This window comes from Macrobrachium nipponense, chromosome 10 (assembly GCF_015104395.2).
Source record: "Macrobrachium nipponense isolate FS-2020 chromosome 10, ASM1510439v2, whole genome shotgun sequence".
NCBI lineage: Eukaryota > Metazoa > Arthropoda > Malacostraca > Decapoda > Palaemonidae > Macrobrachium > Macrobrachium nipponense.
Window position 1 is genome coordinate 85157940 of NC_087204.1, and position 52500 is coordinate 85210439.

Consider the following 52500-nt stretch of genomic DNA (forward strand, 5'->3'; position numbering starts at 1 on the left):
TAGAGCAGTTTCTGTTTTATTAATTGTCTTTTCATCTTTCTCATAATATTTCGAATCCATGATGGCTTCATTTAATGATGAAAGTAAATAATGACTGAAAATGAAGGGCTATCAGTCCAATGGAGGTGGTATTTTATCTTAATTTACTGGACACTTAACCAACATTCTATTACTTTCCAATGTAAGTTATTTAAATTTATTTCGTGCTCAAACATCAGGGCACATGGATACACTTTTAAAAAAATCGAAAAGTGAATTTTAAAGAATATAGGAGAAAGTTTAAGTGATAAAGAAAAAACATACCATTTTGTAATGATGTGGAAGATGCTCTTATCCTGTTATAAATTCATTCTTATGAGATTATGTAACCCATGTTATTAAAGACTTCGATAGTGTTACTTGAGAGTACTCAGTCAACGGAGACGAGTATGGCGAAGAATTGGAAGGTGAAGGTGGAAACAGAGAACGAGAATTGGCAGCGGGAAGAGAAAATGGCAATTGTTTGTCAGTCGCGACAGAAAACGGGAACTGATAACTGAAACCCCGTGGCTGAAGGCGGGTGGGTGCGAAGCTAACTGAAGCGACCAAGAGTATCTCGGTCCTATTGAGGGACGAGTCGACGACTAAAGTATCAGATGAAAGCCGCCAGAAGAAGGGCCTTTGTTGGTGGGGAAAAAAATCCCACTCCGCTATTTTTCTTCCCGCCGTCGCTGTTGCTGCAATTTTCCAATTTTTCTCTTCTTTCATCTTTGTGAAAATCGGGAATGAAGAGTTGTTTTAACGATGGCGCGTGTATTTTGCCGCTGGAACTGGCCGTGATAAGAGAGTTTATAAAAAGGAATCGTAAATGAAGAGCCAACTTCGAAACTGATGATAATACGAGTGTTCATTTCTGAATTACCTTATTCCCTTTTAATATTTTACATGTCCATGCACGCTTACTACTTTACACTGAAAATAAAAATCAACGTTCAGCATTCCACTGTATATTTCAATATACATGCATTTTGGCCGAAATCTGTTCGCATGATCTGTCGAATTTCTTAAATATTATTTCTCTTATTACTTCTCGGTCACATAAAAAATGCTATAACCTGATGTATGTCATTTTTAAATTATATTGCTATATTACCGCTTTCTTATGAATTTAAAATTGTGAATATTAATGTTAATAAAGAAAATACTGCATGAGTATTCAAGTTTCAACTGACGAAAAGCCGGTGACAGATCTAATGTGAAAATATTGCAAGACCCAATATCTGTAGGTGGAGAGCGGAAGATTTTCCTCTGCCGCCTACGCCCCCCCCCCCCCCCCCCCCCCACCCTCCCTCCCTCCACACCCCCAACCCAAAAAAAAAAAGAAAAAAAAAATTTTTGTTGTGTCCTGTGAAGATTCAAGCAGAAAGAAATCTTGTGAAAGAAATCGAAATATCTCATACTCCACTGAATTTTTTTCTTCACTGTAATAAACTATCGTAAACCTGGGAAATTATATTAATTTTCCAAATTCTGCTGTTCTTTAGTAGTTGATTGCATTCGTAGGACAAATATGCATATACGTCGTTTATGTGACCTACAAACATCAGCGAGTAGATTTTAACCCCGAAAAATAAACGAACACCAAACACTAATTTTAAAGATTTTTTCACAAATAATAAATATTCAATATAACAAACTGTAAGGAGAACAAACAACATAGCTTAAACTTTACAATTAAGCTAAAAGTAACCTTGATAAAATTCTACAGGGTCTGTACCTCATGTCGAAGGAAATGATAAATTCACGAAATTTATGGGGATCCAAAGTTACTATGGACTAATATGACAGATTGGGAACGTTTAAAACAAAAAAACTAAAAAAATAACACAATATTGGAAAACAAACACCTCAGGGAAGCGAAATGGTTCGCAATTATATAAAAAATCTCAATAACCAAGCGCAAAAAATGAGGAACAACGGTTTGAAGCACAAACAAATACAAAACTGCACCGACTAGTAAGCCTCCCAAAAAATAAATAAATAAAAAAGTACACAAAACTGGCTACAAAATCCACTATTACTTTGTTGTGAAAATTCACAATAGCTTTAGTTTTGATACTTGGAGAAATTTCCTGATAAAAAATAGGATTTTTAAGATATTTCTAAGGGATCTAAGAGCCTTTGGAACGCGCGTGGTCTCCAGGCTCCATTAACTTTTTCAGACCTTAAACCCCTCAGGGAACCTATCATTTTGATATCGCTTACTCGGGGAGTAAGCCTACAGACTATTTTGTTGTTATTGTTTGGAATGGGGGGGGGGGGGGGTGGGGGGGGGGGGGGCGTGTAAAAAAAAGTCTCTGAAGGAAACTAACATGGTCTGAAAAAGGTGTTTCACGCTGAGTTAAAGATACTGGAATTTTAGGATAGGATATCTTTTTTTTTTATTAGAATGAAAATTAAAAAATAAATAATGTGCTCCTTAATTAGTGTACTGAATTTAGGCTATGTTTCCACGTATAACTGAGACTATATGTCTATTTTGTTTGATCATTGCTGTCATTATGAGTAGTACTAAGTATGTATATCAATTACGAAGACCACTTCACATTAAGTTAAGAATGTAATGTTTACAACTTATGCGTGAGGGGAAAATCTTACACACGTCCAGAGTAAGCTGGAGGTCGGATCACGCCTTGTTTTTAAATACGATAACTTACATTTATGGAAAAAAGTAGTGAAAACTATAGATTTGTTGAAGGTCGGTTCAAAATACCACACAGCTGTTAGAAGTTCATGTAATGAAAACATTAAGATCGTAAACACAGGAAATGAAAAATCTACTGTTAGAAACTCCAATAACTTTGGTGGGGATTTATGAAAAATCTATTCTTGCTTTCGTGGAGATATAGCGATGAAATATAATCTTTCATCTGAACAAAATATCCTTCTCTGATTCCGGGGCCTGTAAAACACGCAATGAATAATATCTGATCTCTAGTATCTAGTTTTTTTTTAATGGTAAGATCTGAGGTAACCAGTAATTCTATTCTTTGAAAGAATTATGAAATGGAAAGATAAATCTAAAGTAGAATCTGTTTTGGAAAGAAATTCAGACAGTAGGTAAATGTCAGTTATTTGCGGTGGGCTTAACCGTTTACTAAAAGTAAGGCTACAAGACTGCAGCTGTACTTTTTCCTTATTACCAAGACATGGTCACAGCAACTGTCACCATACCTTAATAATAAGAGGAAAGAACTTACATCTCAACTGTTTGTTCATATATATATATAATATATATATATATATATATATATATATATATATATATATATATAATATATATATATACATACATATATACATACATACTTACATACATATATATATATATATATATTATATATATATATATATATATATATATATATATATAACAAACCAGCAGGGAAGCACCATCTACATATCAGTAAGGACACCAAGGCCAAAACCCGGAACAACATTTTGTACAGCTTTATTGGGACATGTTTTGAGTAGTACTATCACTCGTTATCAACTACAAAATTAAAATGGATGACATTATAATTCTTGCAATCAAATTCATAATAATAAAATGACATGTATAAAAATTATAAGAGTACTTTAAAAGATAGCTAATACTTAAAAAAGTAAATAAATGGCTAAATGAAACAATTGAGTAGATAAAATAAAATAAAGCAGAATGCAAATCTAAGTCACAAAAACGAAAGGTACAAAAGAACAGTAAATATACTAAGTCGATATACAAACCAGCAGGATGCAGACTAAAAACACAAAAGTGAGGTCACAGCTACATTTCTAGCCAAGGAAGGCTTTATCTTAACAGAATATAAAACTTCTAAAAGTCGAGGTCTGTAGCAAACTGGGCAGAGGTTAAAATAGAAAAATCATCGATATGTAAAGGGTAACCAGACTCCTCGCTGTGTTCCCTAATTGCACTTTAACTAGGTCTTGAAAGATAATTGCCTGTACGAAATGACCTACCAAGGTGTTCGAACCATCTCATCCAAGCTGATCTGGTAGTTTTTCCAACGTAAGTGGCATCACAACCACTTCACTGCCATTTATAGATCAGATTGGACCGAAGGCTTGTTGGTATGGGGTCTTTAATCTTAAAGAAATTTCCTAATTTATTTTGTAACGTAAAATATATTTTGATATCTAGCTGAAGGTAAATTCTATATTAATATGCGCCGTTAACTACAAATTAGTATACCATGACTCCTTTCATTTTATCAACTGCCAAAGAAACTGTAATTTTTTATAACTATTATGTAATTTTTTATAACTATTATGAAGTCTCTTTTCACTCAAATTCCACAGGATGAGATGATTGACATCTGTCTTAATGAGCTGTTTACAAATAATAATGATACTGTCAACGGGTTCAACAGGTCTCAGTTAAAGGAACTTTTAGTCCTAGCTACTAAAGAATGTTATTTTTTGTTTAACAGTTTTTTATATAAACTGTTAAACAAAAAGGAGTCGTGACCAGATCCCTCGTTTTTTAGAGTACCTTAATAGTAAGCAAATTAATAGAGAATTTACGTACATCTGAAGTCGAAGATAATCATATACTTGCTTTTCTAGATATTCAAGTAAAAAATCTTAATAATAAATTTCACACTTCAGTCTTTAGAAAGCCTTCTTTGACAGGTCTTATGTCTAAATTTCATCAGCTACACCTTTGAAATATAAGATGAATTTAATATTTACGCTAGTTACAAGAGCATATAAAATTTGTTCTAGCTATTTGAATTTACACGAAGAATTGGAATTTCTAAGGTCACTCTTAAAAAACAATGGCTGCCCGTTAAATTACGTGAATACATATGAGCTGATTCGATACAGTTTTGAATATGCCTTTTCCGTGATAGTCTAAAGTCCCCTGAAACCGTTATAAGTGATACTGTGTGTATGTGTAACAAAACAAGGCAACCGCCAAAGACGTTACAAGTTGGCGTGGCTAAGGCAGTTCAAAGAGTGCCACGCATCTCTATATCCCTTCTTGATTGGCCCTTGTGTCTAAGGAGCCAAAATAACCAATCAGCTTCTTGAATAAAGATGCCATCTGAAAGGGGGCATTTGAAACAGAGGCCGCACCATCGGTCAGGGCAGTTCGTCAGCGGGTCGCATAGAGAACAGACAAACTGGGTCGAGACACGAGTGCCCAGTGCCCGCAGTCCCATTCCCCGTCGGCCGCCACGCAAAGACGTGTATAGTCATGAGTGTCAATAACAGTCTAACCTGCCGTCCGGTTGTGCACTAATATAGTTAACGTAATAATTACAGGCCACCTGTGTAGCTAAGAAGAATACACCTGTGTTAAACGTTTCATCGATTATTATTTTTGCATGTCCTACATTTCATGCACGTAAACTTATCTCTCTCCTGTTTATTCCTTCATATCCCGAACCCACAAATGACCGAGATCAGGTCACATATATTGGTAAACAACTTTCAAAATTATATGTAAACAAACAACTTGAAACTACCGTTAACGTCAAGAAACCTGTTATTTATCTACCTTTAACTTTTACTGGAACTCATAGTTACGATCTAAAAAAGCAATTAATTTCTATTTTGTCCATTGGTTACCCTCAGCTAGATATCAAAATATATTTTACGTTACAAAATAAATTAGGAAATTTCTTTAAGATTAAAGACCCCATACCAACAAGCCTTCGGTCCAATCTGATCTATAAATGGCAGTGAAGTGGTTGTGATGCCACTTACGTTGGAAAAACTACCAGATCAGCTTGGATGAGATGGTTCGAACACCTTGGTAGGTCATTTCGTACAGGCAATTATCTTTCAAGACCTAGTTAAAGTGCAATTAGGGAACACAGCGAGGAGTCTGGTTACCCTTTACATATCGATGATTTTTCTATTTTAACCTCTGCCCAGTTTGCTACAGACCTCGACTTTTAGAAGTTTTGTATTCTGTTAAGATAAAGCCTTCCTTGGCTAGAAATGTAGCTGTGACCTCACTTTAGTGTTTTTAGTCTGCATCCTGCTGGTTTGTATATCGACTTAGTATATTTACTGTTCTTTTGCACCATCCGTTTTTGTGACTTAAATTTGCATTCTGCTTTATTTTATTTTATCTACTCAATTGTTTAATTTAGCCCTTTTTTCAATTTTTTAAGTATTAGCTATCTTTTAAAGTACTCTTATAATTTTTATACATGTCATTTTATTATTATGAATTTGATTGCAAGAATTATAATGTCATCCATTTTAATTTTGTAGGTTGATAACGAGTGATAGTACTACTCAAAACATGTCCCAATAAAGTTGTACAAAATGCTGTTCCGGGTTTTGGCCTTGGTGTCCTTACTGATTATTTAATATATATATATATATATATATATATATATATATATATATATATATATATATATATATATTATATGTATATATATATAATATATATATATATATATATATATATATAGATTTATATATATATATATATATATATATATATATATATATATATATATATATATATATATATATAATTCACGAAATTTAATTCGTTAATGACAAAATCGTCTATCATCATCATAAATATAAGTGACTTCGGCGATGTCGTAAAGAACATAGGTTAACACCTCTAATCGGCCGTTGTTTTAGAATTATGGCACGGTAAAATACGCGGAATTATCCTTCGTGAAATTATTTGCCATGATAAATATAAGTACAAGACATTATATCACCAAATTTAAATGTATCAAAAAATTTCATATGTAAACTAAAAAATTGAGGAGCGAGCTTAAATAAGTATTTCAATAAACTGCTAGGTGAACAAAACTGATGCAGTCAAATAAGCAGATAATTCAGTAAAATTATCAAACTAACCATTGTCAACTGACAGACAGATTTTTATAACATCGCCTAATTCTTTGCTGCTGGAATAATTGAAGGAATATACAATGAAACTAACTCATATTAAATTCGAGACCCTTCAAAATGAGTTCGTCTCCTACTGAATATGAACTTTGTGATATTTCTCTCTACCAAGCCTCACTGTTCGAGTCAGAATATTGGTTTAGAGCCACCACGAAGCTCAACAGCATTTTCTTTTTTATTTTAGTAGACTCAGGTTATACAACAAACCTCAAATTCTGAGTTAAGATAAGGACCTGAAATTATGCCCGTGAATAAGTCATAACAGTCGTTGAAAAAAACCGTTATGAAAAAATTACTACATAAAATTATGAATAAAAATATGTATATTTTCTATCCCATGCCACAATAAGACAAATTGTTTACCCAGTCCTGTCTATAGTAACGCTGAATAATTATCTTTGAAACCTTCTAAGCGTCCATTTTAAAATTTTCGGCTTAGCTGAGTCTATAAATAAAAATAAAAGGACCGACGGCAAACAGTCATTATCCATTCAGCTTCCACAAATAGAAATAAAGAACATTTGGTTCTATTTTTGTTTCCCTTGACATATTAATATTATTGGTTTATTGAATTGGTATTGGTGAGCAAGATTTTCCCCTCAGGCATAAGTTGTAAACATTATATTCCTAACTTTTAACGTAAATTAAAACGTGCTAAAATCTGTGGTCAAATAGAACGTTGTTTCACCAACGAAAATGAAAAATACGCTATATATTATTGAAAATAATTTTCATTTATTTTTTACATTTACAATCTACTAAATGAATCATACATAGCCTATCCTAAAATTCCCGCATCTTTAACTCAATGTGAAACGCTTTTCCAGACTTTTTTAGGCTCTCCATAGACCTTTCCTACCCCATAACAACAACAAAATAGTAGCTTGGAGGCTTACTCCCCGAGTAAGCTGAAATGAAAATTCTCTCCCTTTCTATATCAAAGCCACACAAAGCGTTCGCAACTGCTGTTGTTTACTGACCGTTCTATACTTAATTGTTTCTTCTTTCTCATGACGTATTAGGATTCCGAATGCTCCTTGTTATTTTCATGTTAACTAACTCGTCTCAGTGATGAGATGATAGACATTTCAATAAATCAATGTCGAGACTGCCGAGATCACGAAGCCATTTTGTTATAATAAGTCGATATAAATTCAAAATCAACAGATTTACTTTAGTGATAAGATTCTGATCGAACTGAATTGTTTGAAATTGTAGCACTTAAACGAGAATAGACGGTACATACGTTTTGCTAAATTATCTGCCAGAATGCTAATACCGTAACGCCACCGTACCCAATACTTGCAAACACATCATTTTAAACGGTTGATAACTCCTAGGCAGAATAATTGTTATTGTATTTTTAATAATTTGAGCCTATTATTAGCTACCTAATCCATGAGGAAAAGTTCAAAAATTCCTTCATTTTACCGGAGATATTTGACAAGCTTAAAGTTTACTCCATGGAAAAAATTTCGTTTGAATGACTGTATTAGGAAGAGGAAACCAAACTCGTATGGAAGGATCCCCTCGAGATATTCCATTACGGGAATCCTGTTTTAAATCTTAAATGAAATCGCGACAGACATCGGGGGACGGTTAGGATTAATACACACACACGGCCATAATTAATAGAAAATTATACGTGGCCATTCTCCGTTACCTGGTGTTTACCTCTGTGTGTGTGTGTGTGTGTGTGTGTGTGAGAGAGAGAGAGAGATAACCATTTCTAGAAGATTGCGGCTAACCATTCTTTCTTGATGAATGCTCTAAATAGTAACGTCAAACGCACATATTACCATTCTTAATTTTCTGTAAAATTCAAATGAATATACTATCAACTAATATAGTCTTAGGCAAGGAATTTATCTTGCAACTTATACAATATTGAAACGATACTGTTTTAATGAAAATAATTTTCATATCCATTCCCTTTATAAAAGCACTGTGATATTCCACATCCAACCTGCAAATAATTCTTACTGGAAGTTTATTGACTTTATTCCGTTTCCATACATCTTATATTCGGCCAATATCTCTATACCATAGACTTTCGAAGGCAGTCTGAAAAAAGGCCTGTTCCAGCTATGAGCATTTGAAAAATAACATGGCACGATTATTTCTAAATATATATATATATATATATATATATATATATATATATATATATATATATATATGTGTGTGTGTGTGTGTGTGTATATAACATCTTTTCTAAATATATATATATATATATATATATATATATATATATATATATATATATATATATATATATATAGTATATATATACATACATATATATATATATATATATATATATATATATATATATAGAGAGAGAGAGAGAGAGAGAGAGAGAGAGAGAGAGCAGAGAAGAGAGAGAGAGAGAGAGAGAGAGAATATGCACATAATTCTCCGGTTAACATGCAACAATAAAGGTTCATAATGTATTACTTATGAGTTATATATATATATATATATATATATATATATATATATATATATATATATATATATATATATATATATATATATATACTGCACAAAGTAAATCGAACAGGAAGATATCACGTGACAGACGTCATAGGCTCTTGTTAAACTCCCGTTAACGAACATCAGTGAAGCCTATTTATTTTTTCGTGGAAATTGCACCAAATGATTCTAATTAGACCCTATTCAAATGACCAGAGGAATTTCAGCTTCAAAAGTGAATGATGGTTTAGTTATTGCTGTTCATCAACCAGATTTAGTCCATAATTGATACACCATTAATTATTATGCTTGCTTTGGTCATACGTAAAGGTAGGTAATTATCGGTTGAAATATTTTTTATGTATATATGAGAGCGTGCATTGTCCGTTTAATCCTCAACGATTCTCACTAAGCCACAACACGATTGTGATGATAATAATGATGGTGATGTCTGTCATCATCACAATTTTATAATATTTTCGTTATTTTTGTGGCTTTACATTTTTGTCATTATAACTATTGGGAATGTTGCATTTATGGCATTTTAAATTATTATAGCTACATGAAATATTGCATATAGCATTTTAAATTATCACAGCTACTTGCAATGTTGCATATATAGCATTTTAAATGATTATTGATACTTGGACATTTGTATTTATGGCATTTCAAATTATTATAGCTTCTTGGAATGTTGCATTTATGGCATTTCAAATGATTATAGCTACTTGGAATTTTGCATTTAAGGCATTTCAAATGATTATAACTACTTGGAATGTTACATATACAGCATTTTAAATTATTATAGCTACTTAAAATGTTGCATTTATGACATTTTAAATAATTATGGCTTCTAAGCATTTTATATTTATGGCATTTTAAATTATTATAGCTACTTGGAATGTTCCATTTATGGCATTACAAATGATTATTGCTCCTTGGAATGTTACATTTATGGTATTTTAAATGTAATTTGTCAACAGAACGGCATTGTTCATCCGTGGGATTTTGTTAACATATAGTCCATAAATCCTGCTTACTTCAGGCTTTATGGCTCTTCGTAATATTTCTAATACAACTCCATATATATATTATATATATATATATATATATATATATATATATATATATATATATATATATATATATATAGAAAAATATATATATATGGTTCCAGATGAGGTGTCATATCAGTTTAATATCAGGTCCCTAAAACACATAACAAAAGCGCCATGATTTATTCAGGAAACAAACTCATTAAAATATTACAAATGACAACAATATCTCTATAAACAAAATTTACCTCATTATAAAAACGCTTCAGTAGTTTTTTTATGTGTAGTAAATTTATATTTACAGTAATTTTGTTGTGATTTGTAATATCTCAATGAATTTGTATTAATTTCACCTACTAAAAGGTTGCGCTGAGCTTATGTGAGAAACGTTTCTTGAATAAACCCAGGCTTTTATGATATGCTTTACGGATCCTGCTGTCACTGATATATATATATATATATATATATATATATATATATATATATATACTATATATATATATATATATATGTATGTATATTAGTATATATACAAACGCCTGTCTGTCATAACAAGACATATTTTTTTCATGATACTGTATGTTAATGAAAGAATATTGGTTCCATATTCCAGATATACATCGAAAAGGCCATTAGACAACAGATTCAACGTACGAATTTATGACGACACGGGATTTCTTTACCAATGAACAGTTCTAATAAGGGGATTTATATACCGAATAAAGTTCTAAGAAGGGGGTTTCCTGATGCTAAGTAAATATAAAAGAGTAGCTTGATCTGAATTTTCTTTTTGCTACTAAATGAAGTCGAATTATCCTAGCTTTGTTCACCGTGCATTACGTCCAAGGTAAGGGGCAGAGTGAGATTCAAGAAGTTTTTGTGTGTGTAATGTCTTTTTCTAATTATAACTATACATGATGATAAATACTGAATTAAATGTTATTCAATTCCCATAGAAAATGAATAAATTGATCCACACAAATAATAGCATTTTATTCTTCCAAGTGAAGAATTAATGTACAGCTTTTTGAATAAATAATCTGTCAAATTACATCCAGTATAACGTTTTAAAGCATCCTGCCATGTACATATAGCAGATACAAACAAGCCAGAAAGTGAAAAACTTTATTCCACAAACAAGAAGAGCAATGAGCAATATTGTGATGAAAAGTACACAGGAATTTTCGAAGGCCCTTAATCGATTTCGGATATATTTACCGAAATAATGTAAACAGTAAGTACACGGAACTTTTTTAAAAATACCTCCAACCTGCCGGATTCTGATTTTCCAAATGACAAGAATTCCAGCATTACATATTTGAACAGTTTGAGGGATTCGGATAAATCGAGTTGATACTGGCAGAAGTTTAGAGAGCTACAAATATCGAGGTCACATCACAATAAAGAGTATGTTTGACTGGTTTATTGCTTTTGATGTTGACAATGCGAACTAGGTATTTGTTAACTTTGGCTGAGCTAAATAACTTTGGAATGGAAATGATGAACTCTTTATAGAATCTTTTTTTTCGTTTCGATTTTTATTATTCTTGAATATACGAGAATCTATTAAACAAAGTATGAAATTTATCTTTATTTATACTATACATAGATGTGATGTTTCTGCAGCACGATGACTGCTGTAGGTCATTTTTGTCTATTCGTCAGTCTGTCTTCCAAATCTATTTTAATATAGCTTTGTTTATAGTGATGGTAACGTTCATTTTCGCTATGATGTAACCGCATCAGTTTGTCATATTTTGACCTTGAAATATGGTCATTAAGGCAGCAAGGTCATCGTCATATACTTTTCCCAGAATGGCGACTTTAGTGTTTCGAAATGTAAAAATACCATACTTTTCTAATTAATTACTAGTTACGCACAAGAGGTCTGTTTTACAGGTGCTCTTTAAAAAATAAGATGAAATAAAAGCTGAAAAAATGCCGAGAATCCTCCGTATCTAGATTCATATATATATATATATATATATATATATATATATATATATATATATATTGTAATGGCCTCGTTGGACCACAACACACTCTAGGTCTACAGGACCATAAATAATCAAAATACCACAAACTTAGGTGTTCAAAAGGGAGCAATCCACTAAGGTGGAAGCAAGCCCAGGTAAATGCAGCACAATAATAACTCAAGGGGGATAGCAAAACAATGAAAAAAAAATCAATATATATTATATTCTAAAATACATGAAGTTATAACTAGGCCTCTTCATTAACATTAAATCACAAAATCACTTACACAACATGTACCCAAATGATTAGGCAACGCATTCAACCTCTGAAGAGGAAAGGGGGCCCAGAGAGGAATAGAAAAAATAACCAAAAGAAAGGAATAACCTGAATTTTACACTCTAAAGGATGATGATGAGACGATGAAGGTCTCCTCCCATAAGCACTCCAATAAAGGCAGAGGACGGCAATCACAATACAATAACTATAGAGCTCTATCAGAAAATTCATCTGACTACTGCAGTGCAGCCGTGATCCTAGTCATCTTGTTCATAATCATGGACGCCGTGATCCCAGTAATCTTGGTCAATACTTTTTATAATAAATGGATGACACGCCTTACCGTCGCCAAGCGAGGCCCCTCTGGCAAGTACTGCACCAGAGGCAATAATAAAATGGCAGAGATGTGGAGAAACTGCCAGCTGAAGATATATATTTTCTGAGACTTGCTGTAAATCCGAGAGAGATAGCAGGCTCACAAGTCAGGGTGCAGATACAAACTGCCTGCAGCTTGGAAATCAGGTCTCAAGTCAACTCAGCAAAGCCAAAATATGGAGGGGAGAAACAGGGAGGATTAGTCAACAAGACTACACAAAAATACCACTGGAGTGAGGAGACCCCACCCTACTAACAAGAAGGCGAATCACAATGACTTTACAGCCTTCAGAAATGAAAGAGGAACTTAAAAGCTAACCTAAGTAAGCTAATACATTATAAAAATCCTAAGGCTTACTTACACCTCCTCACCCAGAGAAAAAAAAAATATTTTTTTTTTCCAGACAAAATTGCAAAAGTTAAAACAAATATGCAAAAGTTTACGTTAAAGTTAAGGGAATTAAGTATCCAATATATACACACTTGAAATATAATATAAACAATTAACAAAGGAATTACAAATGTTAACAAATGGAAAGTCACTTAACACCATACACTAAATAATTGCACCAAGTCCTTCACCTAGGACTAAAATCATAAGACAACCTGTATCAATATTGATTATCACAATATGGGATCACCTAGGTTGCAAGAGGAGAGATAGACATCAAATGAGTTAATGCTAAGATCAAGGCCAACATCTCTTCTCGATTGTGGAATATTTTCTTTGAGGCAAAGTGAGCTTTTTAGAAAAATACACCACCGGATGGACGATACCATTTCCGTCAGCCTGACTCAATACCGACACCAACCCCCACATCACTTGCATCAGTGGTAAGCTGGAATGGAGTGTCAAAATTGGGAGCTGTTAACAAAGGCCGACTAATGAGGATCAGTTTTATCTTCTCTAATGCCTCCTGAGCCTCCTTACTCCAACGAAGGTAACATTTTTCTTCAACAAAGCAGTAAGAGGTTCCGCAATGTCTGAAAAATTGCGAATGAATCTACGATAATAGCTTGCCATCCCCAATACCCTTCGCAAATCTTTCCTACATTTAGAACCTCTACCTTACGAATACCTCCAACCTGCCGGATTCTGATTTTGTTTTCCAAATGACAAGAATTCCAGCATTACATATTTGAACAGTTTGAGGGATTCGGATAAATCGAGTTGATACTGGCAGAAGTTTAGAGAGCTACAAATATCGAGGTCACATCACAATAAAGAGTATGTTTGACTGGTTTATTGCTTTTGATGTTGACAATGCGAACTAGGTATTTGTTAACTTTGGCTGAGCTAAATAACTTTGGAATGGAAATGATGAACTCTTTATAGAATCTTTTTTTTTCGTTTCGATTTTTATTATTCTTGAATATACGAGAATCTATTAAACAAAGTATGAAATTTATCTTTATTTATACTATACATAGATGTGATGTTTCTGCAGCACGATGACTGCTGTAGGTCATTTTTTGTCTATTCGTCAGTCTGTCTTCCAAATCTATTTTAATATAGCTTTGTTTATAGTGATGGTAACGTTCATTTTCGCTATGATGTAACCGCATCAGTTTGTCATATTTTGACCTTAAATATGGTCATTAAGGCAGCAAGGTCATCGTCATATACTTTTCCCAGAATGGCGACTTTAGTGTTTCGAAATGTAAAAATACCATACTTTTCTAATTAATTACTAGTTACGCACAAGAGGTCTGTTTTACAGGTGCTCTTTAAAAAATAAGATGAAATAAAAGCTGAAAAAATGCCGAGAATCCTCCGTATCTAGATTCATATATATATATATATATATATATATATATATATATATATATATATATATATATATATATATATATATATATATATATTGTAATGGCCTCGTTGGACCACAACACACTCTAGGTCTACAGGACCATAAATAATCAAAATACCACAAACTTAGGTGTTCAAAAGGGAGCAATCCACTAATGTGGAAGCAAGCCCAGGTAAATGCAGCACAAGAATAACTCAAGGGGGATAGCAAAACAATGAAAAAAATCATCAATATATATATTCAATAAAATACATGAAGTTATAACTAGGCCTCTTCATTAAACATTAAATCACAAAATCACTTACACAACATGTACCCAAATGATTAGGCAACGCATTCAACCTCTGAAGGAGGAAAGGGGGCCCAGAGAGGAATAGAAAATAACCAAAAGAAAGGAATAACCTGAATTTTACACTCTAAAGGATGATGATGAGACGATGAAGGTCTCCTCCCATAAGCACTCCAATAAAGGCAGAGGACGGCAAATCACAATACAATTACTATAGAGCTCTATCAGAAAATTCATCTGACTACTGCAGTGCAGCCGTGATCCTAGTCATCTTGTTCATAATCATGGACGCCGTGATCCCAGTAATCTTGGTCAATACTTTTTTATAATAAATGGATGACACGCCTTACCGTCGCCAAGCGAGGCCCCTCTGGCAAGTACTGCACCAGAGGCAATAATAAAATGGCAGAGATGTGAGAAACTGGCCAGCTGAAGATATATATTTTCCGAGACTTGCTGTAAATCCGAGAGAGATAGCAGGCTCACAAGTCAGGGTGCAGATACAAACTGCCTGCAGCTTGGAAATCAGGTCTCAAGTCAACTCAGCAAAGCCAAAATATGGAGGGGAGAAACAGGGAGGATTAGTCAACAAGACTACACAAAAATACCACTGGAGTGAGGAGACCCTACTAACAAGAAGGCGAATCAACAATGAACTTTACAGCCTTCAGAAATGAAAGAGGAACTTAAAAGCTAACCTAAGTAAGCTAATACATTATAAAAATCCTAAGGCTTACTTACACCTCCTCACCCAGAGAAAAAAAAAATATTTTTTTTTTTTCCAGACAAAATTGCAAAAGTTAAAACAAATATGCAAAAGTTTACGTTAAAGTTAAGGGAATTAAGTATCCAATATACACACTTGAAATATAATATAAACAATTAACAAAGGAATTACAAATGTTAACAAATGAAAAGTCACTTTAACACCATACACTAAATAATTGCACCAAGTCCTTCACCTAGGACTAAAACAAAAATCATAAGACAACCTGTATCATAATTGATTATCACAATATGGGATCACCTAGGTTGCAAGAGGAGAGATAGACATCAAAATGAGTTAATGCTAAGATCAAGGCCAACGTCTCCTTCTCGATTGTGGAATATTTTCTTTGAGGCAAAGTGAGCTTTTTAGAAAAATACGCCACCGGATGGACGATACCATTTCCGTCAGCCTGACTCAATACCGCACCAACCCCCACATCACTTGCATCAGTGGTAAGCTGGAATGGAGTGTCAAAATTGGGAGCTGTTAACAAAGGCCGACTAATGAGGATCAGTTTTATCTTCTCTAATGCCTCCTGAGCCTCCTTACAAACGAAGGTAACATTTTTCTTCAACAAAAGCAGTAAGAGGTTCCGCAATGTCTGAAAAATTGCGAATGAATCTACGATAATAGCTTGCCATCCCCAATACCCTTCGTAAATCTTTCCTACATTTAGGAACCTCTACCTTACGAATGGCTTCAATGTTAGCCTCCTTAGGAGCTACCATACCTGCTTCCTATTCTCATGTCCAAGATATACCACCTTTTGCTTTTTGCGAAATCGACCTTTCTTAAATTAATAACCAGGCCCTGCTTTCCTAAGTACTTTGAATAAGGCCTCAATTCTCTTCAGGTGCGACTGCCAGTCGTCGCTAAAAATAACCAAGTCATCAATCCATACACACACCCTCTAGACCACTAACCAACGAATTCATAAGTCTCTGAAAGGTGGCAGCAGCATTTTCATGCCAAAGGGCATTACTTACACTGAAATAACCCCTGTTGTGTACGAAAGCCGAAACACTTCTGGCCCTTTCCGACAGAGGCACCTGCCAATATCCTTATAATAAGTCAAATTTCGTAATATTATTTAGCACGACCCATACGATCGATGCAATCTTCCACTCGAGGCAATGGAAAACTATCAGCCTTGGTCACCTCATTAAGCTTCCTGTAATCAAAACAAAGACGATAGTCTCCGTCCGATTTCTTTACCAACACAACCGGAGATGACCAAGGACTACAACTCGGCTCAATTAAATTATGCTTGAGCATATACTCAACCTCTCTAGCAACAATTTTCATTCTTTTTTGGGTTCAACCTATAAGGAGCCTGCTTCACGGGCGTGGCGTCCCCTACGTCCACGTCATGCTGCAAGATCGTGGTCTTGCCGGGCACATTAGAAACAAGTCCTTATATAAAACCAAATTTCTCAAGGATTGTGCTCATCCTTACCCAAGTGACTCAACATCTGAGGTAAATTTTCTAAAGCCTCGACATTACCTGCCAGCCATTCACTATCTTTCAAGTAAACGTCCCTGTCCTCTGAAAAGGAATCATTATTATGCTCATCTGAAAAAGAAGCATTATTACCGACAAAGTCATTTCTACTGTCACGAAGAGCCGCAATTGGCCTAATCTTCTCTCTTTCATGGAAAGCTTTCATCATATTTATATGTACTAATTGATGAGGCCTTCTCCTATCGGGGGTTTCCACCAAGAAGTTAACATTATTTACCTTCTTCAATACCTTCCATGGTCTCCGGAAGGTAGCTTTTAGAGAATTTTGTTACCTGGGATAGGTAACAGAACCAGTACCTTCTGTCCTACGTCGAAGTCCCGGGTCACAGTCTTTCTGTCAAAATAAAATTTCATTTTCTTCTGACTTTTCAACAAATTCTCACCTGCAAAAGACCAAGCCCTGGTTAATTTAGCATTCAAATGATTAAGGTAATCAAACAGATTCAAATCTGGGGCATCTCCCTCCCAAGCCTCTCTCACCATATCCAGCGGACCCCTTACAGAATGTCCAAAAATCAATTAAAAGGAGAGAGACCGAGAGATTGACCAGGAATAGAGCGGAAAGCGAATAAGAGGAAGGGAAGGTTTTTATCCCATTCAGTCCCATTCACAATACAAATATTTCTTTAACATACTTTTCATAGTTTTGGTGAAAACATTCCAAAGCACCCTGTGACCTCTGGATGATAAGGCGAGGACGTTACATGTTTAATGCCCAATTCTGTCATTTTCTGCTTAAAATAACGACTCGTGAAGTTAGTACCGCAGTCAGACTGAATTACCTCGGGAGACCAAATTTTGAAAAGAAACCTATTAATGCCTCTACAATCCTTTTCACTCCTTATGGACCGCAAGGGATGCCTCGGTACCGAGACATACGATCCATAATAGTGAAAATATACTCATTTCCACTCTTTGACTTTGGGAGAGGACCAACAACATCGATTAACACTTCACGAAAAGGTTCAGACACAACAGGGATAGGTATTAATGGAGCCTTTGGAATAGGTAGATTAGGTTTGCCGACTCTCTGACAAACTTCACAACTATTAACAAATTTTTAAACATCACCTTTCAACTTAGGCCAAAAGAAATTATTCAATAACCTACCAACTGTTTTGTGAATACCAAAATGTCCCGACATCACATTCTCGTGAGCTAATGACATCAACTCATGACGGTAACATTCAGGAACCTCAATCTGTCGAATAATTTCGTAATCCTCCCCCGAGGCATGCATTGGTCTACTTACTCTATATAATATGCTATTAATTACCTTAAACGTAATAACAGTCACGTTCGTTATCTCACCAGACTCAATAGGGAGACTACCAAACTCCTTTTTCTGAGCCGAAACAAGTTCTTTAACAGTCCAATTGGGCTTTAATCTAACACTACTACTATCTACAGCTACATCACTACGTCCTAAACTACTCAAATCAACGTCGACTGTTGACTCTGCAGCATCAACAGCCTTTGCTTTAGTTCGAGTGGCTACCGCTACTTCCACATCCGGATTAATCACAATTGGCACAGACCTATTCTCTTACACAATCTCATTTCCGAGAACCACATCCACCTTTTTAATCAGAAATTTATCAACAATAGCCAAACGGATATTCCTCGAAAAATAAGGACCAACTAAGATGAAATAGACCAATTGGATACAATTTTACCGTGTCCGGGAAACCACTCAAAATAACAAACTCCCGATTCTCATACACAAATTCATCCGGGACCGAATCTCTAAGAATCAATGATTGCGCAGCTTTGGTATCACGTAAAATATTCACTTTCCTCCCTTGGCCTTCACCATTCAGCGAGACTTACCCCCACGGCCAGAAATCACCGAGGAACTACCAGTCTCTGACTTTCTTAGTCATTGAGTCGGAGGAGGGCAGAGATCCAACCTGACTAGCACTTTTTCTCAACCGCCATCATCGGATTAACTTACTGTTAGGTACCTTTTTTTCCAAGCATTACACATTCTTTTGATATGATCCCGCTTATTACAGAAAAAGCACGTCAAAATACTAAGCTTTTTGAGGATCAATAAACACCCGACTCCCTAAGTCTGTTATTTTGCGAGTACCACACCTTCTTTGATTGACCATTCGGAGAAACCTTATTTGATTGACCATTCTGAGAACCCTTATTTGATTGAACATTCTGAGAAACATTATTCTTTCGGTTATTAAAATTACCAGATCTCCCAGAATAACCCCAACGTGATCTTTCCCTAGATATCGTCTCTTTCATAATATCTTTATGAGACAAAAAGTACTCGTCTGATGCGACAGCAACCTCCTAAAGGGAATCTAATTTCAGCTCCTCCAAATGAACCTTCAAACGATCAGGAGTACACCTTTTAAACTCTTCAACCAACAGCAACTGCTTTAATTTATCAAAATCGTCCACCTCTTTAGATTTCAACCAATCGGTAGCAAATTGCTCTTTACTCCTTGCAAATTCTACGAAAGTCTGATTTTCATTTTTCCTTAAATCCCGGAACCTTTGCCGATAGGCCTCCGGCACGAGCTCATATGCCTTCAACACTATCGCCTTTACACTTTCATAATCTGAGGAGAGATTTTCTTCCAAAGTTACGTACACCTTTTGGGCTTTCCCAATCAATTTACTCTGGATAAGGGTAGTCCATAATCCAATAGGCCATTCTAACTTACTAGCAATTCTTTCGAATGACATAAAGAACTCTGCAACATTATCTTCCTGAAAGTTCGGGACAATCTTCAAAGCCTGAGCTAAATTTGAGAAGGAGGAGGAAGCCTCAACACGAGAGGGAGACCCTGGCATTTGCAAAGCCAACTTAGCTAACTCATGGTTCCTTTCCCTCTCTCTCTCTCTCTCTTCAAACACCATTTTTTGCTGGTCTATTTCCATTTGTTTTAGACTAATCTGTCTATCCAAAATTTCTACCGACAAAGCCTCTTCTTTCTTAACCTTGGGTTTGGCTCCTGTCTTAGTCTCCTTAACACACTCATAAACCTTTAGCAATAGTATACCCTTCTTCATTGTTACCGTTCTCTCCACTTCGAAAAAATCTGCCACACTTTCTAACTCCTCTTTGTTTAATTCGGCCAACCTATCCTGCCATCCCTCTCCTTCAAGCAACTCTACGACATTCATATCCTCCATTTTGATTATGAATAATTACAACACTTAACCTATAACAAAATTATTTCACTTGCAATAATGCCCGCCAACCAAACACTGAGGTGTAACCATGCCACCTAACACTAACAACGCCCCAAGAATTACCCTTGCACTGCAAAAAGAACACCACAGGATACGATCAATCCTGGCAAAAAGGTCGCAACTTGTAATGGCCTCGTTGGACCACAACACACTCTAGGTCTACAGGACCATAAATAATCAAAATACCACAAACTTAGGTGTTCAAAAGGGAGCAATCCACTAATGTGGAAGCAATCCCAGGTAAATGCAGCACAAGAATAACTCAAGGGGGATAGCAAAACAATGAAAAAAAATCAATATATATTATAATTCAATAAAATACATGAAGTTATAACTAGGCCTCTTCATTAACATTAAATCACAAAATCACTTACACAACATGTACCCAAATGATTAGGCAACGCATTCAACCTCTGAAGGAGGAAAGGGGGCCCAGAGAGGAATAGAAAATAACCAAAAGAAAGGAATAACCTGAATTTTACACTCTAAAGGATGATGATGAGACGATGAAGGTCTCCTCCCATAAGCACTCCAATAAAGGCAGAGGACGGCAAATCACAATACAATTACTATTGGCGACCGTGACAGGATTCGAACCTGCAATCTTCGGATCTATATATATATATATATATATATATATATATATATATATATATATATATATATATATATATATATATGTGTATTTATGATGTCTCTCACTACAACAAATTTTTGTCTCTGTTGGATGACAGATTCCAGGTGTCCACTACAGACCTACTACTCCATTTCGCATAATACCATACTTATAAATTTGGAGTTATGCCTGCGCAGTCAAACAGTGCATGCATAACTGAACCCACTAACGTTCAGTTTTACCTGTACATGCCGACTGTACAGATATAACTAAAAGTTAGTGGTCAGTTACCGACTGCGCAGTTGTAACTGAACGTTGGTGGTGGCCTTTAGGGAAAAGAGTCTGTACCGGCAATCGTTGAACCTTCTTTATAGCTTCATACCAACCCCATTTTATAAATATATCTCTTACGCAACCTCTATAAGAGCAGAAAAAGTAATGAGCCGTTTGTGCCCGGAAAATCTGCCATCATTAATGAATATGATATTGTTACAGGTTAAGAATCTAACGAAGTACCTTAATATTCATCAAACATTTCAGTCATACTTTCTATAAGATATACCATAGATATAAATAATCGCTTTTGCTCTTTGCTCAGTAGATGTCTTTACGTGATATTGTATAGATGCAAATTATGGAGTTTTATTTTAGATAAAATAACGTTCTTTCTATTATTAACAGAAAATTGTCTTTTTACTTCAGTTTACTTCAGTCATGTTATTAAGTTTGATAGGACCATTGCTCACGCGGAATTTATATTATAGTCACAGACTATTTATCTCAACACAGATGTATTTGCTATAAATATCTTAACTGTCCAGATAGCGTTTTTCGAAAACAAGCAATGTGCTTATGATATATTTCGGTCTATTCATTAAAAGTAAGACTGTTATTGATGCGCTGTAGTTTTCCCTTGAACAAAAACATGAAAATGAGAAAACAAAAAACAAAATAAAAAACAAAAAACAAAAAACAAACATCAAACATATCCATATCAACTTCGTTCCCACCGTTATCCCTACATGAAGGGGTCGGCTGCCTGATGCGCCTTCTTCACTGCCTTCTATCAAAGGCATTACCCTTCACCAAACCTCTTCTCTCCATATCTTCCTACACTTTGCCTCGCCATCTAACTCTGTCTCCCTCTCGATCTTCTTCCTCTAACAGTTCCTCCCAAGCCCTCTTCACTCCCTCCTCGTCATCCATTCTCAACAAATATTCATACCACTTCAACCGTGACTCTCTTAGCACCTCTGTAGTCTTAACTAAGCCTGCCCTTCGCCTTATTTCGTCATTTTCCAATCTCTCAAGCATCGATATCCCCATAATCCATTTCAGCATTCAAATCTATGTTCTCTCAAGCTTTGCCTCTTCTTTTCTTCCTAGAGCCCATGTTTCCGATTCATACATTAACACTGGTTATCACTGTGCTATATATCTTGACTTTGAGCTTGATTGGCATTTGCTCATCCGTACCCATATTAACTGTCAGCAATAATGAACAGTGTACACAATGCAAGTATCTGGTTGCCATAGGCAGGTCGTTACGGCTAATGAAAAATTTTTTAGTTGAGCATATATATATATATATATATAATAGATATATAGAATATATATATATATATATATAGATATATATAGAATATATAATATATATGTGTGTGTGTGTGTGTGTGTGTGTGTGTGTGTGTGTATATATATATATATATATATATATATAGATATATATATATATATATATATATATATATATATATATATATATATATATATATCTATATATATATATATATATATATATATATATATAGATATATATAGATATATATAGATATATATATATATATATATAATATATATGACTGGTATAAATGTTCTGTAACAAACAGAGTTCCATCTAATAAAAGGAGCCCATAAAACACCAAAATAGAGAAAAAGTACTATATTTCAGAGACTGCTGTCTCCCTCTTCAGGTAGATGAATGAGAAAAGTTCACAGAAAAGGTGGTATTTATACCAGAGGTCCATCCACAAACAAGCCATTTTAAGTCACCCCCGCTGATAATCTTCCTCTAATCTTCTTAAGGGTTGGTTGAATGAAGACGTTGTCGATCGTGTCCGAAATCCATCCTCCTTTTGAGATGTTCATTACCTGCCTCTCTTTTATTAAGGCCGATTCCATCATTTGACTCTTGTACCGGCAGTTGCTGCTATAAATTACACGTGACAAATTCCAGTTTATTCTATGGTTATGTTCATTTATATGGTTGAAAATAGCCGAGTTCTGTTGTCCATACCTAACTGACCGTTTGTGTTGTATTAATCTCTGGGGAAGGGATTTACCTGTAAATCCGATGTAAGATTGGTCACAGTCCTGGCATGGGATTTCGTATACCCCAGAGTCCTTTGGAGATATCTTTTGTTGGACGTTAATCAGGGATTTGGCTAAGGTGTTTGGGTAAGTAAATACAAAAGGGTTCGATTTTCCGAGGGGTTGGTTATTCTCTTAATCGTGTCCAGGTGGGGAATTATTATTTTATTGTTGGGTGTAATCTCTGGTCTTGTCTTTAGGGGGTCGTAGAATTACGTTAGCTTTGTGAATTGCTTTCTCAATTATATGGTCAGGATATTTTAAAGACGAAAGTTGCTTGCGAATTAGTTCAAATTCTTTTTCCAGGAATTCTGGGAACAAATTCGTAAGGCTCTTAAGAACAAGTTACTAGCTACACCTATTTTGATAGAAATGTCATGATAGCTAAAGTAGTGAATGTATGAAAGTGAGAACGTTGGTTTTCTGTATATGGTAAATTTGTATTCTGTCGTATCTCTGATTATTAAAACATCAAGAAAAGGAATTTTGTTGTCTGTTTCCCATTCAACTTTAAATTTGATGCTGGGCACTAATGTGTTTAATTTCGAGAGGAATCATTGAAAGTTGCCCCACCTATTATCCCAAATGTTAGGATATCATCCACGTATCTCAATCCACAGCAATGTTTTTGTTTTTGGTTTTATTGCATTTATTACTGTAGTTTCAAAGTATTCCATGTACAGATGGCTAGAACAGGACTTAAAGGACTACCCATACTACACCCGAATTTTTGCTTGTAGAATGATTCCCCGAATGAAAATACGTTATTAGATGCACATAATTCAACTAGCTTTATTATTTTGTCAAGCGCCAATGATGTAGATTCCCTGTTCACTAAAGTACCAGTACAGGACGTTCTTCAGTTTTTAAGGGTAAAATTATCCCACCCCCTATTCAGATCATTTCCCATTGCCTCTTGACAAAATAATAAAGCTAGTTGAATTATGTGCATCTCTAATAACGTATTTTCATTCGGGGAATCATTCTACAAGCAAAAAATTCGGGTGTAGTATGGGTAGTCCTTTAAGTCCTGTTCTAGCAATCTGTACATGGAATACTTTGAAACTACAGTAATAAATGCAATAAAACCCAAAAACATGCTGTGGATGAGATACGTGGATGATATCCTAACATTTTGGGATAATAGGTGGGGCAATTTCAATGAATTCCTCTCGAAATTAAACACATTAGTGCCCAGCATCAAATTTAAAGTTGAATGGGAAACAGACAGCAAAATTCCTTTTCTTGATGTTTTAATAATCAGAGATACGACAGAATACAAATTTACCATATACAGAACCACGTTCTCACTTTCATACATTCACTACTTAGCTATCATGACATTTCTATCAAAATAGGTGTAGCTAGTAACTTGTTCTTAAGAGCCTTATGAATTTGTTCCCCAGAATTCCTGGAAAAAGAATTTGAACTAATTCGCAAGCAACTTTCGTCTTTAAAATATCCTGACCATATAATTGAGAAAGCAATTCACAAAGCTAACGTAATTTTTCTACCGACCCCTAAAGACAAGACCAGATACACCCAACAATAAAATAATAATTCCCCACCTGGACACGATTAAGAGAATAACCAACCCCTCGGAAAATCGAACCCTTTTGTATTTACTTACCCAAACACCTTAGCCAAATCCCTGATTAACGTCCAACAAAAGAATCTCCAAAGGACTCTGGGTATACGAAATCCCATGCCAGGACTGTGACCAATCTTACATCGGATTTACAGGTAAATCCCTTCCCCAGAGATTAATACAACAACACAAACGGTCAGTTAGGTATGGACAACAGAACTCGGCTATTTTCAACCATATAATGAACATAACCATAGAATAAACTGGAATTTGTCACGTGTAATTTATAGCAGCAACTGCCGGTACAAGAGTCAATGATGGAATCGGCTTAATTAATAAAACAGAGAGGCAGGTAATGAACATCTAAAAAGGAGGATGGATTTCGGACACGATCGACAACGTCTTCAGTTCAACCAAATACCCTTAAGAAGATTAGAGGAAGATTATCAGCGGGGGTGACTTAAAATGGCTTGTTTGTGGATGGACCTCTTGGTATAAATACCACCTTTTCTGTGAACTTTTCTCATTCATCTACCTGAAGAGGGAGACAGCAGTCTCTGAAATATAGTACTTTTTCTCTATTTTGGTGTTTTTTATGGGCTCCTTTTATTAGATATATATATATATATATATATATAGATATATATATATATATATATATATATATATATATATATATATATATATATATATATATATATATATATATATATAGATATATATAGATATATATATATATATATATATCTATATATATAGATATATATATATATATATATATATATATATATATATATATATATATATATATATATATCTATATATATATATATATATATATATATATATATATATATATATATATATATATATATATATATATATATATATATAATTTAGCTCGATGCTCCAGACAACAACTACAAAACTCCTAATGTTGTCCGCGTTAATTGCATGACTATTACTATACTAATAATAAATTCTTGTGAACGTTTAACCAAAAAATTTTTTTGAATAAAGTATACATGAACCACCCGTAATAAAGAGGAGGATTCATTAAGCGGTGTTATTCTATAGGCAACACCAGATATCATTTTATTACGCAAACAAAATTGTATACAAACGGCAGGTGTAATATGGCAATATATGTGTGTGTGCGTATGTCCTTTTGTATGTGTGAGTGTTTGTGTGCGTACGTTTATGTACGTGTGTAGAGGAAATACGAAAATATGTTCCTATCTAAACACACACACACACACGCACACACACAAAACATTTTTGGTTCCATGCAACATAAAGAATTTCTGTAATAATATTTCAGTCATAAAATTTAAAACCTCTCACATGAAATACTATAAAAATATAATGGAAATAGCAAACGCTCAACGATTGGCAGAGAGCTAATGGTTTGCAAACATCATATGGGAAATTACATAGATAAAGCCGCCGTTAAATAAACAAAATCTCATTTACCCATTTCATCTCGGTTATTTGTTATTGAAACTATATCACTTCACTTACTCTGTTAACGCTAAAAACATTTTTCCGTGATACTGCTAATTATAAAATGTAACAAGGAAGAGAGTGAATGGATGTGGATAAATACTCCTTGGATGTATAAAATTGGTTTAATAGTCAACTAACATAACAAAATATAAATGCATGACACATCCACCCTCCCCCTGCCAACCCTATATGAGTTTACCCAATCCACAGAGATAAAAGTAAGATAATGTATCTGTATTTGAGGGTGTCCAATCTTGGATGAAAGTTAAATGTGAAAGCATTTCAAATGAGCCCTCCTGGCCCTAGTGTTTAAGTTTCGAGGTAACTTGAGCATGTCTTATATCACACGATTTCGGCCACTGATATATGCAATTATACTATGTTTTTTATAGGTTTTCCTCTTAAAATAGTGTTTACGAATTAGGGTCATTGGACCCTAGGATAGGGCCCTAAGCTAGATTCAGGTTGGAAGGCAGTATTCAATTCCAAAGAACCTAGGATCGTTGGCCAGGACTCTAGTGGCTACGATGTAAATCAAATGTAGTAATTTTCTTAGATTATTTGCATATTCAGTGTCTACGTATTCAATTTCAGTCATTATTTTCATGGTATTAAATGAAATTGAGAGTATAGGGAAGTGCCTAAGAACCTTAGCCCAGCACCCTAGCTTGGGGATAAGTTCAAATGAGGCCATTATCTTATTAAATTGCGCAGGATCGCATGCACCATTTGTATTTATGATTCTAGAGTTTACGTGGGTTCCCATGAACCTTAGGCTACCATACTAGGTTAGACGAGTATGAAAGTAGTCATATTAAATGCAATCTTTGCATTCAACTGCATATAATTGCATGCAATATCTGTATTTGAAGGCACTAAAACTTAGGTAACGTGAAATACGAACACATTTATTCATTTTGATGCTTTTACACGAAACATAAGTTTGGTTAACAGCCCCGGATCTTAGGCCAGCACCCTGGCTTAGATTGCATGCAATGTTAGTATATGGAATTTCAGTAGTTATTTTCCTAGTTTTACACGAAATGGAAGAGTTTAGGGGAAAGCCTAGAACCTTAGGCCAGCACCCTGGCTCAGGGGTAAGTTCAAATGCGGCCATTTTCATATTAAATTCGATAGGATTGCATGCAACATTTATATTTGCAATTCTAATAAAGATTCTACTTATTTTTACCTTCAAAACTAGAGTTTAGGTAGGTTGAGATATGAACCTTAGGCTACCGCCCTAGGTTAGGTGAGCGATGCAATATCTGTATCTGAATTTATCAAATCTTAGCAAACGTGAAATATGAAGGGATTAATTTATTTTCATGCTTTTACACAAAATGTTAGAGTTTCGGCAAGAGCCTCGGTTAGCCCCCCACCATACCTTAGGTGTAAGTTCAAATGCAGCCATTTTCTTAGGCCATTTGCATATCCAATTGCATAGGATTGCATGCAACTTCTATACATACAATTTCAGTAGCAATTTTCATGGTTATTCATGAAATGTGAGAGTATAGTCACGAGCCTAGGACTATATGCCAGCACCCTAGCTTAGGGGTAAGTTCAAATACGGCCATTATCTAATCAGTTAACATTATTCCTGAAAATTATCTTGCATTCTGAAATCAATTAATTAAAGGTATTTTTCGTCATTAATTTCATTTCCATACTTTAAGAATCATCCGTAATCATTTTATTTTCATTATGAATGAGAACTCATCAGGAAAGGTACACTGACACAAAATACATAACACACTCTGATATAAGACAAGGATTCACAGATCCAAATTAGTCCGCATAATTTAAAAATATTATTGGTAACATGCTAATCTCGTAATCTTGCGGGCCGGGATTCGCCTCCCATCAGGGGCGAATAAGTGAGGCTGTCTTATCAGTGGTTATCACCGTGAGTAACTTCAGGTGGGGAGTTGCGGTTACCTGGCTGACGTCCGCCCGAGAAGCAATAGCTTGGGGAAGGACAGAAAACTGACGACTTTGACTTTAAAAACCTGGTTACTTCTCTCTATTAATGTTTCCTTTTAACTGCTTTATACTTTTTCATTACTGTCACAACAGACCAATCAAGACTTAATACACATTTTTACAAATCATACCGAGTTGATAATCGATGACAGTCTATGATACATCGATATATATTGTACTTGTTTTATCTTTTTCATAGAACAGGGCATACGTCAAAGGCCATGAAAAACTTAGTTTACCAAGGAATGGAATACACATACCTATCACACACACACACACACACACACACAAACACACACACACACATATATACACACACACACACACACACACACACACACACACATATATATATATATATAATATATATATATCTATATATATATATATATATATATATTTATATATCATCACCACCCCCCTTTTGACAAAACTACACAAATTGAAAAATCCTTACCTGTTGACAGCGGCCCCTCTATCTGCAAAGATGTCATTAGGCTATTAAGCTCACATAAATCAAAAATATACTATTTATTACCCAAAGCAGATGAACATAAATAGAACATAATGATTAATAAGTCATAGTGATAAAAACCCAAGTCTGCCCCACACAAAAAAACTAATGTTATCATTCCACTCTCCTGGCTAAGTATTCACTCCCAAACTCAAAATGACAATTGTTACATTGTATTGGTCAAGTTAGAGAATGCCGTCTCTAATATCATGGAATAGAGCCCATCTGTAATAAAGATATATAACACAATATTAAGTAAAGAGATACGCTTCACACTTCTCTCTTTTCAAAGGCAATATTAAGTAAAGATATACATTTCACCACTTCTCATCTTTTTCAAAGGCCACTGTTTCTAAGTCATTTAAAATATGTGCCATACCTTTGGGATGGGGTTTTCTCCCGACACTTGCATTCGCTCAACTGTCTTTCTTCCTATCACAAAGGAATGTGTCTTTCCCTCAAATGCCTCGATCGGTCAGACCTGTGACATCCGTACAAACGAATGTACATACCCACCACGCCTCAAAACTGCCCCTGGGCAACAGTACGGATAGCCACCAGCTTAAAAACGCATACACATCAAATTCCTTCATTCAAGAAGGCTACCTCTACAGCTCACTCTGTCTCCAAGCAAGAGCAGCTGACACGATATGTAATTCACAAACACATCCATTCATACCTGTAAGATATATATATATATATATATATATAATATATATATATTTTATATATATGTATATATATATATATATATATATATATAATATATATATATATATATATATATATATATATATATATATAATATATATATAAAATAAATAAAAAATATATATATATATATATAAAGCTTAATAAAGATAGTTCTTATTAAAATGTTTGATGCCAAAAGCTTTTGTTAACGAACGATTTATAACTTAGAAGTGAATGTTAAAAACTTCTTTATTATCCCAATCAGCAGCAACTTGGATTTCTTGTCGTTGTTGCTTTTTTTTATGATTAAGCTGGTTCTATACACGAAGGAGCACTGGTCACTGATTATCCTCAAAACCACTTTTTATCTGAGAATTGCTTACATTCGCCTACCTACTTCCTTGTTACATTTCATAATTAGCAATTGTAATGGAAAAAGGTTGCCAGTGTTAGCAAAACAAGCGATATGATATTGTCAATAACAAGGGACCGAAATGAATTAGGTAAATGAGATTTTATTTATTCAATGGCTTTATATATGTATTTTATACATGTATTTTTTCCGTACGGTGTTTGCAAACCATTAGCTCTCTGCCAATCGTTTGAGCGTTTTTCTATATCCGTTTTTTTTTTATATTTTCTTTAAAAGATTTTACATTCCATGGTTACGAAATGTTACTGAGGAAATATTTGATATTACACATACCGAAAATTTTACCATCTCTCTCTCTCTCTCTCTCTCTCTCTCTCTCTCTCTCTCTCTCTCTCTCTTCCTCATTGAATTATCATTGGATATATTTGTCTAATGCTCTATACCTTCTAATAGTCTTCGTACACACCAGAACAGACACAAAAGCAAGAAACACATCTATAGCTATATATGGCTCTGGAGATATATATGTAAGTGTGTATATATATATCTATAATATATATATATATATATATATATATATATATATATATATACTATATTATATATATGTGTGTGTGTGTGTGTGTGTGTGTGTGTGTTGTGTGTGTGTGTGTGTGTTATACGTGTTGAGGTAAAATATCCTACCGGCATTTTGCACCCGTTGTTTGCATACAATTTATTTCAGGTAATGCGATGAAATCGCGTTTCCTGTAGAATAACACGTTTAATATTTTTTTTCTTAATTCGGGTGTCATATATTTATCAAATTTAAAAGCTAACAAATATTTATCAGTAAAGCAACATTTTCATGTTATTAACATGAACAAAATTATCATAACGGAAGAACAAACATCTATTAGAAATATATGTTATTTAAAGCGGAGTGAAGTGAAATGGGCAACTTGATTTATTCTCTATCATACGTTTCACGCGAGTGATTCAAAGATACGAAGAAGACAACAGCCCTGACTCCAAAACGAAGGAAGGTTTCAGCACAAGAAAACCTTGGCAGGAACAAAATTCCAAATCTTGCTAATGGACCAAAGTAACAATTAAAAGGACCGTAGAGGAGAATATGGTACGAGGTGCTGTTGCGAGATCACCTGGGAGTAAGAGAAATTGCTCTCGTGAATTTAACGGAACAGTCACCGAAATATAATCTAAAGGAAAAAGAAAGAAGGGATAGCTAATCAAACGCACCGACTTAATTAGTATGCAACCATACCAATCTTTCCTATGAAGAAAGTGAATTGAACTGAAATGAATACAGAATTTAGGCCAAAGGCCAAGCACTAGAACTTATTAGGTCATTCAGCACAGAAACGGTAATTGACAGTCAAAGGTGTAACCGGAGGGAAACCTGGCAGTTGCGCTTTAAAACAATTGTTAGGAGAGGGCAGAAAGTAAGATGGAAGATAGAGAATACGAAAGAAGGTACAGTAAAAGGAACGAAAGGGGGTTGCAGCCTGGTGCCGAAGTCACGCTGCACTGCAAAGAACCTTAATAATGCCTGCAGTCATATCGCAAGTGAAGAAAGTGGTATTGTTTGTTTGTATGGTGCTTTTACGTTGCATGGAACCAGTAAGTTCCTCCCTCGAGACACGATCTTCATAATATACCATATTCTAATAACCAAAATGAAGAAAAGTTAATATGTACAAGGAGACCCCATGTATCATATTTGAAGCCTCTACGTCATTTTTCAATTATCTATTTTATTATGTAACGGATGTGCTCTTTTGATTTTTTTTCTTTGGGGGTGGGGGGCGGGCTACAAGAAACCAAACTACAAATCTGACCGTGTAGCAAAGTCCACCTCCATTATGTTATAACTGCAAAGATAAGGAAAATTTCCTTTTCCTGTTTGACCTCGAACGTGACCAAATGATGTCTGTAAAGCTTCAAAATTATATAACTCTGGTCTCCCAACAGGCCGATGCTGCAGAGCCTTGATTCCATCTTTGAAAGTCTGGTAACCGCGCAAATTGAACAGTGGTTTAGGGGAAATTGTGATTTTTTTTAATCCTGAATATTTAATGAGTGTTTAGTGAGTATTTAGCGAATGTGTATGAGCAAGTGTTTACTGAATTTTTAGGGTTTAGTGAATGTTTAGTGTAAGAATTCAGCGAATGTTTAGTGGGTTTTCATGGTTAATTAAGTGTTCAGGGTATACTGAATGTTTAGTGTGTGTTTGGTGAGTGTTTATTGAGTAATTATGGTTTAGTGCATGTTAGTTCAGTGGATATTTAGATTGTAAGTATTCAGTGAATATTTATTGAGTGTTTAGGGTTTCGTAAATGTTAGTGCTTCGTGAATGTTTAGTGTGTAAGGCATTCAGTGAATTTTCAGTTACTGTTTAGGGTTTAGTGTGTTAGTGTTTAGTGAGTACTTAGGGTTTAGTGAATGCTTTTTTAATGTTACTTAAATGAATGTTTCGTGTGTATTCAGTGAATGTGTAATATGCGTTTAGGGTTTAGTGAATGTTTAGTGTGTAAGTGTTTAGTGATTTAGTGGTTGTTAGTGTTTACTGAATGTTTAGTGTGTAAGTATTCAGTGAGTATTACTGTATAAGTGAATGTTTAGATTTTAGTGAGTGCTTTGTGTGTAGTCAATAATTACTTAAGAATTCAGTTTATGTTTAGAGTGTGTAAAGAATGTTTTGTGAATTTTAGTGTTTAGTGACTTTGGCATGTAAGTGTTCAGTTAATGTTTGTGGTTTAGTGAATGCTTTTGTTGAATGTTTAGGGTTTATAGATGTTCAGTATGTGAGTGTTCAGTGAGTATTTAGGGTTTAGTGAACGTTAATGTTCAGTGATTGTTTAGAGTGTAATCATTCAGTGAATGTTAAGTTTGTGTTTAATGAGTATCTAGGTTTAGTGAATTTAAGTGTTTCAATGTGTACGTAGTCCGTGAATGTTAAGTGAATGTTTAGGGTTTAAGGAATGTTAGTGTTTAGTAGATGTTTAGTTTGTAAGTATTAAAAGAATGTTTATAGAGTGTTCAGGGTTTAGTAAATGTTTTGTGTATGTTTAGTGCGTGTTTAGAGTGTTTAATGAGTGATTAGGGAAAGTTCTGAATTGTTTAGTTTAATGAGTATTTAGAGATTTGATAAGCATTGGGGGTTCAGTGAGTATTTAATGTTTCATAAGTGTTTATATTCTACTGAGTGCTTACTGAATGCTTAGTGACCATTTAATATACAGTGAGTATTTAGTGAGTGTTTAGTGTATAGTGAGTGCTTTGAGAATGTTTAGTGTTCAATGACTGTTTAGGATTAAGAGAGAGTGTTTAGTGAATATTTACAGAGAGTTTAGGGTATAGTGAGTGTTGAGTGTTCAGTAAGTGTTTAGTGTTATTGAGTGTGAATGTATAGTAACTGCGAGTAATTAGTGTGTGAGTGCATGGTAAGTGTAAGCGTATGGTGAGGTTAGTGTTTAGTGATTGATTACTGTTTAAAGACTGTATGCAAAGAAAGCCCTGAAATTTGCAGGCCCATTTACGCTAGACACTTCTTAGAGATAAAAGAGCAGATGCTTAGGCCTTGACCACGATGGTTGGAGTGCTTAGGATAACCTGATTTTGTAAGGTAATTTTTCTCTGTGAAGTTGGGTCACGTAATAATAATAATAATAATAATAATAATAATAATAGTTATTAATATTATTATTATAAACAATAAGAAAGATGAAAATAATAATAGTAAAAATATTAATAGTAATAAAGTAATAGCACTATGAGCCACTACATGTTACCGACGCTTCTATGGGTGAGACGCACTGCTGATGAACCTTTTATCTAGTGTATGAAGGCTGTTACTGATACCAAAAGTTTTCTTTTCGCCGAAGGAAAAGTAAAGTGCGAATGTATGAGTAACCGCTGTGCTATTTTTGTCTAGAGCCATCCCGTATTAGAGAAAAAAAATTGTTAAATATACGTGCGGAGCGCGCTATACAAAAAAATTTATAAGTGACGGTTTTTTTTTCAACAATAAATACGTTTAAAGTTTTCAAACAGCAATATCTCCCAACTCTGCAATACGATTTTGATCAAGTTTGCACCCTAATAAAGGAAATTTACCACGTACCACATTATCCTAAAATGATTTCATTGGGTTATTTGGCAAAACAAAAGTATGAGATTACTTATTTTTTCATCTCTAATCACTGACATCCTAGCATATATAAACTAATAATGTCATAAGAGCATGCAAAAACATAATGATAATAACAACAATAAAAATACATCAATGCTAAAAAAATACTGTAAATACATAACAAAATAAGTAGAATAAGCAAGAGAGAGAGAGAGAGAGAGAGAGAGAGAGAGAGAGAGGAGAGAGAGAGAGAGGGCGAAGTGAAACATTATTATGCAGTACTCACCAACACTGACGATGATGTATAGAAAAACACACTAATAAATAATAAAACAGTAGAAGCAAGAGAGAGAGAGAGAGAGAGAGAGAGAGAGAGAGAGAGAGAGAGAGAGAGAGGCGAAGTGAAACATTATTTTGCAGTACTCACCAACACTGACGACGATGTATCCTATTCTGAAGTTCCGATGTGGTCAGGGGTCACTTTTGCTATAGGTGGTGTCAGCTGATCTGTCAACGAAATATTTGTCTTCAATAAACATTTTGTCAAGGTAGCAATGCTGATGATTTCAGCTGCTGATTGGCTTAATTCCAGCTTACTCGAATGTGCTCTAATGCACTTTGAATTCCCAGCAAAGCAATTATTTATGTAAAAGGCATGGGTTATAGAAAAAGAATAAAGCAAAAATAATTGTCCTTCTGAGTTGCTACAGATAAACGTGAACTACAATGATTATGAAAACCAAGTAATATTATGTAAGAACAACCACCGGAGAGGGAGGCGGACAACGGGAATCTAACTTAATATTCGTATCCAGAGCTTCGACTGAATCTGAACTGCTATCGCATATATACCAATGTGACAGTACATATCACGTAAGCACCCTTTAAACTGGGGTTTTCATCCTTTTTCTCCCCACGCACCCTTTCGGATATTTTTAATGTCAGTAATGTAACCCCTTCACTTTGTATACAGTGGAAAACAAAACAAACTCAGAAAAACATTCCATTGCGTATATTTGCAAGTACTGTAGGGAAGTACATAACTAGTATTATTGTAAACAGAAAGATTCCATAAAAAGTAAAGTTTTTAAAATTATGATCTAACTTTTGCTATGGCGATAAATGTGCAAAGGTTTATGGTCTGAGCTGCAAAAACACAATACATTATCATTACATCTGCTGCAAAGGGAGCTAATGATATAGATGAAACTGTTTTTCATCAACTAGCCTAGTCAGGCGTGGAGTAGTTTTTTGTTAAAGGACATCAAAAGAGTACCGCTGAGGTTAAAAGGAAAATTTCGCAAGACGGTGGCAAAAACAGCAATGCTGTAGGGTACGGAAACACCAAGCATGAGTAAGACAGAGAAGACAATGGATGTGGCAGAAATGAGAATCCTTAGGTGGTGGTTTGGGGTGACAAGAGAGGATAGGATCAGAAATGCTTACATAAGGGAGTCGACTAGGTGGTGAAAGTATCGAAGAAGTGCGGGAGGGTAGGCTGAGCTGGTATGGACACCTGTTGAGGATAGATGAGGACCACGCTGGGAGGTTAAAGGAAGAAGAAGAAGCGGGAGACCAAGAAAGAGATGGAAGGACTGTGTGAGAGGATAACTTACATGAGAAAGGAATTGATGAGGCAGAAGCAGAACAGAACGAAATAGATGTTACGGGTCATCCGAAACGCGACCCCATATAAAAATGGGAACCAGCGGGAGAAGGAAGTCGGCATCCACATTCATCCGAGCCCCGTGGGGACCCAGTATCCCCCGACTGACCGCTGGCTTGGCACGCGAACCCCAGACTGGAAACCCGAGTTTTAAAACTTATGACACTATCATAAATATGTCCAAAGACTTGGTTGCACATTATTTTTGAATAGTGATGGTTATACGTATTTCATAACAAATACCCTATATACAGACTAGTCATTACATAGGTGTGTTACAATTTCTTCAGAGGTGCACACAGCCCGTTCATACTACCTATGTCTAACAAAAAACAGGTTTCTAAGTATGCTTCATTCTTCATAGATTTATGTGATAAAATAGCCAATATGTCCAATACCTGAAGTGTTGAACAATTTTCACTGTGTTTCTTCCTACTGATCTCAATAACTTTCCTTATGCTGCTTGTTTTAAAAGAATAAAGTGAGTTAGGCCTATTGTGCAATAGGAAAGAAAAGTAACGCAACAGTAGCTCATTAACATTTCGGAGGGAAATGATTCGAGAACGCGTTATAAACAAAGCCGGGCTGTATTTTAGGGAAACCATGCGTATATCGATGTTTAATATGTTGCAAAAATTTGTGTTGAAAAAGAAAAATTATACATTACCAATAAACTTCTACGGTAAATAACCGTGCGGCGACAAAGCGGCCACTGATTCCGGAATGCGGCCACCTTCCCGATAAAGTACTTGATCCTCTCGAAAGTAAACGTTTTCTCCTAAATTACGATATAATGGCATAATTCAAGCGCTTTTTCGGGAGGTGGCCGCTGTCGCCACTCGGTCATTTACCCTACATGAGAACGGGTAGGGCAGATTTGCCTAATCAAGCTAAGCATACCAAATGCATAGTCATGATTTTGGTTTTTTCGGTGAAGCTAAAAGGAGCACTTCATTAACAGCGGTTTTTGAAATACGTGGCTGCCTTTTCTCACTTTCAGTAATTTATTGACAACAAACCCAGGAAAAACGTTTACCATCATCGGGTTCTGAGTTAAAATCAAAATAGGTCTACGTACAGGAATGCATTCCTTCTTATTTCGTTCTGAACAGCAAAAGCTCACCACACTTGAAATATATCTGGTAATCCAATAACTTTCCATACGGTGTGGCGATTTTACATCTAATCAGGTTGCAATAATGAGGGCTACTAATGATTCACAAAGATAAGCTTGGCCTAACTGAGAATCTTTCGCACTTTTAGATAAGCAATAACTTGTTAAGGGGTGGGGTATGTTATTTAATGTTACAATTGTTGTAAGAAAAAAATGGCGAATTCCTCAATCAATCAATGCTACAAAAAGCCTAGGCCTAGTCTTAAATATAAGCTATTACGATGATTCAAGAGAATTGGAGTAACGCCATTCCACTCGTCTTTCTCCCTGCATATTCGTTTGTTATTTTCTCTTGTGTCCTTACCTTAGCAATTGTTCTCCAACCCTCTGTCAGCTGACAAGTACATCCAAGTATAGTGCCATAACCACCTGCCGGTGCATGATTATTTTTCGGTGCCAGGTAAGTTGAAATTGAGTATAGGCCTAGTACACCAGGCCTGTGTGTAAAGTATCAATTTTGGCGACCCTCCACTCTTTCAGTGCCCTCCTTCTCAAGGGACTATTCATCCATGTTGATTACATAGTACCTCAAGTACTGGGTAGTATTTTGGTCGACAAGGAGATAAGAGGGCCGTACCTGGAGGCAGGAGAACATCAGACGGATATTTTTATCAGCAAGGTTCCTACGGCTTCTGTTGTGCCACATAGCCCAGTATTCATTAACCAAAGCTTTTGTCACTGGGATAGCAACGTTTTCGAAACCTCCACCATGGAGGTCGTATCTTCCCGGCTTCCGCTATTATTCAAAGGCTAGTGTAGCCTTACCTTCATCACGAAGAATTAGTATATTACTGCTCACTAATCTTCCAAGTGAGCTGCCTCGGTACTGTAGGTTTACGAACACGAGAAGATCCCGCTTCCTCATCAAAACTTCTGATTTATCACACTCAGTCTTACTCATTTCACGCCCCATGGACTCCCGAGTAACATTGCTATCAGCCTTGGTTCATACAGTAACAAGTTCAGAGGTAACACTTAAAATCACAAAAAAAAGTTAAGACGTATACGTATCAACCTAATCGACAGAGTCGCGCCAGTAGAAGTAAATTTCATCGCGTCACTCTCACTATTATACCGGGTAGTGGCAACAGTCGACCAATCAGAACGCTAGTTAAATGAGAGCGCAGTTCTCATTGGCTGGTCCGCACCTAGCGGAGTAAATACAAGTACGAACAAGAAGCACACTGGTCCCCACTACCTGGGCTGCTCACTTCTCGCTTAAATTAAAGAAACAATTGACACATGCGTTAGGAGAGCATTCGACTACGAAGATAAAAATAAGAAAGGCATAAATTATGCCTAACTGGGGAAAGTAAATCATTGATATTCGTTAAATATGCACTACCGGTGAGTCAATAATTATATGTATTGTATTAACAGCTATATATATATATATATATATATATATATATATATATATATATATATATATATATATATATATATATACTATATATATATATATATATATATATATATATATATATATATATATATATATATATATATAATTTAATGATCTTATCTAATAATGACTAGTGATTTAGCCATAAAGGAGCCGTACTTCAGCCTTTTCTTCGATGTAAAGATCTTTGCCTTGTCTTATAATTAATAATCTTTTGTAGATTTTTAAGGGTTAAATGCTCAGCACTAAGAGACTTTTTCATTCTTGTAAAAGACCTTTAACGCTACCTTCGGCACCATTATTGTTTAATGGACACAACACATTGAAATTACCTTTCAATTACTTTATCCAAATTGTGGGATAATGTCCATAGATTTTAATACGTTTTAAGTTTTCTTATGTACATTTATAACTGAGACTATATGAACTTGTTTAATTTGTGCCCTTTTTATTTTATCTTTGTTGTTAGTATGGGTAGTACTAATTATGAATATTAATTACGAAGAGCACTTCATTATAAGCCAGGAATATAATGTTTGCAACTTATGCGTCAGTGGAAAAATCTTGCATGCGTCCCAATTTAGCTGGAGGTCGGATCACGCCTTGTTCTAATAGCAATTCAAATCCTTTTAGCAGTAAGAAATATGCTTAGTATTCAGGGCTACGGTTAATTGAACTACTAAAGCTTTATTCGGGTATTATGGGGCATTCGCCAGTTATTTTTTGGAAGAGAAAGTTTACAGGTCTGAATAGTACTATTCATTCAATGTATTACCATATAAATTGCACCCTTTGGCTTGTCACCATCAACAACGCATATATACTTTCCCATATCAAATGAATAACAGAATGATGGTTTACTTCGCGTTTGAAATACAGCTATATTCATTTGAAAACTGTTCTAGTCAGTCGGTTTTCCATATGGCAGTATTAAATGTCTTTTTGTAATATGATATTGATGGAGTTCCAGAAATAAATGAATATTCATTTCAACGAACCTGTGAAAGTATATTTTCTTAATATATATATATATATATATATTAATCTATATATATATATATATATATATATATGTATATATATATATACATATATATATATGTATATATATATATATATCTATCTATATGTATATATATATACATATATATATATATATATATATATATATATATATATATATATATATATATATATGTATGTGTGCGTGTGTGTGTTGTATACACATACACCCAAATACACAAAGACATATATAAATATAAATATTGTGACAAAGTGCCAAGTATCTGGTTACACTTACCATTCATTAATTGTTACCTCACAACAGCCAGACACCCGAACCTTCATCACAGGTACTAAACGACTGAATACTCTAAAGGTAGCAGTGATCCCTTAAACAACTACCAGTATTGCAGAAAATCTGACTAAGTTCATCAAAACATTGTGTGAGGTAATCTTGTAAGTAATTAAATTAATCAAAGGGCATCACTCCATCAACAACTTTAAAAGTCTAAGTACTTCCCTGGTTCTAACTCACTTCAAGTAAATTGAAGGAAAAAGCTTGTTTACCACCCTATGTTTCTACCTAACTAATCTTAATTATACAAATACTGGTAAAAAAGAAACACCTAGAAAGATTTTAAATAAAAAAAACTTATTATTAAGCTCAAAATTATAAGTGAAATTCACAATATCAGGGAAAATTACTGTTACTTGAAACAAAGTAAAGTTTAATTAATTCTTGAATTAATTAAGTAAAATTAAAAAAATTAATTTATCCCAAAATTTAAGAAAATTAATTCAATCAAAATTCAGAAGTGTTGGGCAATATTTAAAATTTGGAAATTAATTCACAAGTGCTAAACAACAATAAAACTTGAAAAGAATTCTAAGTAAATGCAAATTAATTTGCAAGTGTTAAATTCAATTAAATGTGCAATGATTAAGTAATGAAAATAACTAAGTTAATTAAATTATGAATATAAATGAAAACACATAAAAATGTGGAAAATACCATAATTGCAAAAAGAACTCATCACACAGAAAATAAAATAAAAACACACACTTCAATAAGAAAAAAAAAAGAATAAATGCACACAAAAAAATCACTTCAAATGAAACAAACACAAACATAAAAATTTGCAATGTGTAAAAATCGAAATCGTTTCACTCAAACCATTGTAACTATTAGTTATTAATTGCAACTAATAAAAATATAACACACTTTACCTTGGTATACCAATTTATTTCTGCTGCAGCTTGTTTCACAATTTCACCAAACAATTCACAATATTTCACAAAAATAGGCGCCGTTACACACATGTACAATGTCTGTTCAGATTCTACGCAAAACACTAAATAGTACTAAATAACTCTGAGAAATATCAAATCTGAAATCTACAAGTTACGAGTGACCAATCGGTAAGTATAAAATCTTTAAGTTAATATGAACTCAAAAGTGGCGTGAGAGAGAGAGAGAAAGAGAGAGAGATCTACATGCCAGGAATCCAAAGTCTATAATGAAATCTTTTGCTCTCGGAAACTGGACAGTGGAGATGGCACAAAACGTTTTGGGCATGCGAGGATGATACAATCCTTCTAGAAGCTTCGAATATGACATAATTTTACAGAAAAATCGGGAAATCTACACGTGGTTTCAGCAAAGATGTACGCATATGAAACGAGTTATGAACGAGTCATGTACATAGTATGCTCAACAAAGACACGGCTCGATCGAAACAGAAATCCTCGAGCAAGTATGATTGACATGTTTTGAAAACAACACGGAGACTGCAAGCTCCCTTAATCTAGAGGCGATGAAAAGTTACGAAAACAATTCTATCTTGGAACAGACAAAGTTAATCTCTCTCTCTTTCTGTACATTCTACGTTATATACTTTTAGATTATGTTATGCAAATCTAAACATACATTTTAAGACATCCTATAACTCTATAAGCTAGCTAAGGAATCTGCAAAATGTTGCAAAACTCTATATTTAACATTTCATACGGTCTAGGAGAAGATATATGCGTTTTTGAAAGTACAACATATAATATATATATATATATATATATATATATATATATATATATATATATATATATATTATATACATATATACAGTAGTACCTCGAGATACGAAAGCCAATGCGAAAGATTTTACTGCTCTACATACGAAAAGTTTTCAAGATACGAAAGGTTGTTGCTGTAAAGTCCCGAGATTCGCCGACCACCGAGAAGAACAATTTTAAAACTCCCGCGCCGCCCCAACTGAGTAAACTTGCCACCATCCTCCCGCTCTCCCATTGGTTCCTGATGCTAGTCACCCCATAAGGTCCTGCTCTCCTACTTGGTCAGCATCTACCCCTTGTGCTTTAAGTATTCTATTGGTAAAAGGATGCTATAAATTGAAAAAACTATTCATGCAATACATTTAATAAAAAAAAAAAAACATTAGGTAAAATAGAATAAAGAATAGAAATGAATGGTTATCATACTGGTTTGGTAGTTTCAGTAGTTGAAGAGAGATAATGAAAATTTATGGCTTACTGTGTAAAGTGATTGCTTGTCGATCGTTCGATACTCGTAAGTGCTGGATGTAAACAGACATTTGGAAGTTTTTTTTTTTTAGTTTATTATAGTTAATGGTTACTTAATAATTATTTGTACATGCAATACATTTAATAAAAAAATTGTGAATTAGATATCATAAACTATAAAATAAATCAGATTGCCAACAAATACATATTTTTTAGAATTCTTCTTCTGTTTTATTATTCATTACGTATACGTATGTTTCATTATAGCTGTCAGTAACTCGGTATCTCCATTAGGTATAGATAGAATAAAGAATAGAAATGAATGGTTACTATACTGTTTGGTAGTTTCATTAGTTGAAGAGAGATACTAATGACAATTTATGGCTTACTGTGTGCTAGGAAAAATGATTGCTTGGCGCTCGTTCGATACTCGTAAGACGGGTAAGAGCTGAATGTCAAACAATCGATTGGAAGGTAAGTTTCTTTTTGTTTGTTTGTGTATTATAGTTAATGATTAATTAATAATTATTTACATACTGATTATTTATACATTTTATTGGCATATTCTAAGCTTTTAGCTCTTAGGTTTAGATGTCAGAATCATAGACTAGGCTACAGTAGCAACCTCTAACATAGGCTAGGCTTATTGCTAAGGGACATATGCTAAAGTCCTAATATATGCAGTAAAAATGGGGTTGAACATTACATGCAGTTGAATATTACTCAAGTGTGTACAGTATTTTGCCTTTTCGGAGTCATATTTCTTCCGTTGGATCGGCGTTGTAACCCTAGAACATGTGTTTTAGGCCTGGAAATATAATTTACTGGGGTGTTTTTGGAGGGCTTGGAACGGATTAGCCATTTTACATGTAAAATGTGTTCCAGATACGAAAAACTCATAATACGAAGGCCGCCTCGGACGGATTAATTTCGTATCTCAGGTACCACTGTATATATATATATATATATATATAATATATATATATATATATATATATATATATAATATCTATATATATATATATATATATATATATATATATATATATATATATATATCTATCTATATATATATATATATATATATATGCATGTGAGTTGTGTATTTGTGTGTGTGTGTGTGTATAAACTTTCCGACTTATATGAGTTTTCCTTTCTATTTACAATTAGGACTTTGTATGCAGTTGATATCCCAGTGTCCATATCCTGTTTTGGAACACAAATTTTCTAGTCTTCTGCCTGTATTACATCCCTCTATATGCTGTATAAGCGAAGCGTTGTTGTTTTTTTCTACATTACTATAACTATATGTAACTTCACAAGAAGCCTGTCACTTCACCTTGTGCATATTCCAAGACTCACTGATCCTACTGCTTGGCAAATTTGTCAATGAAAAATAAGAATAAAAGTTCGTGTAGATTTAACTAGTTCATTTTTGTTAGTATTTTTTAGTACTGATTTTGATATCTAAAAAAACTCTTTAGATTGGAAAAAGTTCAGTTGAACAGTAAAAAGTGTTAACGAGTGAGAATAATAAAAAACAAGTGAAAAAGTACCGAAGTTTTTTTTGGCGCAATCGAGCTTTCTGTACAGCGTATAATTCTGTAGGAAACTCTCGGCAGCAGCCATGAAACTCTAAGGCACAGCCTGGTGGTGGCCTGTGTTGTTGGCACTTAATCGGTGTCAGACTCACATCATGGCCAAATATAACTTTAAATAAAAAAAACTACTGAGGCTAGAGGACTGCAATTTGCTATGTTTGGTGATCTGAGGGTACATGATCAACGAACCAATTTGCAGCCCTCTAGTCTCAGTAGTTTTTAAGGTCTGAAGGCGGAAAGAAAAGTGCGGATGGACAGACAAATAACCATCTCGATAGTTTTCGTTTGCAGAAAACTGAAAATGACAATAGGGGTAATTACATTTTCCTACACCTCCTTGTGCTGAATGTGTCCACATATTAATTTTCTAACTGTCCCATTTTCCACGTATTAGTGTGATAACTGTCTCGTTTATACAGGAATTACTATCCTAACTGTCCCTTTTATCCAAATATTATTATTGCGACTGTTCCATTTATCCAAGTATTACTGTACTGACAATCACTTTTATCCAGACATAATTGTGGTTACTGCCCCTTTTATCCGGGTATTACAGTGGTGATAGCCCCATTTACACAAGTATTACTGTACTGCTTGTTCATTTCATCCAGGTATTACTGTGATGACTGTCTATTTGTATCCAGGTATTACTGTGGTTACTGCCCCTTTTATCCGGGTATTATAGTGGTGATAGCCCCATTTACACAAGTATTACTGTACTGCTTGTTCATTTCATCCAGGTATTACTGTGATGACTGTCTATTTGTATCCAGGTATTACTGTGGTAACTGTCCCTTTTATCCAGATATTATTATGGTGACTGTCTTCAAGGTATCACTGTGGTAACTGTCCCATTTATTCAGGTATTGTTGTTCAGTCTGTCCCTTTGATCAGGCCTGACTCTACTGACTGTCCCTTTTATCCAGGTATTACAGTGGTGACTGTCCTTTCATCCAGGTAGGTATTACTGTGGTGACTGTCTATTTTATTCAGACATTACTGTGGTGACTGTCCCCCAAGTATTACTGTTCTCACAGTCCATTTTATCCAGGTATTACTTACTGACTGTCCCCCAAGTATTACTGTTCTCACAGTCCATTTTATCCAGGTATTACATACTGACTGTCCCTTTTATCCAGCTATTACAGTGGGAAATGTCCATTTTATCCAGAGAGTACTGTGGTGACTGTCCTTTTTAACCCCCACTTGACTGAAACACCCCACTATACCTAAGCAAACTCCTAGTAAACCTAAATACAGCCCCCCCTCTAAACCTAAATGCAACCATTGCTAAGCCTAAACCCATCTCCACTAAACCTAAACACAAACCTTGAAACAGATTATTGATCACAGGAAAGAAAAGTATTTTCAATTATTTATTCATATGGTATCGAATACATGTAATGAGGTAAGATAGACTTGCAGAGCTTATATACTATATAAGTTACAAGGGAAGTGGGAAAGGGGATGGATGGGGAAGGGGAAGGGGTACATATTTGAAATCTACCCTATATCTAGGTTGCGTCAACTGATGGCCACGCGCTAAATTTTGTCTAGATCTGCCAAGCTCGTAGCTACCGCATAAGTTACAAAGGGAAGGAGGAAGGGAGATGGGGGAAGGGGGAAAGGGGGTTAAGCGGGGTATAAAGGGTTTTGAAACCTACCCTATTATCTAAGGTAGGACAAATGCTGACTACACCTTAATTTTGTCGGAATCGGTCAAGCGGTTCGGATTTCTATAGCGCACAAACATACAAACAAGCATGTAAACCAATATTTACTTTTGTATATAAGATAAGGAATGGAATTGGCAGTATTATTATTATTATTATTAGTCCAGTAGAGTAATATTCTCCATGATTTGCTCTTTCTAATGGTATATTACATATGCCCTTCTGGCTTTATTTTCATGGGCCTGTCCAGAGGAGCGGGCGTGTCCTCCGGGGTGTACGGTAGGCAGGCAAATTCTGTCGGGCTTACCCGCGAGTGTTATACACGCGGCAGAGTTGACGAATGGGCGGGAGTGCCCGACCATGCCTGGCATACCAGTAACTTGTTGAGTGTCGTACAAGAAAACAAGGTGGCCAGTACTGCTCAGAAAAAAGACACTTGTGCAGAATAATAATTGGCGCAAGTATAAAGAAAAAAAAAAAAAAAGAAAGTCACAAGAATGTGGTGTAAGGATTGAATAAATAGGGAGATGTTTACGGGAGCCATACGACAATAGCACGTGAACTTTAGTATGACTATGAACGTAATTACAGAAACTAATATAGAAGGAGGATCTTATGCACATTCCAGATACTCCTAGCAAAGGTAGAGTCATACATCCAGAAAGAATAAACAAACATGCGACACAACATAACAGCAGAGGCTCGATTAGAATTTCAAATGTGGAGTTTTTGTAGCTCAAGCTGTGACCAAACTTGCGACTTGAATGATAAAGTGTGTATTTGAGAGAGAGAGAGAGAGAGAGAGAGAGAGAGAATAATTCGAATCTACTTTCCAGACATAACTTTCGTGATAGATTCTTTAAGTGCTCTCTAACTATCTAAAATAGAAATAAAGAAATGTAAACATGCTTTTATTATACAATGCACTAAAAAAAATAAAAATAATTTCTTGAAAACCCTAGTATTTTCTTACAATTAATGAGTTTACAAAAAATAAAGCTTGGGTACTAAATATGCAAAAAAAAAAAAAAAAAAAAAAAAAAGAATAAAATATAGTTAATTTCTTGAAACATTTCCTTCAATGTTTGGGCTTTTATTTTTGTAAACATGATTCACTGTAAAAAAATCTGATGTCTCAAAAAATTATGTTTTACTTTTTATTGCATAATTTTGGCAGAAATTGTATCTGATTTATGATGGTAGTTAACGAAATTAATATCCGTTTACGGGGGGAGGGTGAGGGAAGGGGTAAGGTAAGGAAGAGTGGAGGTAAGGAAGGTTGAGCGGTGGAAGAAGGAAAGCAGGAAGGAAGGGGCTATGGGAAGGGGGAAGGAGGGAAAGTGCAGGGAAAGGGGAAATGGGAGGGGAAGGGAGAATGGAAGAGGAAGGGGGTATGGAAGAGGAAGGGAAGAGGAGAGGGGTGGGAAAGGAAGGGGGGGAGGGGGTGGGAGGGGGAAGGGAGGGAAGGGGAGGTAAACGGGGTAAATGGACGGGAAGGGAAAGGGAGGTGAAATGGGAAAGTTGGCGGGAAAGGAAAAGGGAATGGGCGGGGAAAAGGGGAAGGAGGAATAGGGAAGGGGATGGAAGGGAAAGGGAAAAGGGGAAGGGGAAGGGGTCGGAAAGGGGAAGGAGGGGAAGGGAAGGGGAAAGGGGCATAGGAAGGAAAGGGAAAGGAAAGGAAGGGGAAGGGGAAGGCGAAAGAAAGGAGGAGTGGAGGGAAAGGGGAAATGGGAGGGGGGGAGGAGGGAAGAGGAGGGGGATGGAGAGGAAGTAAGATAGAGGGGAAAGTGTACAGGAGGGGGGGGGAGGGCGGGAAGAGGGAAGGGGAGGTAAAACGGGAAATTGGACGGGAAGGGAAAAGGAGAGAAGGTGAAGTTGAAAAGGGAAAGGAAAAGGGGAAGGGGAAGGGGAAGGGGAAGGAAGGAGGGGAGGGAGGGGATGGAAAAAATGGAGGAGGAGAGGGAAGGGGTAGGAAAGGAGGAGGGGAGAAGGAAAGCAGAGAAGGAGAAAGAAAAAAGGGGAGGGGAAGGGGAGAAAGAAGGAGAGGGAGGGAAGGAAGGGGATGGGGGGTGGGGAAAGGATGAGGGCAGGGCAGAAGAAGGAGGAAGCAGGCAAGGGAAGGAGAGGGAAAAGAGAGGGAAGGGAAGGGGTAGGAAACGGAGGAGGGGAGGGAAGGAGTAAGGGTGGGAAAGGAGGAGGGTAGGAGAGGGGAAGGAAAGGAGGGGGGAGGTAAGGGTTGGAAAAAATGGTTCAGCTCATGTTTTGACGACGACAACTACGGTATGAAGAAGAACGGTGACAACCAGAGTACGGTATGACGTCGACTTCTTTAGAAAGTCGACGACAAACCCAGAAAAACTCGACGGAAATTTCGCTAGTGTATCAGCGCCTTAATTAAGAGTGAGGGTGGGGACGTAGGATCTACCGGTAAAGAGCTCAGCTACCACCATTGACTTCTAAAGTTCTTCGATTTAAAATCTATCTTTTCTTATACATATATTTATATTAAATATAATAAACGTAAAAGATATGACGGCAATTCTCAGTTGCACGAATATCGGTATCTCATCAAGGTTAGGCTATCTATAAAAAAAGTGAGGGAATAGCTTAAAAATAGCCAAGAGAAATTTGCAGGTATTAAATAAATTTCATCTGCGCATTCAGCTTTACTCAGTAGTGACATCACAATAGTATACATGCAACCTGAATATTTGTCGATAAATAATAATTCTATAGGCATGGAAGAAACGAAGTCGTTAACAGACCCTTCTCAGTGAGTAAGTGAATCAAAACTAGTGTCTCCTGCAAAACGGTGGAAGTAGTTAAAAATGCCAGTCCCATCTTACAGAATAAGGTGGCAACATTCCTTGCCCGGATCTAGTATAACATATCTCTGACAGTGTCTATAAAAAAAAAAAAAACTGTTTTTTTTTTCATCTGTCCCTCCACCTATGGTGTTTGTGTATGGTAACACTGCGTCCCGGTAAATAGCTACGCTGTGTGTAAGCGTTAGGTTAAATAAAAGGATATCTGGGTGTACATTTGCAACTGAAAAGTGTTTTAATAATTTACTGTATGCGAATTACACCGTTAATATTCGAAATAGGATATTATTATAATTGTTGAATGTGAGCTGAATGTAACTATCTAAAGCCCGGGACGCAGTGTTACCATGCGAAAACACCACAGGCGGATGGACAGATTGAAAAAAACAGAGTACAGTGACTATGCAGCAATTTGTTGTCCTTCTAAAACGAGCAGCGGGGTAGCACAGGTAGTGGGGAACGAGATGTTGTTCGTCCTTGTACTGATCAGCAGGGTGCGAAGCAGCCAATTAGAATCCTGCTCTAGCTGAGCTGGCGTTTTGATTGGTCAACCCACTGTCCTTTCTGACAGAGTAAGCGATTTTGAGAACTCACTCCTTCCCTCGCGTCTCTCTTGATTAGATTATTTTGTATAGGCTTTGATTTTACCGTGATGTTACAAGTGTTACCTCTGTGCTGCTTACTGTATTAACCATGGCTGATAGCAATGTTACTCGTGAGTCCATTGAGCATGAATTTAGTGAAACTGAGTGCGGTGAAAGTGAGAATAACCGACCAGTGGCCGTAAACGTATACCTAGGTCGGACACGTTGAAGGTTACGTCTTCGTAATGAAGGTAAGGTGTACAGTAGCCGTTCGACGAATATTAGTGGAAGCACCGAAGACGGGAAGTCCATGTACTGATGGTTGTTTCGATAAGTCAGTGACAGTGACAGAAGCGTAGTTAAGGAATACAGGGTTATATGAGACTGACACCCAGACGGATCCGGTTGACGAAAGCAAGTGGTTCTATCAGCTGTTCTCCTGCCGTGAGCTTACACATCCCTTAACACTTGTCGACCGGATAGTTGCCGTGTAATTGAGTGACATTATCGCCAGGCAAGAAGCTGGCGACCTTAAAGATTAACGTGAAGAGAGTACTGAGGGAGAGTACGGTGCCGAAGCTGATAATGGACACAGTCCTAGAATACTAGGCCTATAGTCTGGTTCAACTCCTCTGGCACCAGAAAAATTCGTTGACAAATGGTTATGACAACAGTGTGGGAAGAAGGAAGGATACTGAGGTAAGGAAGCGAGAGGAAATAACAAACGAAAGCTCATGAAGACAAACGAAAGAGAATAGTTAACTAAAACAGATAGAGATGAGAGAGAAATGTCAACAGTGATCCCAGTGTCTTGAATCGCCGTAATGCAGGACTAGGCCTAGAATTTTTCCTAACTGATTATTGAGGAATCTAGTATTTTTTCATATAAAAACTGACACATTATTAACATAACTTACCTCTTGACAGGATAGTGTTCATCAAATAGCGCCTAAAATTCTAAGGTAGAGGTTTTCTTTGTGACTTATTTCAGTTAGGTTAATGGTTTTCTGTATGAATTATAAGACAGAGAAACATGCACTTTGAAATAAGCTCCAAATATCGATTTTTGTATTTATTTGGATTAACAAATACATTTTGTTTAGGATGAAAAAATTTATTTGTGTTTAGTACGAGACAACGGATAATGCATTCTTGTACAGACGGCCAACGAAGAATTGGCGTAGTTTCTTAATTCATTGTTCGTTATGGAAATATTGCCATATGCAGGTGCCAGATTATTACTTAACAATAAATAACATTTCCTTTCAAAGGTGCTATACTTGAAATAAATTACATTAGGACTGAGTAGACTTATTCAACGTATTAAAGATAATTATTTTGCAAAGTAAGGAAATTATATACCCGATGGTCACGATTTCTAATTTTATCTCAACTGTGGCTTCCCTGACAGCATACCGAAGATTTTTTGAAGTTAGCTTTGCTGCCGCTCGAGTCTTGACTCAACATATCGTACTGCACTGGGGTGTTATCATTTCGTCTCCTACAGCCGATAAATAATACGTCAAGGCGTTAACTTCTTTGAAAACGATGTTTAGTTAAACTAATTTTTTGTCCTTTGATCAATAAAATAATTTGCATGACTCAATTAGTGGGCCTAAATTGGACTTCTGGATTTTCCCACATGTTAGCCTAGGCCTATTTATTTTCAGCAGCATACTTTCTCGGATACGTAATATTAATGAATATTTAAATCGACAATATATATATATATATATATATATATATATATATTATATATATATATAATCTGCTTTATTTGACTATTCCCATTATTCTTGTTTTATTAGCCATGTTCGCCTCTCTTCTTATCCTTTTCTTATTGCTTACATAATTAACTCAGACCTAGCTATTCAAAGTCAAAAAGCAATCATAAAAAAAAATCAAACGAATATAATTCAGTCTATTTTTTATCGAATTCCTTGCATATCATCCTGTTTCATTTGGACACCTTGGAAAGCTGTGGGAGTCAAAACTGACGAATACATTAAGAAAGGCTTACTTTCCTTAAAGCTTTTTTAGTTGATCTTTCTGTAGCTATTCATTTCTTCTAAATAGAAATTAATTTAAATTAGTTTCACATGCATACCTACTAGACCTACTACCATAAGCATATTATAAGTAGCTGAAAGGATGATAGAAATATGAAAGGTGACGTTCTCGTTTAAGTCTATTTCATATGTTTTTTATTTTTTTTTATTATTATTTTTTTTTTTTTTTTCCCAAAGAAAAACCTACTGCTTTAATCAAGGGCTGCTCTTTGACGGCTACAGGGTGTAACACGATTGTATGCACACATTTTAAATGAATGAAAGATAAAGTTTTCTTTGACAGAAAATGTTTTATAACCATGCATTTTGAGGCTTCCCGTTGTCGGTGCAGGAATTTTAAAATAACCGTTATCATTAGTGATGCTTTCACGAGCTGGAGTTCGTAGTGAGAACTGAGAAGTCATATCTAGTCGCCTGAGATGTAGAGAGAGGGAGGTGGCGTATAGGAGTGATGGGAGGATTAGGCCGAATGTTAATAAAGTATCTCTCAATAAAATGTATTCTTTAGGTTTTGAAGAAAAAAATGCATGCATCATTGAAACCGTTCCCCTACCTTATCCGTGGTATTCACTGGCCACCGATAAAAAACAAACTAAAAGAGCAAGCCTAACTGAATCTCTCATCCATCAAAGATAAGTTTGCTTATTCATTAGACTTATTCATTAGACAACAATCAAAGACTTCAAGTGTAGATTTAAAAATCTCTTCCTCTCCATCTACAGTATTCATTAGACACCAGTCATAAGCGTAGAGCTAGTTATGATTCCTGGTTCAGCAATGTCGTGACGAGGCCACTAGAATTCACAGTTCACAAATGAATGTTGCTCAGCAACATTTACACTAATGTATTGTCTTGCTCTCATGAGGTGCTTCGAGGTATTCCACCTCTAGGCGCATGTTCTAAATTTTGCCGTTCTTGAACAATTTTATTGATCTATGTTATGATTCTCTCCGGTTTATTAAGCTTTCTTGATATCTCTCCAACAGAAACTTGCACCGAATGCAGTGCAATAATTCTCTCGCTCATCGAGGGATGTTTCTTAGACCGATAAATGACACGTTGACATTAGATTGCCCGTGCACTAACATCAAAGCAATAGAGTGAGGTCGCCTGGTTCACACTGTTAAGATATCTTTTTTTTCTTTTTCTTTTTAAATTTGATAGCATTTTGTGAGATTCCAGTGTTTTCTGTAAAATTTAACAAATGGAATAGTTCAACTACCTTCAACTTAATATTGAAGTGATAATTTAAGGACTATGTTTATGTGATACTACTAGTGATAGGTGTCTCCTATCTATTTGGTAATGTATATCTATGATTGTGATATGACGTTTTTTATCACTTCGTTTCGTTCACGTCAATTTTGTTATATGGAAATAGTTTTACACATAACATAACATAATGTTCTAAAGATATCAGCGACTGTTTTTAACGTCATTACACATGATTTCTTCCAATCTTGAAAAGAAAAATAGATAAATAAGGCAT

At 35.3% G+C, this 52500-nt stretch overlaps 1 long non-coding RNA gene across 1 annotated transcript; it reads right to left on the reverse strand.

The window, feature by feature from the left end:
* Nucleotides 1-17407: 17407 nt before the first annotated feature.
* On the reverse strand, nt 17408-38332 carry LOC135224186 (uncharacterized). Its single transcript, XR_010316670.1, has 3 exons — nt 37618-38332; nt 34901-34980; nt 17408-17862 (listed from the first exon to the last, which is right to left on the reverse strand). It is a non-coding gene; the product is annotated as an uncharacterized LOC135224186 (long non-coding RNA).
* Nucleotides 38333-52500: the final 14168 nt, after the last annotated feature.